At 35.6% G+C, this 72089-nt stretch overlaps 3 protein-coding genes across 9 annotated transcripts in view; 2 read left to right on the forward strand and 1 right to left on the reverse strand.

Moving 5' to 3' along the window:
• Positions 1-21840: 21840 nt before the first annotated feature.
• KLRD1 (killer cell lectin like receptor D1) lies at positions 21841-26854 on the forward strand. Of its 2 annotated transcripts, XM_004451217.4 has the most exons (6): positions 21841-22046; positions 23345-23437; positions 23600-23662; positions 24536-24687; positions 25525-25628; positions 26411-26854. In XM_004451217.4, exons 1-6 carry the CDS (start codon positions 22040-22042, stop codon positions 26529-26531), a joined length of 540 nt encoding a protein of 179 aa, XP_004451274.2. In that variant the 5' UTR covers positions 21841-22039; the 3' UTR covers positions 26532-26854. The 2 variants fall into 2 exon arrangements, with proteins under 2 accessions (XP_004451274.2, XP_004451275.2); XM_004451218.4 differs by lacking the exon at positions 23600-23662.
• Positions 26855-50081: 23227 nt separating this feature from the next.
• On the forward strand, positions 50082-54630 carry LOC101422351 (natural killer cells antigen CD94-like). Of its 3 annotated transcripts, XR_009182086.2 has the most exons (6): positions 50084-50374; positions 51725-51817; positions 51954-52016; positions 52355-52506; positions 53555-53712; positions 54300-54630. XR_009182086.2 is itself a non-coding variant. In XM_058282789.2 (5 exons), the coding sequence occupies exons 1-5, from the start codon at positions 50368-50370 to the stop codon at positions 53526-53528; spliced, it is 423 nt and encodes a 140-aa protein (XP_058138772.1). In that variant the 5' UTR covers positions 50082-50367; the 3' UTR covers positions 53529-53709. The 3 variants fall into 3 exon arrangements, 2 of the variants coding, with proteins under 2 accessions (XP_058138772.1, XP_071066264.1); XM_058282789.2 differs by lacking the exon at positions 54300-54630 and having other exon boundaries at positions 50082-50374; positions 53421-53709; XM_071210163.1 differs by lacking the exon at positions 54300-54630 and having other exon boundaries at positions 50083-50374; positions 53566-53709.
• A 14632-nt stretch (positions 54631-69262) lies between these two features.
• The window catches only part of LOC101423951 (NKG2-D type II integral membrane protein-like), a 13896-nt gene continuing 11069 nt past the window's right edge, over positions 69263-72089 (reverse strand). For all 4 annotated transcript variants that reach the window (XM_004451227.4, XM_004451226.4, XM_023586779.3 and 1 more), the window contains one exon: positions 69263-69558. In XM_004451227.4, coding sequence (XP_004451284.1) covers positions 69441-69558 — 118 coding nt within the window. In that variant the 3' untranslated portion in view covers positions 69263-69440. The remainder of the gene's footprint in view (positions 69559-72089) is intronic.

Raw genomic sequence — 72089 nt, forward strand, 5'->3', positions numbered from 1 at the left:
ACATTTCCTCCTGTCGTCTTATTTGGATTCCACATAATAAAACTCTTTACTCAAAATCTTGTTGCCATGGCTTTGACTTCTGTGTGTATCAGGCAAAAAGTCCTTGCTCAGTAACATTTTCAACAAACCTTCACTGAATAACTATTATGCAGCTGTGAACATATCAAACATAACTCTATCCTCCATGGAAATTCCATCTAATAGGGGAGAGAGAATGATGTAATTGCCCAATTATTTTAATTACAAATATTTATGCTTAGGGTAAGTATGCCAAGAAGTACAGAATGGTAAGAGTTATGGAAGCAGGTTTGGATTTTTGTTTTATTTGAACGATTGACCTGTAAGGTGAGCTCTGAAGAATGTATAGCTCCAGGAAAAGCCTCAGGGTGTGAAATTTGAGACAAGAAAAGAAAGGAAACATGACAATGAGCTTCACCCAGATCATCCCAGAGGACCTGAAATATTCTGTGCCATACAGGTTGTTGTTGTTCTTGTTGTTTAATTATTTCTTTAATTTTTGAAGTAGCTTTAGATTACATAAATATTACATAAAAAATATAAGGGATTCCCATATGCCCCCCTCCCTCCCCCTCCCATGCTTTCCCACATCAACAACATCCCTCATTAGTGTGGTACATTTGTTACCCTTACTGAACACAGATTGAAGCATTTGCTATATGATTGTTTACACTCTGTCCAGCACAATTTTTTGTAGGTTATGACAAAATATACAATGGCCTGTATCTGTCTCTGCAATGTCATGCAGGACAACTCCAATGTCCTGAAAATGCCCCCATATTACACCTATTCTTTCCTGTCCCATCCCTCAGAACCTCTGATGGCCACTGCATTTATATCAATGATAAGAGTTCTTCCATTGCTCAAGTAATAATAAGTCTATAGTAAAATAATAATAAATATACTTTAGTCCGTTGTTCATTCCCCAATTTTGAGGATTTTGGGATGATGATGCCCACTCTCCTTTGAGAGGGTGCTTAGATCCCTTGGGGCAGATGGATGGAACTATCTTGCCTGCAGTTGCAGACTCTGTTTTTTGGGATGGACATTGTCATACAGGTTTTAGAATCATGTTTTCTTTTTGTTTGTTCAGTGGTGCACACACAAACACTAGCATACTGTTTATTTAAATCAGCCTAGGCAGCTCAAAGCAAGGTATAAAATAAAAAACCTTGCATTTGTCAGCAACAGTTCATCTAGATTTTTGTTGTTGTTGTTGTTTTTAGGAACAATTCAAGTCTACAGTTATTAAAATAGAACCTTCTACATTTTGACAAATCATGGTCAATTCTCTACCTCTAGAAGTCTCTGAAAGGTGTTGTGATGGTTAGATTATAGTGTCAACTTGACCAGGTAACTGTGCTCAATTGTTTGGTCAAGCAAGCACTGGGCTAACGTAATACAAGGGCATTTATGGACTTGAGTCATCATTGACTTTACTGCAATGGTAAATCATAGATGGCTAATTATAATTACATCAGTCAGGGAGATTGCCATCAGCAATGAGTGAAGCTTAACCCAATCAGTTGAATCCCTTAAAAGGGGAAGTGAGTTCAGCATTGAGAGAGAATTTCCCAGCTCACCTTTGGACAGCCAATGTCTCCCAGAACTCATCAAGAACCTTCACTGGACTTTCATTGGAGCCCCTGGTTGCAGCCTGCCTGCGGAACTTGGACTCATGCATCCCCATGGCTGTGTGAGAGACTCTTATAAAATCACGTACATTGACAGATATCTCTTGTTGATTCTGTTATCCTAGAGGACCCTGACTAATACAGGTGTCAAGGTTTATTTTATATCATTATAATGCATATTATATTTTAAATGAATTTTAAACAATTTATATTATTGTGGATAAAATTTCTGTTTCTTCACCTGGAAGTATAAAGCATCAACATAAATAATTCATTTTATAAAACTTAAATGAGTTGAACTTTTTCCTGTGCCTTTGTTCCTGCAAAGTCTCTAATCCCAAATTTAAATAATACTTAATTAGCATCAGATAATATACATCAATATTTCAGGGTTGTTATCCTATACAAAATTGACACATCTTCCTTCCCCCTAACAAATTAGAATTTTCCAGGTTTTTTGTCTAGGTCTCTCTGTCTGAACACAACAGATTTTTTCTAAGTCCTAGCTGTTTTTAAAGGGAAGTAAAGATGGACTTCCTACTGTCAATAGTCCTGAGTTCTGCAGAACAAGTGAAAATCCTTGACCATTTACTTGAAATCATGGTTCACACAATGACTGCCTCCAGATTATCCCATAAGAAACAAATCTGTCTCCTGGTAACTTGAATTTATTGCTTTTTACATTTTTTCTTGGAATTCTCTAGATCATGCTTTTCCAGCAGCAAAGGAGTCACTTATCTGTCCTTTTTTGTTGTTCCACCCAGAAATAACTTTTCCTAAACACCACGTGTCAAATATTGAACAAATACCATGTGTCAAATATGATGTTACACACATGTCTTAAGAAATTTGGCTTGATATCCTTAAATTATATCTAATTTTACATTTTAAGTACTGACAATACAATGGAGGCTAATATGATTTGATTTCATCATCTAACGTGTGACTGCAAACAAAGTCCTTCATTTATTGCTCATGTTATAAACCTAATGTGGCTATCAAACTGGAATCATTTCACTTTTGAATAAAAGGAGAATTAGGAGAAATGAACTTCAGTTCTTTGGCAAGTGACACAGATTGGAAAATACTACCTTTAAAACATTTTATCTCTATGTTAAATGTTATGAATTATATTTTGAAGATTTAAATTGTTTTTGCTTAATTGTCCATTTTAAAAATCATAGTACAACAAACATACATTTTAAAAATTCCTCTTACAGAAAAGCTTGTGATGAAAATCAACAATTATCCATCCTGCTTATCATCATCCTGTCCTCAACCCATAGGGTAACCCATTCTCACTCTGGTTTTCCTCTGTCTATCAGCTCAAAGGCATAAAGAGGTGTTTTATTATTCTTCTGCCCTGGATGAAACTCGAACTCCTTTGGTTTAGTCAAACCAAGGTTCAGAGATATTCTTGTCCACCATACAATTAGGGTTCCAGCCTCCTTTTTTACTAGGCTGTTACAACATTTCTTGAATGTGAAGGGGCAGAAGTGTCTAGATGGTGTTATTTATGATAAAAGCTATCTGCTACAAAGGGGAATTATCTCCAGATATTGCTGAAAAGAATAGCTAAAATATCACCTGTGAGAAGAAAATGTTTGATGCTCACTCATACGAGAGTGGGTTCTTTTCAGGTGTTTATTCAACTCCCCCATGGATGCAGGGTATCGGTGAAGGACAGTGCTTTGGTTTGAGTGTAGGACAAATGTTACCAAGTGTAGCCTTCATCTCAAAGCATGGGTTCCTTTATCTTGGTACCATGCATTACAAGTTTCTCAAATCCATCTCTTATCTTCCCATTCTCCTACATCATTATGCTTATCCACCTTTCCCTCATACAAGATTTTTCTTTAGTTTTTGAAACTTCTTTTTCACACATTTCCTTTTCAACCATGATCCCTCGACGAGCCCTTGCATATTAGAGAAGCAAAAGGAGCTGGCATATTTTTATATCAAATCCTGAGATTCATTGGTGTGAAGGCAGAATAAATTCCAGAGAAAAAATGCCTGCAAACACAGAGATGCAGAAATCTGCCAGAGTGCATCAAAAATTCCTAGGTAAATGAACAAAACAATGACAACCTCTCTACAAATGGAGATATATAATCATATACATACATATATTTATCGTTATCCTTGTGGGAAAAAAAATTAACAATTCTTCAAAGAGGTAACAAAAAGAATTGGATTGGCTCACAAATATGAGAGATTTTATCCAATATCTAGAGTAACCAATAATTTCAATAATACAATACTCGTGAAGACACAGACACAGCAGCAGGAAGTCTAGCCCTGCAACTTTCCAGGGTCTTCCCTTCCACTTTGCCCAGATTAACAGAGTAATAGATGAGGTCTCTAAATGACATTTCACTCTATATCACTTACCCAAAAGCAGATGGTTTGGTCATGACACATCTGCATTTTATACTTAGATGGCCATATATCACCAAGGTGCCAGAGTTCAACAAAAGTTCCGAGACATATGGGCAAGGCAATGACAACTTTTGCTACAAATCGAGTTTGGGGATTCTGTGAAGCAAAACATCTCAACTACCCATGTACAAAAAGGAACTAATCAGAGTTGGCAGTTCATAAAGCATTAAAGGGAAGAGTAAATACATAGACATATGTATTTATATGTATCTCTCTGTGTGTTTATGTATTTGTATATCTAGCTATTATTATCTACATCAGCATAGATTAATAGATGAAAGCTAGAAAGACAGATAGGTAGAAAGATCAGTTCATCAGTGAACTAGAAGAAAAAGAAGACAATGATTGATTTAACTCTCACCAAGCATGGTTCTGAAAACTTAAAATAACTTCCCAAAAAAGTTGGTCCTATTCATTGTAGAAGTGTAGTAATAATCCCTACTCCATACTCTGTCACAGGTCTCACAAACTTGTACCACTGCTTGCATTAGTCAGCCAAAGAGATGCTTATGCAAAGTACCAGAAATCTGTTGGCTTTTATACAGGGTGTTTATTTAGCGTAAAACCCTACAGTTAAAAAGCCCTAAGGAGTCTAACTCGAGGTTGCTTTCTCACCAAAGTCAGTTGCCATGTGTTGAAGCAAGATTGTAACTGATTTCTGCCTGGTTCTCCTTTGTAGGCTATCAGGCAAATGGCTCATCTTTCCCTGTGGTTTTAGTTGTTTCAGATTTCTTTCTGTCACATTACAAAGTTCTGTCCTCTGCATCTATGGAACTCTCTCTTTCCTCCCATTTGTCTTTTCAAGTGAGTGTCCATTTTTATCAGCCCACCAAGGGGGCAGGGACTCCACCTGAGCTATGCCTCACTGAGGTGGCTGAATCAAAGCCCTAATCTTAACAGGTAGTTTAATTAAGGGCCCCTCAATTGAATTCAATATAATCAAAGAGTATCACACCCAGAATAGAATAGTTTACAAACATAATCTTTCTCTTTTGGGGATTCATAAATAATCTCAAATTGCCACACCCCCCTAAAATAGATGAAAGCAAAATTCTACATTCCCACTTAGTTAACTCATTTTAACATGGGGCAAAATGTAAGTAGTTTCTGCTGATTTGGCTTTGTTCAATACTAAAGCTGAGAAAAGATAGAATTCAAATGAGTCAAGTGATCATTTATAAATATCACATCTCTTGGATTCCTTTTAAAACTGGGAGAAGGAATTTTCATGTTCATATTCTCTGGTAACAATCCCGATTTTAGCAATGTTGGTTGAGTGAACATGACTCTATGCACAAAATGAAGACAAATTGAAAAGACAGAAAACTTTTGAATTCTTAGAAACTGTGAAATCATACCACAGTCCTAATTTTTTTTTTTTTTTTGGTTGTCTGACACTCCCCCCCCCACACACACACAAAACAGAGAGAAGGCAAATACTTATCTAAAGGAGCTGCTTTGAATATATATATAGAACAGGAAAGTGCTCTGAGTCATCTTGGAGGATACTGGATAGATAAAGAAGCCAAAGGAAAACCACGAGTTGCTCACCTTGTGGCTGGAAATGGCACATATACCTCACTCTCAGAGCAAGTAGCCTTAGTGCCCTTGGCTAATTGGGAGATGGCATTCCCTGAGAGGAAGAGGGGTCTGACAGAGTGTGGACAGTGGTTTCTTTGTGGTGAGGTTGGCCAACTGAGTCCCCTTTAAATCTCAGAAGGGACCGCGACTCCACGGCAAGACGGGATAGGTATCTGCTCAGGCAAGCTGTCACGCCCAGTTGCATGGAGGGGGTTGGATGGAAGAGAGGGACTAGATTGGAGAGGGGATGGGACAGGTGCCTAACCAGCAGGACTCAGGCTAACTGGAGTCTAAAACATATGGGGAAGAGTAAGCAGATAGCTCTATGAAGGGTGATTAGCCTAGGGAGACAGTTTAGCTCAGGGGAGGAATTCCTGCCTTGCATATATGAGGCCCCTGGTGATTCCCTAGTCTCTTTAGAGAAGTAAAGAGGTTATCTACCAGGTTATCAGGCATCCAGCTGATACCTTATGACAGGGAACATACAGACATTCTTTTTCTTTCAGGTTTTCTTGGATTTGTTATTTATTTTTTTAAGGTTCCTTTCCCTCCCTTATTTTAATCACTGAAAGCCCTTGTGTTACCTGCAGAGGGCAGGCTGCAGGGTGATTGATTGATGAACGTGGCAAGGCAGCCAGAGAAGATCCTTAGGGACCTAAGAGGGAAAACTGTTTTAACGTGTTTTTTTTTTTCAGTTGCTACTGCTTTATTTCTTGTTTGTTGTGTTTTCCCTTTCTTCATTTCTCCTTTTTTTCTTTACTGATTTTTTTCTACCTATGTTATTTCTTTCCTTTCCTTCATTTATCTACCTTCAGTCTTCTGTTGTTTTTCTTTCATTCCATCTCTTTTTGTTTGGCCTTCGGTTTGTTTTTTTGTTTTCTTTTCTTTTTCTTTTTCTCTCTTTTTTCCTCTGTTTTATTTTTCCTTTTTGCTTTTCTTTTCTTTTTTCTTTTCCTCCCTTCTCATCATTCTGCATTTTTAATTCATACTGCATATTTTCTCTATTTTGATTCTCATTTAACTTTTTCTATTCCACTTTTTATTCTTATTCCTCTGTACTCATGGTTTTTTTTGCAAGTGTCAATTACTTATTTTCTTAGGTCTTGTATGATTTATCTTCCACCTTTTAAAATTATTATTCCTATTATTCTTTTTCTCTTCTTATCTCTATCCTTTTCTTGGGTTCTAATTTTTTTTCAAGGGAATATAGACAACAACCAGGAAATAGAACAAGAGGAATGAATTGTCAAAGTGAAACTCTACCACACACACAAAACCAATGATAAAAGCCTAGAGTAGAAAGAGAAGGGAACAACTCGAATAAACACATCAAGACAAACAGATGACTAGATACCAACAAAAAAGTACAAGCCATATTAATAAACAGGAAGAAATGGCCCAGTCTAATGAAAAAAAAAAACTACAAAACAGAAGGAGATGCAGAATATGGAACAACTAATTACAGATGTCAAAAAATATCATGAATCAACTTAATGAAGTGAAGGAAGGGATAAGGGATATTAAAAAGACACTGGGAGAACATATTAAAGAAAGTGTAAACGTACATAACATGATAATAGATATGATGGTGATTAATGGCACAATGCAAGAAAATAAAAAATACACTGGAAGCACTTAACAGCAGATCTCAACAGGCAGAGGAAAGAATTAGTGATGTGGAGGACAGTACATCTGAAATAAGACAGATAGTAGAACAGATATATAAAAAGAGAAAAAATCCAGCAGGGACTTAGGTACTTAAATGGCAGCACAAAATACACAAACATATGTATTATAGGCATCCTAGAAGGAGAAGAGAAGGGAAAGAGGACAGAAAGAGTGTTGGAGGAAATAATGGCTGAAAATTTCCTGACATTATAGAGGAACACAGTCTTACATGTCCAGGAAGTACAGTGCAGCCCCAACAGTATAAACCCTAATATGCCTACTCCAAAACATGTACCTGTCAAATTATCCAATGCTCAAGGCAAAGAGAGCATACTGAAAGCAGCAAGAGAAAAGAGATCACATACAAGGGAAGCTCAATAAGACAAAGTGCTGACTTTTCATCTGAAACCATGGAGGCAAGAAGGCAGTGGTATGACATAGTTAAGATGCTAAAAGAAAAAAAATTACCAGCCAAGAATTCTCTACCCAGCAAAGCTGGCATTCAAAAATGAGTGAGAGTTCAAAATATTTCACAGATAAACAGAACTGAAGACAGTTTGCCAATAAGAAACCTGCCCTTCAAGAAATACTAAAGCAAGTTCTGCAGATTGAAAGGAAAAAACAGGAGAGAGAGAGTTGGAGGAGAGTGTAAGAATAACTAAAATGATAATAGGAGAAGTAAAAACAACTTATGGCATACATAAACCTAAAGATAACATGGCTAATATAAGTAATTCCTTGACAGTAATAATATTGAATGTTAATGGCTAAACTCTCCAATCAAGAGACACAGAATGTTGGGGGGGGGGGGGGAAGGGGAGAGAAATAAATAAAAATAAATAAATAAGTCTTAAAAAAAAAGAGAGAGAGACATAGATGGATAAGGAAATATGATCCATGTGTATGCAGTCTGCATACACCTCACACCAAGGGATGTGAGGAGGCTGAAAATGAATAGTTGGAAAACAATTTTACATGCAAACAATAACCCAAAATGGGCAGGAGTAGTTACACAAATATGAGACAAAATAGACTTTAAATGCAAAAGTATTATAAGAGACAAAGATGGCAACTATATATTAATAAAGGGGGTGATTTATCAAAAAGAAAGAACAAACAAAACCATTTATGCACCTAACTAGTGCAGCTAAAAATACATGAGGCAAACATTGGAAAAACTAAGTAGAGAAATAGATGCCTCTACAATTATAGTGGGAAACTTTAATATACCATTATCACCATTATACAGAACATCTTGACAGAGAATCAAAAAAGAAACAAAGTCCTTGAATAATATATTAGAGCATCTGGACCTAATAGACATTTACAGAACATTGCACCCAAATACAGTGGGATATACATTCTTCTCAAGTGCTCATGGATCATTCTCCAAGATAGACTACATGCTAGACCACAGAACAACTCTCAAATAATTTAGAAAGATTAAAATTATATAAAGTAATTTCTCTGACCACAATGGAATGAAGCTAGAAGTCAGTAAGGGGCAGAGAAGCAGATTAAGTACAAAGATATGAAAGTTAAACAGCACACTCTTAGACAATCAGTGGGTCAAGGAGGAAATTACAAAAGAAATCATTAACTACCTTGAAATGAATGAAAATGACAACACAGTATATCAAAACCTTTGAATTGCAGCAAAAGCTGTGCTGAGAGGGAAATTCATTGCTATACATGCTGATATTAAAATAGAAGAAAGAGCTAAAATCAAAGACCCACCTGCACTCTAGATAAAATAGAAAAAGAGCAACAAACTATTAATAACCTGAAGGAAGTAGAAAAAGGGAAATAAAGATTAGAGCAGAGTTAAATGACATTGAAAATAAAAAAGTACTAGAAAAAATAAAAACCAAGAGCTGGGTCTTTGAGAAGATTAATAAAATTGAGAAACCCTTAGCTAGACAAACAAAGAAGATGCAAATACATAATATAAGAAATAAGGAAGGGTGTATCAACATTGAGTCCACAGAAATAAAGGGTATCATAAGAAGACAGTTTGAAAAATTGTATGCTAATTATATGGATAATTTAGAGGAAATGGACACATTCATAGAAACACGCAAGCAGCCTACATTGATGAAAGAAGAAATTGATGAACTTAACAGACTAATCACATGCAACAAGATTGAATTAGTCATCAAAAACTTCCCAACTAAGAGTCCAAGACCAGATGGCTTCACAGATGAATTCCACTATCCAGAAAGACCTAACACCAATCCTACATAAACTCTTCCAAAAAGTAGAAGTGGAGGGAATATTTCCTAACTCATTCTATGATGCCAACATCACCATAATACCAAAGCCAAACAAAGCCACCACAAGAAAGGAAAACTATAGACCAATCTCTCTAATGAAACTAGATGTTAAAATCCTCAACAAAATACTCACTGATCATATTCAACAACACATCAAATGATTTATACACCATGACAAAGTGGTTTCATTCCTGCTATGCAAGGATGGCTCAACATAAGAAAACCAATCAAAACATCAATAAACAGAATGAAAGAAAAAAATCACATAATAATCTCTATAGATACAGAAAATGCATTCAACTAAATACAGCACCCTTTTCTAATAAAAACACTTCTAAAGAAAGCAATAGAAAGAAACTTCCTCAACATGATAAAGAGTATATTTGAAAAACCCATAGTTAACATCATACTCAGTGATTAAATCCTAAAAGCGTTCCCTCTAAGATCTGAAACAAGACAGGATGTCCACCGTCACCACTCTTATTTATCATTGTGTTCAAAGTACTTGCTTGAGCACTTATTCAAGAAAAAGATATAAAAGGCATCCAAATTGAAAAGAAAGAAGTAAAAATTTCAGTATTTGCAGGTGGCATCATCCTATAGCTCCAAAGCCCTGAGAAATCTACAAAAAAGTATCTAGAACTTAAAAATGAGTTCAGTAAAGTGGCAGGTTATAAGTTAAATGTGCAAAAATCAGTAGCATTTCTGTACACCAATAACAAGCAATCTGAGTAGGAAATCAAGAAAAAAATCCCACATACAATAGCAACTAAAAGAATCAAATACTTAGGAATAAATTTAACTAAAGATGTAAATCACATATATGCAGAAATCTATACAACACGATTAAAAGAAATCAAAAGGACCTAAATAAATGGAAGAATATTCCCTTTTCATGGATTGGAAGACTAAATATCATTAAGATGTTTATCCTACCCAAACTGATTTACAGATTTAACACAATCCCAATAAAAATTACCACAGCATTTTTTTTATTGAATTGGAAGAGCTAACTATGAAATTTATTTCAAAGGGCAACAGACCCTGAATAGCCAAAGACATATTGAAAAAGAAAAATGAAATTGGAAGAATCACACTACCTGACTTTAAAACATACTACAAAGCTACAGTGGTCAAAACTGCATGGTATTGGCCCAAGGATAGACATACTGACCAAATTGAGAGTTCTGATACAGATACTCACATACACAGTCAACTGATATTTGACAAGACCACCAAGCCCAGTCAATGGGGAAAGAATGGACTCTTAAATTAATGGTGCTTGGAGTACTGGATATCCATATCCAAAAGAATGAGAGAGGAGCACCATCTCAAACCTTTTATAAAAATTAACTCAAGATGGATCAAAGATCTAAATATGAGGGGCAAAATAATAAAGATCTTGGAAGATAATGTAGGGAAACATCTACAAGATCTTGTATTAGAAAATGGTTTCATGAACTGTATACCCTAAGCATGAGAAATGAAAGAAAAAAATAGATAAATGGGACCTCCTCAAAATTAAAAATGTTTATACCTCAAAGGAATTTGTGAAGAAAGTGAAAAGGCAGCCTACTCAATGGGAAAAAAATATTTGGTAACCATATATTTGATAGGGGCCTAATATCCAGCAAATATAAAGTAATCCTATACTTCAAAAATAAAAAGACAAGCAAACCATTTTTAAATGGTGATTTGTCTAGACACTTCTCCAAAGAAGAAATACAAATGGCTAAAAAGCACATGAAAAGATGCTCAACACCGCTAGCTATTAGGGTAAAGCAAATCAGAACTACAGTGAGATATCATCTTATACCATCAGACTGGTGGCTATTAAGAAAACAGAGGACTACAAGTGTTGGAGAGGATGTGGAGGAATGGGAACCCTCATCCACTGCTGGTGGGAATGCAGAATGGTGCAGCCATTTTGGAGAACGTTTTGGCCATTCCTCGGGAAGCTAACTATAGAATTTCCATTTGATCCAGCAATCCCACTCCTGGATATATACCCAGAAGAATTGAAAGCAGGGACGTAAACGATATATGCATGCCAATGTTCATAGTAGCATTATTCACTTTTGCCAAAAGTTGGAAACAAACCAAATGTCCATCAACAGATGAATGTATAAACAAATTGTGGTACAATAAAACAAACCAAATGTCAATTAACAGATAAATGTATAAACAAATTGTGATACAATGAAATATTACTCAGCTGTAAGAAGGAATGCAATATTAACACATGAAATTACATGGATGAAGCTAGCCAAGCACTGAAGGACAAATATTAGATGACCTCACTAATATGAATTTAGCAAATTGAGCAGACTCACAGAGTTAGAATCTGGAAGTCAGGGTTACAGGAGACAGAAAAGGAGTAGAGGGTGTGAGCCAAAGTATATGGGTAAAAGTCTATGATAAGGTGGAAGGGTGTATTTGTATAGTTGATGGGCATGGGAGTGGTGCACTGATGATATTGGGTTGGGCAGAGCTAGCTGGTGAAAGGAGTAGGGTGGATGGGGGTTGTACTGTCCATGGAATTGGAGGGAGGGTCAGGGGAAGGAGCAGATGAACTTTGGGGAACTGAAGGTATAAATCTACAATGTTGGGAATGTTTTAGGTTTGTTTTGGCTAATACAGCAGGGAAGGGTTACTTACGGTGCATCTGGGGCTGGCTTCTAAGGACTATGTTCATCCTGTTCTGGTGCATTGTAATAGTGGGTGGAGACCCGCGCAATAGAGTGTAAGGTGTTGAACTCCCTTCCTGGGGAGTCCAGCTATATTATCAGATAGAGGGGTGGGAGTCTCTTGAAAGCATAGGCAGTGCATAATAGGGAGGACAGGCAGGAATGTCAAGCTCTCAATGTTGCTGCAAGTAAATATAAATCTTTTTCTTCAAGGAGTGAAGTTTGGTGGTTGCCATGGGTCCTGAGGGGAGGAAGAGGGAGGAATAAGATAGATGGAACATGAGGTATTTTGGGGGCACTGGAATTGTTCTACATGATCTTACAATGATAGATACAGGCCATGTTAAATTTCATCAAAATTTAGAAAAGTGTATGTTCCAAAATGTAAAGCATAATGTAAATCATTGGCCATAGTTAGTTGCAATGCTTCAATATTTGTCTCACTTGTAACAAATGTACAATCCACATATAAAATGTTATTGATAGGGGAAAGGGGAAAAGAGGGAGGATGTTGTGTATATGGAAATCCCTATACTCTGTATGTGAATTTTCTCTATCTTAAACCTCTATAAAGAAAATGAAAGAAATGAGACATTGGGGGAATAAATGGAAGAAAATGTCATTATATATACAAGACAACAGATCTTATAGTAATGAAAGACATAATGCCAAAATGATTTTAATTTTTCATTATTTCTTTTATTTAGATTCTTTTTAACTTTTTGTATTTCATTTGTTATTTTTAAAACTTTCATTGTTATTTCATTTCCTTATTAATTTTATTTGGTTATTTTCTTGGCTTCATTTATGAAGAAGTTTTGGATCACAGAAGGGTTACAACTGTGGCAGGGGAGGATCATTGGTGTGGGGTGTCAGTGATGGGGGAAGCATGGGAAGAGTTTCACCTAGGGTATACCTATAAGGCATGTGAATGAGTTCAAGTATTCATGGGGCACTGCCATTGTAGTTGGAGAGCCACACAATAGCTGAAAGAATATCCAGTTCCCATCTGGGGAATTCTGCCACATTCATTAATGGGAAAGCAAAAATTCCCCAAGTACAGGGACAGTGACTAGTGAAGGAGAATGGACCATTGATGGGTCCTTGATATTGATAACTGTGCTTATGAACTTTTTCTTTTGAAATTGATACTTAGCCTAGTATTATTGTTTGCCTAAGAGTTATCTCCTGAGAGCCTCCTTGTTGCTCAAATATGGTCTCTCTCTAAGCCAAACTCAGCATGTAAATGCATCACCTTCCCCCCGATGTGGGACATGACTCCTGGGTCTGAGCTTTCCAGGCACGAAGGGAATTCTACCTAGCACCAACTAACAATGTGACTGGAAAAAGACCTTGACAAAAAAGGGGAAAGGGTAAAGACAAGTGAATTTATATGACTAAGAGACTTCAAAGTGAGTTGGGAGGGCATCCCAGAGGTCACATTTATGCACACCTCAGCAGGATCCCACTGACTGCTATAGTAAACATTGCCTCAAATAGTGGGGCTACTAAGGGCTCTGGAGACAACCAGATACTATAGGCATGTCTGACAGCTCAAGAGTTTGGGGCCGGCCATGGACTCTACTTTGGATTTTATGTTCCCCAGTGTGGCAGAGTTGGACTCAGTTGTGGTTTCCCTAAGCATGGCTCTTCTTTCCCTTCTCTTTGAACCTATAGTTAGCACTAGAGTTGATAGGTTTATGTCCAGGAGACTTAAATCTTTGGGCTTTCCATGTGCCAGTCAGGCCTGAATCTTAACAGAGTTGCAACACCTACTCTTCAGTTCATTGGACTCACCCAGGACAACTAACAAAGAAATGAGGATGGGCAAGGACCATCCCAAGGAACAGAGAGAGTCAACAGCTGCAAGCAAGATAGTCCCACCCATCTGCCCATGGGATCTAAGGCCCCTCTCAATTAGAGGTGGATTGAGCATCACCATCCCAGAATCCTCAGGATTGGGGAATGAATAATGGACAAAAGTAGACTTACTGATATTCTACTATAGACTTATTGTTATTCTAGCATTGAAAGAACTTTCATCATCAAAGTGGAGGCAGTGGCCTCTGGAGGTTCTGAGGAAAGGGAGAGGGAAAAATGGGTGTAATGTGGGTCATTTTTCAGGACTTTGGAATTGTCCTGAAAGACATTGCAATGACATACAGGCCATTGTAAACTTGTCATAACATTAAAAATTGTGCAGGAAAGAGTTTAAAGCATAACGTAATCTATAATTCACACTTAGTGTTAATGCTCCAAAAGGTTTTCACCAACTGTAACAAATGTACAACACTAAGGAAGATGTTAATGTGGGAAAGTGTTTCAGGGGTAGGGAGTGGGGCATATGGGAATTCCCTATATTTTTTATGTAATCTAAGTTTCTTTAAAAATTTTTTTAAATAAAGTAAAACAAAAAATTTTTTAAAAGCATATATCATACTATCTAGGATTATGTAATACATTTTACTAAAAAATTCTGCTTAAACCCCTATATCAAAAGAAGACAATGGTTGAACACAAAGAATTTGAAGACATACATAGAAAAGTAGCAGATAATATGGGAATGAAAGGCACAATAAATGAAATAAAAAATACACTGGAAGCATATACAGCAGATTTTAAGAGGCATGAGAAAGGATCAGTGAGCTTGAAGTTGTAGAAAAGAACAGATAAAGAAAAGAATGGAAAGAATTGGACAGTGTCTCAGGGAACTAAATGTCAATAAGAAACTTACAAACATATGAGCCGTATGTGTCCCAGAAAGAGAAGAGAAGTGAAAAGGGGCAGAAGGAATGTTTGAGGAAATAATGGTAGAAAATTCCCCAACCTTATCAAAGGACATAGCTATCCATGTCCAAGAAGCATAACATACTCCCATCTGAATAACTCCAAATTGACCTACTCCAAGACACATACTAATCAAAATGTGGAATACCAAAGCTAAAATGAAAATCCTGAGAGCAGGAAGAGAAAAGTGATTTATTACCTACATGGGATTAATGCTGATTTCTCATCAGAAACTACGAAGGCAAGAAGGCAGTGGTATGATACATTTACAATACTGCAGGAGAAAAATTGCCAGCCAGGAAGCCTATATCCAGTAATTTTGTCTGTCAAAAATGAGGGCAAGTTTAAAATATTCACAGATAAACAGAAACTGAGAGTTTGTAACCAAAAGATTGGCTTTGCAGGAAATACTAAAAGGAGTGTGACAGCCCGAAAAGAAAGGACAGAAGAGAGAGGCTTGGAAGAAAATCTAGAAATGAAGATTATAACAGTAAAGATAATTAAAAGTGTAAAAATAGTGGTGAAAACAAGATATGACAAATAAAATCCAAAAATCAAAATGGCTGAAGAGCTGCCTATACAGTAATAGCATTGAATATTAGTGGATTAAACTCCCAATCAAAAGATACAGGGTGGCAGAATGGATAAAAAAATATAAGCCATCTGTATGATATCTACAAGAGACTTACCTTAGACCCAAGGATGCCAAGAGATTGAAAGTGAAAGGCTGGAAAAAGATATTCCATGCATTCAATAACAAAACAAAACAAAAAGTTGGAGTAGCCATATGTATTCAATGAAACAGATTTTAAAAACAAATCTGTTATTAGAGAGACAAGGAAGGTCATTATATACTAATAAAAGAGCAATTCATCAGGAGGAAATAACAATCATAACACCTAATCAGGATTCCCCAAAATACATGAGGTGAACTCTGGCAAAACTGAAAGGAGAAATAATATCTCCTCAATAATAGTTGGAGACTTCAATATACACCAGTCTCATCCTTGGATAGATCATCTGGGCAGAAGATCAATAAAGAAACAGATAGCTTGAATAATATGATAAGTAAACTAAACCTAATAGGCATATACAGAACACTGCACCCTAAAACAGTAGGATATCCATTCTTCTCAAATGCCTTTGGATCTTTCTTCAGAACAGACCATGTGTTGGGTCACAAAGCAGATCTCAATAAATTTTAATAGGTCAAAATTATACAAAGCATTTTCTCTTATCATAATGGAATAAATCTATATCAACACCAGGTATGAAAAAGGAAAAGTCACGAATACATGGAGATTAAACTACACACTATTAAATAAAAAGTTGATCAAAGAAGAAATTGCAAGAGAAGTAAATATCACAAGATGAATGAAAGTGAGAGCACAACATATCAGAATGGGATGCAACAAAGGCACTGCTGAGAGGGAAATTTATACATCTCAATGCTTACATAACAAAAGAAGAAAGAACTAAAATCAGTGACCTTACTACACTACTAGGAACATATTCAGAAGAATTGTAAACAGGTATGTGAACAGACATTTGCACACTGATGTTCATAGTAGCATTATTTTCAGCTGCCAAAAGATGGAAACACCACAAGTGTCCATCAACCAATGAATGGATGAACAAAATGTGGTGCATAAATACAATGGAATACTATGATCCTATAAGGAAAAATTAAATTGGGACACATATGACAGAAGGCTTCAACCAGCCAAAGAGACTGAACAAGTAAACAAAACACAACAAAATGTAAAGCACAGGACCAGATGGTTTCTCAGGGGAATTCTACTAAGCATTCAAAAAAGATGTAATACAAATCTTACTCAAACTCTTCCCAAAAAATTGAACAGGAAAAGATGATACCAAACTCATTGCTCATTGCTCATTGCTCATGAAGCCAAAATCATGCTAATACCAAAGCTAGATAAGGATAATATGAAAAAAGAAAATTACAGACCCATATTCCTAAAGAATATGGTTGCAAAAATTCTCAAAAAAATACTTGCTAATCAAATCCAAAAACATATTTAAAAAATTATTCATTATGATCAAGTGGATTTTATCCCAGGCATGTAAAGGGTGGTTCAACACAAGAAAATCAGTCAGCATAATACAGCACATTAATAAATCAAAGAAGAAAAATCACATGATCCTATCAATTGATACAGAAAAGGCATTTGACAAAATCCAGCATCCTTTCTTGATAAAAACACTCCAAAAGATAGGAATCGAAGGAATCTTTCTCAACATGATAAAGTGCATATATGAAAAACCCACGGCTAATGTTATTCTCAATGGTGAAAGACTAAAGCTTTCCCACTAAGATTAAGAACAAGACAAGGATGCCCACTGTCACCACTGTTGTTCAATATAGTGCTAGGCCTTCTAAATAGAGCAGTCAGGCCAGAAAAAGAAATTAAAGGTGTCCAAATTGGGAAGGAAGAGATAAAACTTTCTATTTGCAGATGATACGTTTCTATATCTAGAAAATCCAAAAAATCTACAAAAAAGCTACTAGAGCTAATAAAAGAATTTGACATAGTGACAGGATACAAGTTTAATATGCAAAAATCAGCAGTGTTTCTACACACTAGTAATGGGCAATCTGAGGAAAAATTCAGGGGAAAAAATCAATTTACATCAACAAAAAGAATCATATATTTGAATAAACTTAAAGATGTAAAGCACTTGTTCCAGAAAACTAAAATCATTGCTAAAAGAAATCAAAGAAGACCTAAATAAATGGAAGATCATCATGTTTTCATGGACAGTAAGACTAAATATCATTAAGATGTCAATTTTTCCCAAATTGATATACAGATTCAATACAATCCTGATAAAAAAATTCCAACAGCTTTTTTTAAAAGAAGTGGAAAACTCAATTATCTAATTTATTTGGAACTGTAAGGTGCCCTGAATAGCCAGAAACACCTTAAAAAAGGAAGAACAAAGTTGGAAGACTATCACTTCTGGACTTAAATCATATTACGTAGCAACAGTGGTAAAAGCAGTGTGGTCTGCCATAAAGATAGATATATAGAACATTGGAACTTATTTGGTGGTTCAGAAACAAACCCTCACATCTATGGTCAAGTGATTTTTGTTACAGCTATCTTATCCACCAGCTGAGGCAGAACAGTCTATTCAAGAAATGGTGCTAGGAGAACTACATATCCATAGCCAAAAGAAAGAAAGAGGACCCCTATCTCACAGACCTAAATCTAAAAGTGAGTACCATAAAACTCCCACAAGAAAATGTAGGGAAACTTCTTCAAGACTTGGTGGTGGTGGTTTCTTAAACTTTACACCAAAAGCATGAGCAATAGAAGGAAAATGCATAAATGGGTCCTCCTCAAACACAGACACTATCTGCTTCAAAGACTTTTGTCAAGGAAGTGAAAAGGCAGCCCACTCAATGGAAGAAATTATTTGGAAACCACATATCTGATAAGGGTTTGATTTCCATGCTACATAAAGAGATCATAAATTCAACAATAAAAAAAAAAAAGCAAGCAATCCAATTTAAAAAATGTGTGTATTAGTCAGCTAAAGGGGTGCTGAAGCAAAATATCAGAAATTGGTTGGTTTTTATAAAGGGCATTTATTTGGGGTAGGAGCTTACAGTTACTAGGCCATAAAGTATAAGTTACTTCTCTCACCAAAGTCTATTTTCATGTGTTTGAGCAACATGCCTGCTAGTGTCTTCAAGGGTTCAGGCTTTCTGGGTCTTGCTTCTCTCTGGGTTCAAGGTTCATTTCTTCCCAGGGCTTGCTTCTTCCTGGGCTCAGTCTTCCTCTCTTCTGGGGCTGGCTTCTCTTTCCTCTGTGATCTTATTTCCTGGGGCTCCAGCATAAGGCTTTAGCATCAAACACCAACATCAAAACTCCAACATTAAAAACCCTCAACTCCCTCTTTTGCCATGCCTTTTATCTGTGAGTCCCCACCCACCAAGGGATGGGGACTCAGCACTCTAATGATGTGGCCCAAACAAAGCCCTAATCGTAACTTAACCATGCCCAGGTACAGACCAGATTACAAATATAATCCAATATCTATTTTTGGAACTCATATCCATATCAAACTGCTACAATGGATACAAGACTTAAATAGATATTTCTCCAAAAAGGAAATAAAAATGGCCAAAAAGCACATGGAAAAAATATTCCATGTCACTAGGTATTAGGGAAATGCAAATCAAAAAACAGCTGTGAGATATCATCTGACACATCATAGAGTGGCCAATATTAAAGAAACAGAAAACAATTAGTACTGGAGAAGATATAGAGAAATAGGAACACTCCACTGTTGGTGGGAATATGAAGTGGTACAGTCTCTGTGACAGACAGTTTGGCGTTTCCTTAGGAATCTAAATATAGAAATGCTCTATGATCCAGCAAGCCCTCTACCAGAATACACCCAGAAGAACTGAAACAGTAACATGAACAGTCATTTGCACAACAATATTCTGAGCAGGATTATTCACAATTTCCAAAAAAAAGAAACAACCCGAGTGTCCATCAACCAATTAATGGATGAAAAAAATGTGGTCTATAAATACGATGGAATACTATGCTGTTGTAAGAAGAAATGAAATTGGGACACATGTGATAACATGGATATAACTTGAGGATCTTATGCTAAGTGAAATAATAAAGACACAAAAGGACAAATATTGTATTTCTCTCACTAATATGAACTAAATACAAAGAGGAAACACATGGAGTTAAAACCTAGTCTATAGTTACTAGGAGATGGGATTAGGACTGAGAAAGGTTACTGATACTCAGTGAATGTGGAATTTTCAGTTAGTTTGACTAAAAGTGCAGAAATAGATAAAGTTGATGGTAACAAATTATAGTGAGTATAACTAACATGGCTGGCTTATAAATGGGATTGTGGCTGAAACGGATAATCTGGGGATGTAAATGTCAATTGAAAGAAAGCTAGAGAATAATCTAGGGACTGAATAACATAGTGAACCTAGAGGAGGATGAAGATTCTGGTTAATAGTACAGATACAAGAATATTTTGCTGTGAACTAGAACGAATGCAGGTCACTATTACAAGGTTGTAAGAATAATGTGATGCGAGGGAAAAATACAATTAATTAATTTATATACTATAGTTAATAGCGATATTATAAAATTCTTGTGTCAAAGTCAAAGAACGTACTCTATCAATGTTAAGTTTCAATAACAGGGGGTATGGTATTTATTTTCTTTTGGACTAAGGAAAGCATTAAAAAATTTACTGGGGCGATAACTGCACAACCCTGTGAGGAAAGTGAGTTTATACTGAGTGTTACACTTTGGATGAACTGTACAAGGTATGGGACTGAATAACAACGAATCATGTGGTGGAAAGTGGACTGTGGTTAAGAGTACAAATATGAGAGTGTTCTCTCATGGACTCTAACAAATGTACAATACTAATACATGGTGTTAATAATAGGAGGTGTATGGAAAAATTATACCAAGAGTACGCTATGGACCATAGTTAGTGGTAATAGTCTGATGATCTTTCACAATCTGTAACAAATGTTCCACAATAATGTAAGGTGTTGGTGGAGGGGTGATGTATGGGAATTCTGCACATTATGTTTGATTGTTTTATAAGCTCACAACTTCTCTAACAAAAAAAAGTCAATCTTCCAAAAATGTCATTAGATTAATATTAGAATACTTAAAAACTAAAACACAAAAACTTACTTTGGAGTCTGCTTTTGTATGAGGAAGTATGGTTGATTGTATTTCTAGATGCTAAATCACAGATCAAGGCCCCTGCTGTAAAGACACCTAGTCTACTGCTCCATCCCACATTTGACATCCCCATTAAAATCCTCTTCTGGAAATAAAGTCTAAGTTGGAATATCAGTATATTATCTGAATTAGATAACACAGTAAATAATTAAAATCATTAACATGTTAGTAAAAATAAAGGTTATGAAAGCAGCTGTAATCATGTTCAAAAAACTCTAAGGAAATGGAAAACTGAGGAGTAAGATGTTGAAAGAAGCTTTTAAGGTTGCTCTGAGTATGTCACTGAAGTATAGGCTTATATGAGCATGGCCAACTTCAGAGCACATACGTAGGAGTGTGTATAAAATGATGTGAAAACATTCTAGCTCTTCCTTTTTGAATTTCCCTGCCCTGGATAGGTTAATGAGGCAGGAATGGAAAAACACAAAGATATTGGAGAGAACGACTACTCTATGTGAAAGGAAAGAAATGAAAATCTCCATGAAATACAGACAGAGCGATGGCCTTTTTATGAAATATATTGCATGTGTGCTCTGGACAGGACTGCCTGGGTTCAAAACTGGTGACCTTTAGCAAGTTACCAAGCACTACTCAGGTTTATTATTAAGTTTCCATAGCTTCTTCCATGTGTAGGTTTTCTAGTATCTTCTTATGGAGCTATTTGAGAAATAAATGCGTTAATATATATAAAAAGTGCTTTACACCATGTTTGGGACAAGGTGAATACTCAATAAAATTTCCTATTACAAGGTAGGAAAATTATGCCTAAAATTTTATTGCACTACGTAATTTTAATTCTTGTTTGTCCATCTTTTTTCCATAGTTACCAATGTAGTTTTAAACAATGATTTGAGGTTCAAACATTAAAGACACTGCCTCTCACCTTCTTTTATCTTAATCAAAGTGTTCCTATTACAAAGTACACTGATAATTTCCGGTATTCTGGTACCCAGAACATTTTAGAAGCTAGTTAAGTGCACTACTTCCTCCTCATCATATACCTAGGTGGCTCACCAGTAGATGATTCAACATTATTAAAAACCCATTTTTCTCTTCATTTACAATTTCTTCTTATTCAACTTTCAGGTTCTTTAGGTTCCAGCTAAACTCCGATGTCAAGTTCCACTCTTCAAGAGCAATCATAGAACTTTTTCTGCATCAACTTTGGAACATCATTTCTGATGGCAGGTATGTGCAATGCCAATTGGAAAATTTTAAAAAGAAAAATAACAACAAAAGAGTATTTAAAGATGTGGCTTACTTCAGGGCAATGCGTTAGGAGGAAAATAGATATTTTTAGGCTTGCCATGTGTCAGCACTTTCTACTTTTATTTTAATGCCTTGTTTCTTCATCTGGCAATTTAGTAATCATTTAAGAAGCTTCTTTAACAGTTTTAAAGAGTGGCTTCTGATATGCACACCTCTAATTTTTGAACGAGATCCTAATTTAACTTGTTTTATTATGACGAACATAATTCTAGAATAGAACTAACTGGAAAATGCTCTATATAAGTAACACAATATTTTAAAATTTGTTTATTTTTAATTCACAAATTGTATTCTGACATCCAAAGGTCATTCAGGTCTCCTCCTGGAAAGACCCCTAATGTAACACAAAATCTCCTAAAGTTAAATTGTTTTATGCAAAAAGTCTATAACCAGGTAATTTTGGGTATAGACAATGTAATTATCTTGGTCTAGAAATGAATTCAGCTTTGTATGTTACTGCCATGCATTGGAGGTAGAAGTTTTCATCCCACCAGGTCCACAATCCTCCTATCTCTTCTCATCCCTAAAATACTTCTAAAAAACAATGAGCAAATAAACATTTTTCAGGGCTGAAGTTGCATTGAGATTAGGAGAACACATTCCCAAATAGCATTACAGACAGTGACAATGATAGAATATGTTAAATGAAAAATTCTGAACTCAATCTTGAATTTGATTTCTCACCTGGTTAATTACTAGCTTTGATGCCTTGAGAAAATAATACTATCTTAATAGGAATTGTACTATCTACTTTGTTATTTTATGAGAGAATAAAAGTAAATATCAATTATGTAAACCCATAAAGCTGAGCCTATTTTTCTCTTTTTATGCAGGGTCACTATTGTTCTTTGCACATTTGAAAAATAAATATCAAATCCTCTTTAGTGCGTTTTAGAAATAGGGCTAGTATAGAATAAAATGTATATGTATTCTATATAAATATAAATACATATAAAATGTATATGTATATGAAATGTATATGAAGAATAAAGCATACCCAATACAAACTACGGCATTGAATGGAAAATCTTCTTTTTTCAGTGCCTCATTGATAGGATGACTATGCTACCAAATCAAAGACCTAGCTATTGAAAGATCCCTTCTTAAATCCATTGAGTATATGATGAAACTTTCAGATTTTCACTGACTTCTACTTTTAAGAACTCAGCTCCTGTGTTTGTTCTCTGAATCTTTGCCCTTTGCCCTTTTTTCTACAGCTTTTCAGACTACTCCATGGAATTTGATTTCTGGGGCTTTAGGAACAACGTGCCTTTTGTTGATGGCCACTTTGGGAATTTTGTTGAACCATTGTAAGGAATTTTTGGTAATTTTTAAGTTTTTATAAAGATTAATACTATGGTTAAGTTATTTCATAATGAAGCTTATATTTTATTAACATGTAATATTTTACTATTTCATGGATACAGTTAAGCCTGGACCTAACTACGCAAATTTCTAATCATCCCATATAGCATATAGTAAACAAAATTTTCTGTCCACATTGTCTTCAGAACCCACCAGAGAACCCCAGGAAGGTAGGTGTTTACTCCTAGCTCACACTTTCCTCTCAATCTTCCTTCCCTGCTGTGGAATTCATGCCTTAGTATATAGTGCCCTAGTTCTGCAATGCTAAATCCTATTCATCCAGGGAGTCGCAGCTCAAAGTCCAATTTTGAATATATTTTCCCCAAGCGAAATTTTTCGCCAAGTTGTCTCACACACTGGTATGATCATATAGCAGTTCACTAATGTCTTATCCCTTCAGCTTCAGAACCATTCATTTTGCAAGTATTTAAATTTCCACCTTGCTTCTTGAGTTCTGTTACTGAAGATAAGAAATTTTGTAGATGCTATCGCTATCACTGCTTAACCATATGATCAGACTTCAAAATAATTGTTTTATTTGTCTTTACTTTTGAAAAAAAAAAATAACCCAAAACATAAAACGTAATTCCATCAATGCAGTGTTCTTTGCTGTCTCAGAAAAAATGCTGAAATGTTCTCTTCCTTTAAATCTCTATCTGGTTAATTCCTTTTTCTAAGGTAGCGCTTAGCCTTAGGTCACCAACTTAATTACCATTTTTCTCTTGCCACCCCATGCTTTGCTACATGCTGTTTTAGCATACTAAATTTTTTGTAAACTTATCAAATTATCATTCAATATAATTAATATATGTTTGAAATTTCTATAATTATATCTCTAGAATAAAATTTTCATGAAGAAAAAGGTTGTGTCTGATCCATTCTCATTTATAGCCCCTGAAAATAGCAACTTTCAGTGATTATAATAAATTATGAAAGATTATTTGTAAGAAAAAAATGGATGAACAACAAATTTTTGAATAGGTAAAGAGTACTGGAAATTCTGAAATCTCCAGTTTCATCAGTCAGGTTGTATTTTTCCCCAGGTTCTGACTGCTGTTCTTGCCAAGAAAAGTGGATTGGGTATCGATGCAACTGTTATTTCTTTTCTACTGAAGAAAAACCTTGGAAAGAAAGTAGGGCTGCCTGTGCTTCTCAGAATTCCACTCTCCTTCAGCTGGAAAGCAGAGATGAATTGGTCTGTACTTAATTCTGCTTCCCACATTTTGATTGATCTAGGAAAACATCAAATTTAAATAAACTGAACTTTGGTTCAAGTCCTTAATCAAATAGGAAATAGATGATTATATTTGGGCAAATGATTATTAATTCCCTGTATCTTGAAACAATTACTAAGAAACCTGCATAAAATTCATCAAAGATTTGAATTATTGGGATAAATTAAAGATGCCAGACAATGTGCAAGAAACATTTCAGGGAAAATTCAAACAAGAATTAATAGATCATTAATTTTACTCATTTTATTCAAAGAACCAACAAAATGGCTTTTTAAAAATTTATTTACAAAATAAATAATTTTGTAAACATGCAGCTGTTATCAACTCTCTCTGGGATACATTGTAGAACAAATATGGAGGCTATGATCATAAAAACTGCCTACCACTTAAGAAAAGGGGAAGGCGTCCCAGATGTGTTTAGAAATAGTGTTGAATGCCTGTTGAGACAGTTAAAACCATGAGAGATCATTCTTCAAGATATAGCTGATTTGGGAGGTTTTGAAGCTAGGATTTCTGGTCCTCTGTGAAGGAAATGTTAGAGGAGAACCCTAAATCCCTTTATAAAGTTTTTTCACTCTTAGAGGAATGAAATTATGTGGTGTTTCTTTCTCTCTCTATAAAGGAATGGGCTGATAAATGACAAATATGAGCCATGTGACTATGAGCTCTAGGTTAGAAGTTTAAAATGATTTTAGTTTGTGTGATTGATAGTATGGGTCTGATGTTGGGACATTGATTTTCCTGTTCCCAAAGTAGAGTCAAATTAGGTTTATTTGTTGTTCTCTGTTTCCAATCAGGGTTTTGTAAGCTCCCTTCAATATTTTTACTGGATTGGGCTCTCTTTTAGTGCTGACCGTGGCACCTGGTTGTGGGAGGATGGCTCCACTCTCTCCTTTGATTTGTAAGTTTCTGTTACTAGGATGCCTTCTTTTTTCAGCATGAGATTATCCTTAGAGCTGATCCATGAATAACGTAGAGGAACAGGGTTGCTAAGGAGGAGAACATGTGCAAGACAATAACCAATCTAGCCTCACCCAGGACTTTCAAGTGTATGCTAAAGTGACATGAAGTTAGTATTCTTGTGATTATAAAATAACTTTTGACATACCATTTGTCTCATTTTGCTTTGGACAAACACATGAAAGTGTCTGTACAGGCACACATCACATGTGCACACTCTCTCTGATTTGGTAGTCCCGGAAATCCAGATTTATCAGTTTATGTATTCCTTAATTTATTCTGGTGTAGACCAAAATTCTTGGCCTACTCCCAATATTTCAAATATTCCCGGCTTATCTTCTGCATATTTTTAACCTTTGAATCATATGTTCATGGGTTTTTCAATCTCATATAATGACAAATTGTGTTCTCTTATTTGGTTTCTTAGACTAAGTCAGCCAATACATCCTTAAACATATCATAAAGCAACGAAACACAAAAAAAAACAACAAAAATTCCTGGCTTCATTCTACTCATTATTTAAGGAATAGCTGAGTTTATTGTAGCAATATACTTTGAAATCTTGACTACTGTGATTATTGAAAGAAAATAAAAAGAATTCTTGGCTCAGAATGTTAATATTTCATTCAAATGTTTTTTAAAAGTTCTTTATTTAATGGAAGAAACATTCCCCACCACTCACATTATCTTTCTCCATATTTAACATTTTCTTCTTCTTTACAGATTTTCCCTCTCTCTAACTCCAAATCCAGAAAACTGCATATCATATAAATCAAGCGAAGAAGTTTTGGATGAAAACTGTTTCCAAAACAACCGTTACATCTGTAAGCAATGCAATGGCTAATTTAAGTGTCATATAAGTGTTTCTAGAGGTAGGAGCAATGCAGGTACAGATAAACTGAGAACAGTACCTCTTACCTCCTAGTACTTTCTATGTATTTCCTGGGATCTGTAATATTTATATGTATTTGAAATAGTGTTTTAAAATTGATGAAATATCTGCTTACATCTTAACCTACGAACAATCCAATAAAGAATTATATGAAAATATTCTATTTATTTTGTTTTAATATTAAGTGCATTGCATCTTTTAAAGATTTCTTCATTTCTTTATTTCTCTTCCCTCTCCCCCCGCCCCCAGTTGTCTGCTCTCTGTGTCCATTCACTGCATGTTCTTCTGTGACCTCGTCTATCCTTATCAGCGGCACCAGGAACCTGTGTTTCTTTGTGTTGCGTCATTTTGTTGTGTCAGCTCTCCGTGTGTGCCATGCCATTCTTGGGCAGGCTGCACTTTCTTTCGCGCTGGGCGGCTCTCCTTACGGGGGCACACTGCTTGTGCATGGGCTCCCCTACATGGGGGACACCCCAGCGTGGCAGGGCACTCCTTGCGCGCATCAGCACTGCGCGTGGGCCAGCTCCACACAGGTCAAGGAGGCCCGGGGTTTGAATCGCGGACCTCCCACGTGGTAGGCAGAGGCCCTATCCATTGGGCCAAGTCCGCTTCCATGTATTGCATCTTTATGCATCTTGTCTTGAAAAATCTCTGTGCACAAACTTAAATAAAACGGACTGAACACTAAGGAATATATACCAACATAATTTCAGTGCTTCATATGGAAACTAAATTCAGAAGTCCTTTCTTCACTTCTCTAAAAGTAAAAATAGTTTTAATACTTTTTATTAGCTCTTCTTTCTGGAGGATTATATATATATGTTCCTTTTTCCTCATATGCATAATACAGCTTTACAGGGAACATATAATGTGTATCTTCTTAATGCTCCTGAGTTCTGAAGAACAATTTGAAGATCAATTTTCACTTTTACAGGCTTATGTCTAATTGGTAATTGATGAATATACAATGTGACAAAGTTACTTTGAAATGTATGTTTTCCATGTGAATGCTTCCAGATTTTACAAGGGAAAAGGGAATCTAAACCTTGGTCACAGTAATGTACAATTTTTTTTCTTGCCCCAAATCTTCCTTGCTTTATGCTTATTCATCAGTAAAAGAGTCACTTACTTATATATTGAAGGCCTTATTCTCTGATCAATTAAAAAAATTCCTTAACTAAAATGTGTCAAATAGCGCAAAATTCCCATCAAGGGTAAGGGGAGAGCAGGTCTATGGATTTAAGATTTTCTTAGGAGATAGAAGAGGCCTGGGTATAACAACGAGGTCTGATGCCCGTGGTGTGACTGAGATCTTCTAGTCCTCACAGCCACCAAAAGCCAATTTCCTTTTACAGCTGTTGCAGGTACATCTTCAAAAATTGGGACTGATAACCTATTTGTTTTCCAGTTTTATATTTCAGTTTAATGAATATAATCAAGTACCAAAGTTAATTTCAATATAGAGTCAGAAGAAGACTCTCTTATATCTTATTTCGCAAAATTTAGATATAATAGGACTACAAAAGAGAACCCTTTGTATTCCTGTATGAAAATTGCTTTAGGAAAAATGTGCTTAAGTTATACAATGAAAGATTTAAGTTAGAATGTATTATCTGTCTTAATGCAGACTAAGATAGTTTATGAACTGCATTTTCTGGATATTTATAATGTTTTGGCTTTATGGTCCATGTGTTTTCAAAATAATACGTTTTAATTAAACTAAAAAAAAAGGAATACCTGCAGGCTTTTCTCATGTGTTTATGTTATCTATTGCTGTGTACCAAAACACCCCAAACTTAATGGCATAAAAACACTCAGCTCCTTATTGGTCGTGTTTCTGGGGTTGGCTGGGGAGGGCTCACCTGGGGTAGCTCTTTTATCCACCCCTGGGCTCATCCAGCAGCCACAATTTGCACTGCAGCATCCCTGACAGCAGCCCCAAGCCCGGCCCCTCGGCTGGGATGGCAGGAAGGTCGGGGTCTGTCTCCTCTTGGTCTCCCTCTTCTTGGTCATTCATTCTGCTGGCCCTTTCTCTGCATGTGCCTGCCCAGCAGGAGAGACCACCTGCTGTCCACGGCAGCTCTGCTCCTCAGCACAGCAAAAGCTTCAAGGCCTCTTAAGGACTAGACTCTGGAACTAGAGGAACTTCACAGCAGGTCACAGAGCCGGTCCAGACTCGATGTGTGAGGGGACTCCACAAAGGTGTGACTACAAGGAGATCACATGCTTTGGGACCACTTTATAAAAATCATCAATTACCCATTTAATCATAAGGCAATGAAAGTGAAACTGAAATTCAACATTGTGCTACTGACCGTTGCTGTTTAGTGTCACAGGCAAAGGCAGGCTTACGTTCTTAGATTGATGGATCCTGATTCCCTATATGAGTCCAATCAGTCAATAAAAAATGACATATTTGATTTGATTGGCTTGATGCAGAAAGAAAATCAAGCAAAATCTGGACTTGGGAAGATGGCTCAGTTATCTCTACTAAATTATGAGTAATGAAAATCATAGATTTTGAATGTTAGAATGGATTTTTGATCACCTCTAACTAAATGGTTTTCTATTTTTAATGGTAGCAATCTTTGGGACTTCCACAGGCAAAAATGTAAGGAATGGTAATTGGTAGGGACTACTGGCATTAAACATAATACCTCTGGATTATGTTTGTTAATAACATAACATATTTGTTCACATCTCTGTCTAAGTTTTATTTGAATAAACGTTTTTTTTCTGCTTTAAAAGCTTAAAAGGATGATAGAGAATAGGATTTGGAAGGTGAATTGGTGATTTAAGAACTCAGTTTTGCCATTAGTTGATGCTAACTTAAGCAAACCTGAGCTAAGTGCACTGTTGCTGCTACCAGCGGAAGACTGACCTGGTAGAGAGCCATGAAGATACTGCTTGTACCACCCCACATTTTCCCCAACACAGCTCACCCAGGTGGAGGACAGTGTATCCACTGTATGACACTCATTTGGAACCATGTTTGTGCTTCCAGAAGGCAGCTGGTGCCCAATCATAAGAGACAAACCACTCTTACTTTTCGTCCGGGTGGTCTGTTCCCACTGTAATCTAGCCCTGAAATTGGGGGTTCCGGCCCGGTTTTTACCCTGTGCATAGGTTTCCCCCTGCTTTGAGCCTCTCTTATGTTTCCAGGAATTCTCTTTGGGGTTAAAATGGTGACTCTGGAGATTCAAGATGACAGAGTAGGGCACGGCAGGCTGCACTCCTCTCCAGAAACTGCAGGAAGGTAGACAGGTTTACTGGGCAGAAGGGAAGCCACAGGACTGGGGGACAATCAGCGAGGGCAGATAGAGAGGGGACACCCTGTTGACAGGGAAAAGGAAGCCGTGGGAGCTAGGGCAGGCAAGCCAGCACCTAGCTGGCTCAGAGGGAGAGGGCAGCTAGGGAAGAGATTTGGCTGGAGATGAGAGGTCAGCTGTCTCCGAGAGGGAGAAAGTCAACTGGGCAACCAGGGTGCATCCCAGTGCCCAGCAGGCTCTTGAAGTGGGGCAACGGCAGGGCAAACAGGTTTGGGGGTTGGCACCCAGCAAGTTCAGAAGGAAAGAGAAGTAGGGGGTCAGACCAGATGTCAGCCAAATGTCCAGCAAAAGGGGAAATGCCCCTGGTGCTGAGTAGCTGCAGGGAGAGTGGAGGGAGGAGTTGATCAGGTGGGCTGGTACACCTGCTTAAGCTGGGAGAGTGAGGAATTGGGTCAGTGAGGGGGTTTGCTGACAGGCGCCCAGCTGCCTGGATGAGAGGCGAGCTGAAGAAGCACCCGGTGAGCCCTCAGATGCCCAAGCAACCTGAGGGAAAGGGGGCGAGGGAGGCAGCCCCCAGCAGTCTTGTACCCAAACAACCCAGAAGAGAAGGAAGCCAGAGAGCAATCCGGGGGTAGTCAGGCACCCAGCCAGCAACCTGGGGAGGGGGAGCTGCAGGACAAGCAAAGCAGCTTTGTGACAGACAACTTAGTCTAAGATTTTTTTTAAAGATTTATTTATGTATTTATTCTTTATTTGATATTTTTTTTCTCTACATCCAAGTACTTTATCTGAAGGGGGGCCTCAGGGAGATTGATTGGTGAGCAATGTCAGCCTGAGATGGTTGCTGGTGGCCTGAAAGGGAGACCTGGCTTTTTTTTTTCCTTGTTATTTTTTCTTTCCTTTTTTCTTTCTTTTCTTTCTTTTCTACTTATCTTTTAATTTCTTAATTTCTTTTCTTTCTTTCATTTCCCCTCTTCCTTTGTTTTTCTTTCATTCCACTTTCTCTTGTTTGTTCATTTTCTTTCTTTTCTCATCTTTCTAGTTTTTATTATTTTATTTTATTGTATTTCCTGTTTCTTTTTTGTCTTCCACCTTTCTTATTCTTATTCCTTTTTAATTTTTTATGATTTTTCATTCTTATTACTTTTTTTTCCTGGCTCTTTTATGGTTCCTTTTGCACCTTTTAAAAATATTATTTCTCTCTTCTTCATTCCTTCCTTTTTATGGTCTTAATATTGGGGGAGAGGGGACATGGGCAACTACAAGAATATAGAATAAATGGAACCAAGTGTCAAAGAGAACCCTTAACACAAAACAAAATGAAATAAAACCCTAGAGTAGAAAGAGAAGCTTACCAACCGAATAAGTTCATCAACATAAACAGATGCCTAGACCCAGCAAAAAAAATGCAATCCATACTAAGAAATATGAAGACATGGCCCAGTCTAATGACCAAACTAAAAAGCAGGAGGAGATGCATAATATGCAGAAACTAATCAAAGATGCCCAAACAAATATAATGAATCAACTTAATGAAGTGAAGGTAGAGATAAAGCATATTAAGAAGACTGGAGGAACATACAAAAGAAATCATAAAAATATATAAAAAGAAAACAGATTTGATGGTAATGAAAGGCACAATGCAAGAAATTAAAAATATTCTGAAAGCACATAACAGCAGATTAAACAGGCAGAGGAAAGAATTAGAGATGTTGAAGAAAAAACATCTGAAATTGCATGATAGAACAGATTTTTTAAAATGGGGAAGAATCAGCGGGGACTCAGGGAGTTGAATGACAATACAAAATGCACAAACATACACATTATAGGCATATCAGAAAGAGAAAAGAAGGGAAAGGGGGGTGGAAAGAGTGTTGGAGGAAATAATGGTGGAAAATTTCCCAATTCTTATGAGGGACAGGGATGTATATGCCCAGGAAGCACACTCTAAACAGTATAAATCCTAACAAGCCTACTCCAAGACCCACACTTATCAGATTGTCAAATGTTCAAGATAATAAGAGACTTCAGAAAGCAGCAAGGGAAAAGGGATCCATCACATATAAGGGAAGTTTGATAAGACTAATTGCTGATTTCTCATCCGAAGCTTTGGAGGCAAGAAGGCAGTAGTATGACATACTTAAGGTGCTAAACAAACAAACAAACAAACAAAAACCTGCCAGTCAAGAATTCTGTATCCAGCAAACCTGACATTCAAAACTAGGGAGAGCTCAAAATATTCACAGATAACCAGAAATTGAGTTTGCCAACAAGAAACTTGCCTTCCAAGAAATACTGAAGGGAGTTATGCAGGTTGAAAGGAAAAAACAGGAGAGAGAGGGTTAGAGGAGAGTGTAGAAATGAAGATTATTAGTAAGAATAACAAAAAGATACAAAGAGAAAAACAAAGTATGACATATGTAAACTTAAAGAAAAAATGGCTAATTGAAGTACTGCCTTGACAATAATAACATTGAATGTTAATGGTTAAACTCTCCAATCAAAAGACACAGATTGGCGGAATGGATAAGGAAATGTGACCCATCTATATGCTGTCTACAAGAAACTCACATTAGACCCAGGGACACTAGGAGGTTGCAAGTGAAAGGTTGGGAAATGATTTTACATGGAAACAGTAACCAGAAAAGAGTGGGAGAAGCTCTACTAATGTCAGGCAAAATAGATTTTAAATGCAAACATTTGAAAGTAACAAAGGACACACTATATATTAATAAAAGGGTAATCTATCAAGAATAAAGAACAATCATAAATATTTAAGCACCTAACCAGGGGTGCATGAAATACAAGGGAAAAACAATGGCAAAACTAAGGGGAGAAATAGATGCCTCTACCATCATAGTGGGGTATTTTAATACATCGTTATCGCCATTAGACAGATCATCTCAACAGAGGGTTAATAAAGAAACAGAGACCTTGAATAACATATTGGAAAAAGTAGACCTATGCCTATACAGTATACAGTAAACATATGCAGAACATTACATGCAAATACAGCAGGATATAGATTCTTCTCAAGTGCACATGCATCATTCTCCAGGATAGTACACACACTAGGTCATAGAACATGTCTCAATGAATTTAGAAAGACTGAAATTATTCAAAGCAATTTCTCTGATTACAATTGAATGAAGCTGGAAATTAATAAGTAGCATAGAATCAGAATAGGCACAAATATAGGGAAGTTAAACAGTACATTCTTAAACAATCAGTGGACCAATGAAGAAGATGCAAAAAAAAAAAAGAGTAACTATCTTGAAATGAATAAAAATGAGAACACAACATATTCAAACTTATGCGATGAGAGCACAGATGTGGCTTAGGCATTGAGTGCCTGCCTCTGACATGGGAGGTCCCAGATTTGGTTCCTGGTGTCTCCTAAAGAAGACAAAGAAACAATGAGCAGACTATGAGCAGACATCAAGCAAAAACAATGAGCAGGCAATGAGCAAAAACAAGTAGTGAGTGGATGTGGCTCAAGCAGGTGAGTGCCTGCTTCCCACATGGGAGGTCCCTGGTTCATCTCCAGTGCCTCCTAAAGAAAAAAACAGACAATGAGTAATGAGCAGATTAGCAAAAAAAAAAAAAAGGGGGGGGGGTGGGGCAGACAATGAGCTCAAACAAATAAAACAATGAGCAAACAAAGGAGCCATCACAGGGCAGGAACTCATGGGATACAGTTAAAGCAGGTTTGAGATAGAAATTTATAGCCATAAATTCTTATATTAAAAAAGAAGAAAGTACTAAAATCAAGGACATAACTGTACATATGGAAGAACTACAAAACACAAAAACAAACAAAAAACTAAACCCAAGGCAATAAAAAATAAGGAAATAACAAAGATTGGAGCAAAACAAAATGAAATTGAGAATTTAAAATAAAACACTAGAAAAAATTAACAAAACCAAACACTGGTTCTTTAAGAAGATTAATAAAATTGACAAACCCTTAGCTAGACTAACAAAGAGAAAAAAGGGAGAAGATGCAAATAAAATAAAAACAAGAGAGGGGTACCACCACTGATCCCACAGAAATAAAGAGTGTCATGAGAGGATACTTTGAAAAATTGTATACTAACAAGACGGATATCTTAGATGACATAGACCAATTTCTAGACACACACAATCAACCTACATTGATGAAAGAAGAAACAGAAGAACTTGGCAGAACAATCCCATGTAGTGAGATTGAATTAGTCATCAAAATTCTCCCAAACAAGAAAAGCCAGGACCAGATGGTTTCATGGGTGAATTCTTTCACTCACTCTGGAAAGAACACCAACCCTGCTTAAATTCTTCTAAAAAATAGAAGTGGAAGGAGCATTATCTAACTGATTTTATGATGTCAACATCAAGCTAATACCAAGGCTATATAAAGATGCCACAAGAAAATAAAACTACAAACCAATCTCTCTAATGAATTTAGATGCTAAAATCATCAACAAAATACTTCCTAATTGTATTCAACAATTCATCAAACGAATTATACACCATGATTAACTGGGTTTTATCCCAGGTATGCAAGGATCAATCAGTGTTAATACACCACATTAACATACTGAAAGAAAAAATGTCACACAATCATCTGTATTGATGCAGAAAAAGTATTTGACAGTCTCTTTTCTTGATAAAAACACTTTGAAAGTTAGGAATAAAAGGAAACTTCCTCAACATGATAAAGGGTATATATGAAAAATCCACATCTAACATCATACTTTATGGTGAAAGGCTTTCCCTCTAAGATCTGGAACAAGACAAGGATGCCCACTGTCGCATTTCTTATTTAACATTGCATTAGAAGTACTTGCTTGAGCACTTAGGCAAGAAAAGAATTAAAAGGAATCCAAATAGGAAAAAAGAAGTAAAACTTTTCACTATTTGCAAATGACATGATCTTATATGTAGAAAGCCCCCAAAAATCTACAACAAAGATGGGTGAACCCTGAATCTCAGCAGAGTTGTAGCCAATACCTAATCTCCAGTTCATCAGACATGCCCAGGATAATGAACAAAATGATGATTATGGACAACTCCCATCCCCCCAAAAAAGAGAGTGTCTACAAATACAAGCAAAAACAGTTCCTTCCATCTGCCCCATGAGATCTAAGCCCCCTCTCAATCTGAGGCAGTGCCGGCATCACCATCCCCAAATCCTCAACGTTGAGGAATGAACAAACATAAAGGATGAATGCATCCATGGGCAAAATAAAATTATTAATATCGCAGTAATGGAAGAACATGTAGCATTGCTATAAAGATAGTGGTTACCAGAAGTTCCAAGGGGAGTGGGAGGGAATAATAGGTGGAACACAGGGCATTTTTAGGGCATTGGAATTAAGTGTAAACCACAATGTAAACTATAGACCTTGGTTAGTAGCAATGCTTCAATATTTATTCATCAATTGTAACAAATGTGCCACACAATTTTATTAATAGGTGTTATTAATAGGAAAAGGAATGGGGGGAGGTATACTTCTGATGTAGCTTTTCTATAATCTAAAACCTCTTTAAAAATAAAATTTATTTTAAAAAATGCTTTACTGCTCTTGCAAGGAAAACTCCTGAGTGTGGCCCATCTTGAGTTTGGCTACTAATTTGTGTTCCTCATGGGGATATCGGTCTATGCTACTAGCTTAATACAAAGGAATAACTGAGAAGATTTTAGAAACAGATCAATCCCCTGTCAATCTTTCCTATATATCTCCTATAATTGGTATCCTGTTTCTAGTGACGCCCCAGAGAGATGCTAGGCATTTTCCCCTCAAGAAGCTTAAGTGCAGATGTTGGATATTTCTGATTAAAAGGAAATACATCTATTTTCAAAACAAACTGAAAGAAAATCTATGTGACATTCTCTAATGAATGTAGGATAATTTAGGATTCCTGACACAATGCTGGTCATTCTATATTTGTACATGTATATTTAGTATAAGGAAGTACTTCTAGGACCAGATTATACATGTCTTAGTAACAGTTTGAGTTACATATTTTTTAAATGGTCACATGAATAATTGTGACCTTATATGTGGATACACCCTGTTCAGAGATTTCTTGAACTATCTCTCACTCTGATGTCTTCCCTCACAACCCTATTTAAATTTTCATTACACCTCACACCTATCCCAGCTCTTCCATTTCCCCTTCTTTGTTTCATATTTCTCCCTGCTTCTTATTCCACCTGAGAAACTATTTTACACATGCGTGTGCTTATTTTCAGACTCCTGCAGTGGAGTTAAAATAGCACAAAGGCAGGCTTCTCTGGTCTGTGTTAAAAAACACAGTATCCCCCGCATCCAGAAGACCTTCCAGTCCTGAGCAGGCAAACAGTAATCATTTCTAAAATGAAATTGTATTTTTAACACAGGTATTGATGCATGGGACCATAAAATTACAGATAATCCTAGCAATTTATTTGTAAAATATCTTTAAAATAGTGATTTTGTTTCAAAATACTGATTTTAATCAGTCAGATACTAACCACACTTTTCTGCCTCATTTGTATCTATAAAAATCTCATAATTATAAGAGGAAATATTTTTCTGGTCTCTATAGAGTATTGAAGGGGAAGAGTGCAAGTCATTCAGATTAACTAATGGTCGTTTCAGAGAATTCAACTTACAATTTTAGAGTCTTGACCAAAAATAGAAGATATTTTCTTATTCTTCTTGGATGCCCCCAAATGTTGATGAACAGTCTTTCAGTTTTCCACAGTGGAATAATGACATCCAACACTCACTTTTTTCTGATCAATCATTGGCAAGTATAAGACAATCAATTACATTTAAAAGAGCTGGGAGGAAAAAAGTAAATAGAATACAGGCCATTTCTGATTCTTTTTCAGTTTTCTGTGCTTTGAGGCATTCTATAATCATGAAAAACTCATATTAAACAAATAAATTTAAAAGCTTAGTGTGTATTATATAAAAATCATTGACTATCCAAAGTTAAAAAAATAAAATTATCATGGCATAAAAATTTTCTCAAATAAGACATTTTATTTTTTATTTCATCTCATGAAACAGAATTATAGTACCGAACTCTATGGCCTCACAGCATGTTGTATCAACTTCTATTATTAATAACATTGTACTATAATTTTTTAAACTTTTTCACTAGACCAAGATCTTAAAGAAAGGTATCCCATTTATTCACACAATTCTACTTCTTACTGTATACCTAGAACACTATAAACATGATATTCAAATGTAGTGAAAAGTAAATATCATTCACCTGCTAAAGTCAAATTATAACACTTACTTTGTACTAAAATCTTTTAGGTCAAAAATTTCTCATCTCTCCTTCCCTCACCTGCATTTCCCATCCACGTACACATATGTACTTTGTAATAGAAGGAGCAAGATATAATCCATCTTCAACAAAATGCAAAGAAATTCCGTGAAGCACCCTCCACCTTCATGCCAATGTAAATTGTTTAATATCCTGAAGTACCACAAAATTCAGAAGCAGATATTGGTGTATATATAAAATGATAAATTTTTAAATTGAATTAGACTTCTTAGAAGACAGAAGATATGGAAAGAGACAAAACGGGAAATGAAACTTATATCTAAAAGCATGACAAAACTTTACAACATACTTTTAGGTTATACAAAACAATGGTGGCAACAAAGTTTTAATTATCTACCTAAACCTGGATTTTACCTCCATGAAAAAAAAAAAACAGACTGAAGTTAGCCAAGTGTATGTGCATGCATATATTTGTATATGTATGTATATGCAAAAATAGGCTATTTTTTTACAAATAAATATGCATCCAATACAATTGCAGATATATGTATATATACCTAAATTCAAACAGACTCAAACTCCCTGGCTAATTATGTTAAATGATGTATGATATTCTTAGACTTATGCAAAATGAGTCTATATTTTGATTTATACTGAGACAAACCTTACTGAGACTCTTAACCATTGCTAGTGAAGGGATTTTGAGAACTTCTCCTTAATAATACTCTGTGTCCACAAGAATGAAACTCAGGAAGTAATTTGGCCAATCTCAGAGGTTCTATGAAGATTAAATAAAGTAATGCATGGAAAGTATTTAACACAAAACCTGGCATATAGTAAACACAAAAATTACAGTAAATTTTTATAAGAAATTATTCCATACAATCAAGCATAGACCACTCCTCTATGAACAAATTATGAAACAAATTATAAAATGTCTTCAATAATCCGTTATATAACTTTTTTCCAATTTACGTTAGCTTCCTGGAACTTGGAAAGATGTAAACACATTTTACTCACTGGATGGGTATTTTGTCAGAAAGTTAAAAGATGAATCATTTAAACAAAATGTCACTAATCTGGTAATTCATCTCCTTTTTGGGTACTTATGATTCTCACTCTTCTAAGAAAATCCCTTTTTCTTCCCTATTCTCTTTTCCGTTCACATCAGAGAACTTTGCAACAAACACATTTTCACCTAAAGGCCAAGAAAGAGTTTCAGTGATACTTTACTAAGACTTAGTAAAACTGCTTGTGATTTGGATTACAAGGAATGACCAATTTGTCCATTTTGTTTGTTATTTCAGAAAGAGAAACCTAAAGCTCGGTCCAACAGCTCACCACAGAGAAACTGTTTCCAGCCACACAGGAGTTGACGAATTGTAGCTGCGGCCGAGCTCTTTGCAGCTTTCATGAGGTTTTAACACCTCCCTTAAGTCCCTTATGACACATTGACTTATTAATTAGAAGATATGTGCATTAAGGACTGAAATGAAGAAATTTTAAAACAAGTTCTATTTTTTTCTCCACTCTGGGTTTTAAGTCTCTTCCTACCCTAAACAATCAGAAATTCCAATGTTTTATCCAAAATATATATTACAATTACGTGACCATTATTTGAATATTTTAAAATCTATACACATTTACTTTATAAATTAAATATTAGGCAGTGTCAAGTGCCCAGAAAAATCTAATGATACCCAAATCTTTCACTGTTCTGTTTTTTTTTTCATTTGGGTTGAATAAATTATTCTTACCAGTCAGATGCTGGATTAGTTGCTGCTTTGGTTTTCTTGTCTATTTAATTACTTGTATCTTTTGGTGGGAAATAGTTCTCTTGGTACTTTTAACTTGAAGTAGTGTAAAAAGAGGAAACTTTCTTTTATTAATGTCCTTGGTCAAAATCTCTGAGTGAATTTGTAACAATCAGTTAAAATAGCAACTGTTGAATGATACCATACTTGTAAAAACAAGATGGTGTTAAAAAAAAACCATAAAATATAACTAAAGATTTTGACTATCATCAGAGATAAAATCAAAACAATATGTTGAATAGCAACTGAAAATCAGCATCTTTCCCATTGACCAATGCATCCTCCCTTGGATTAAAGCTGGCAGGTGGTCACCTCTGTCACTTAATAATAAATAGGTAATTTGTTTCAAAGTCTATCCAATGACTAAGAATTAATTCAGAGTGCTTAATGTGCTTAATTTTCATTTTTCATTGCCTCCCAAAGAAAATGTGGAAAATCTGGTTTAAGAGAATATTGATTTATCTCTATTCTCCAACCGAAATCTTGGAATTCTTAAAATCATACACACTTGACTGTCTATCAAAAGTTTTCTTCATTAGAGACCAGGTCACACTTGCAACTGTTCCTGATCTACTCCTCTGGAACAGAACAGTGTCCAGAACCTAAGAGGGGGAAAAAAATCTTTTTATGAACTTGGCTATATTAATGAAATTTTACTGCTATTTACTCATTATTGACATTTGGCCATTCAAACAGTGTGTTACTCATTCTTTCAATTTTCAACAAACTTTCATTGAACAACTAGTTTTCAACTGTGAGCAACTGAGACATGATCCTAACCTGGGTGGAAATTCCATTCCAATGAAGAAGAGAATATTTTAATTACCCAATTTTTTAAAACTGCAATTATCCTTACTTGGGGTAAACATGCAAAGAAGTGCAGACTGCTTGAAAAGTTATGGAAAGAAGTTCAGACATTTTTTTTTTTAAATTGACCTATATCCCAAGATCTGAAAAAGCAAGTAAGATTAAACAGAGTCTCAGGGTGTGAAAATTGAGAGAAGAAAGGAAGCAAATCAATGATTTACTCCATCCAGTTGACCCCAGTGGGCTCAAAAGATGAAAGTGTTCCTGTGCCCACACAAATTCTAAAATCATGCTTTCTGGGGAGCAAGTGTTGCTCAGTGGTTGAGCACCTGCTTTGCTTTTACACGGTCTCTTGTTCATTCCCCAGTACCTCCTTGAAAACAAAAACAAAAGCAAAGCATGCTTTCTTCTCATTTGTAGATACATAGAAGCACAAGCACACACAAAATCCATTTCACTTTGATCAGCCTAGGCAGTCCCAAGGAAGTTGTGAAATCAAAATCATGTCATTTGTAAGACAAAGCTTAACTCCTTTTTTAATGAAAAATTCAGTCTGCATGACTAAATATAGAACTTGTTATATTTTAACAAATTGTGGGTTTGTTTCCCTCTATTTCTAAATGGTTTTGAAATACATTAAGGTGTATTTTATCTCATTGTAAGACATAATTTAAATACATTAAAAATTTTTAATTACTACTGATAGAATTTCTCTTTCTTCACTTGAAAATATGAAGCATCAAGATAACTAATTTTATAAATATCCTATTTAATGTATTTTATAAAAACTAAATGAATAGTTCTTTTTCCCTGTATCTTGGTTCCTTAAGATTCTTTGAACACAAATTTAAATAAAGGTTAATAAACATAAAGTAATATTTATCAGTAATATTTCAGGGTTGTCATAATGTAACAAATTGGCATGTTCTTCTTTCTCCTTTACTTATTAGAAATTGTTTCTGAGTTGTTGGTCTAGCTCCCTTTGACTGGAGATTCTCCCCTTACACAACCATTCTCGAAGGGACGTGAAGTTGCCCTGAGTTGTGCCAAAAAGCAAAAGTACTTGGCCAATTGCTTGGAAACCATAATCCTTAGAGTTATTGCTTCCAGATTTTCCCAAAAGAAAAATAATCTGCACCATGATCACTTGAATTCTCCACTTTCTCATGGGTTTTTCTTGCTTGTGCTTTTCAATCATTAAAGGAGTCACTTAGTTGTCCCTTTTTCCTAATCAATGCAGAAAACAATTTTCCTCAACATCAAGTAAAATATTGTACAACTCAAAAATGTTATGATGTTACACAAATATCTTAAGAAACATGGCTGACATCCTTACTTCATATCTCATTTTATTGTTCAAGTTCTAATAGTACCATTAAGCAAGTATGGCTTGATTTTATTATACGGTGTACTATTGTAGAGAATATAAACTCTTTCATTTATTTCTTAAGATACAAGTTCTGTAGATGACCAAGCTAGAACCATCTTCACTCTTGAGTAAGGGGAGAATTCAGAGAAATTAACTTCAGTAATGTGGTGAGAGATGAAGATTAGAAAATCTATCCTTTAAACACATGAATTTTAACTAAAGTTATGAATCAAGCTTCTTGGAGATATAAAATTGTTTTGCTTAATATCCCATTTTTTAACCAAAGTGAGACAATTATATGCTTTAATATACCATAGAACAGAAGAATTTATGGTGAAAGTTAATAGTTCTCTGTTCTGACTGTTATCATCCTTATCCTGCCCTAAGAGAGAAAGTATTCTTAAAAAAAAGAAAAACAAAATAAACAAACAAAAAAACCAACCAGCTTTTTATTGTAGTAACATATAGAGAACTCAGAATGTACTATTTAACCACTTTCAAGTATACAATTCAGGGGTATTAGTTGCATTTACAATATTGCATCACCAACATCCATTACCCCAATATTTCATTACCTCAAGCAGAAACTCTGCACATGTTAAGCATTAACCTCTCCTCCTCACCTACCCCCCATCCTGGTAACTGTTATCTGCTATCAGTCTCTACGAGTTTTATTTTAGGTGTTTCATATAACTGAAATCATACAGTATCTATATTTTTGTATTTGCTTATATTACTTAACATGATGTCTTTAAGGCTCATCCATATTGCAACGTGTATTTAAACTTTATTCCTTTTTATAGCTGAATAATATTTCATTGTATGTATCTGTCACGTATCGTTCATCCATTTGTCTGTTGACAGATATGGTTGCTTTCATCTTTGGGCTCCTGTGAATAATGCTACTATGAACATTGATGCACAAATATCTGTTCAGTTTCCTGCTTTCAATTCTTTGGGATATATACAAAGACCTGGGATCTTAACAGATCATAATTCTATGTTCCCCCTTTCTGAGGAAAGGCCAAAGTGATTTCCACAGTGGCTCCACCATTTAACAATGGCACCAATATTGTATATTGATTCCAATTTTTCTGCATACTCATCAACCCTTATTATTTTCTGTTTGATTGTTTTTTAATAATAGCCATATAAGTAGATGTGAAGTGGTATCTCACTGTGGTTTTTGATTTGCATTTTCCTGGTGACCAATGATGTCAAGCATTTTTTCATGTGTGTTTTGCCATTTGTTTATCTTCTTTGGAGAAATGTCTCTTTAAGTTGTTAGCCTAATATTTTAATGAGGCTATTTTTTTTTATTGTCTTTTTGTTGTTGGGTTGTAGCAGTTATTTATATATTCTAGATATTAAAGCCTTATTGGATGTATGGTTAGCCATTATTTTCCCTTACCCTGTAGGTTTTCGGTTCACTTTCTTGATAATGTCCTTGGACACACAAGACGTTTAATTTTGATGAAGTCCATTTTATTTATTTTTTTCTTTTGTTGCTTGTTCTTCGAGAGTCATATATAAGAAAGCACTGACAAATCCAAAATTATGAAGTTCCCCTTATATATTTCTTCTATGATTTTTATGGTATTAACCCATAAATTTAGGTCCTTGATTCTTTCCAAGTTAATTTTCACATGTGATATGAGGTAGGAGTTCGCCTTTAATTATTTTGTAAGTAGGAATACAGTTTTCCCAGCATCATTTGTTGAAAAGACCATTCTTTTCCCAATTGAGGACTTGTCACCCTTGTAAAAATCAGTTGTCTGTAGATGTATGGCTTTATTTCTTAATTCAATTCCTTTCCATTGATTTATATATCTCTTTATGCCACTATCATATTATTTTTTAACATTTTAAATTAAAATTAATAATCACAAAGAATGTTACATTAAAAAACATAAGAGGTTCCCATATAACACACTTCCCCCCCCACCCCCATCATTTTTGTAAATTGTATTTTTTTGAAGATATATACATTATTTTGATTTCTGTGGCTTTGTGTTAAGTTTTAAAATCAAGAAGTATGAGAGCTCCAACTTTTATCTTCTTGCAACATTGATTTGTCTATTTAGGGCCTTTTGTGATCCCATGAGAATTTGAAGATCAGCTTTTCCATTTCTGCAAAAAGACTGCTTCGATTTTGACAGGATTGCATTGAATCTGAAAATTTGCTTTGGGTAGAATTGACATCTTAGGAATAGAAAATGTTCCTATCCTTAAAAACATAATGTCTTACTCTTTATTTAGGTCTACTCTAATTTCTTTCAGGAGAATATTCTAGTTTTCAGTGTACAAGCCATTTCACTTCCTTGGTTAAATTTATTCTAATTATTTTATTTTTTAAAAAAGTTATTGTGAATGGGATTGTACTTTTAATATCCATTTTGGACTGTTCTGTGCCAGTGTATGCAATAACTAATTTTTTATTTATGTTAATCTTGTAGCCTGCAACTTTGATGAATTTGTTATTAGCTCTGGTAGTTTTGATTCTTTGGGTGTTTCTATATAAAGGAATGTTGTTGAAAATTTGGACCTGAACGGTATTGGGAATGAAAGAAAAAGGGGAAAGGAAACAAAGAGAAAGAACAAGAGAGCTGGGATCAGGGGGTCTGTGAGTAGAGACTCCTCAGACAACTTTATTGTTTACTAGGGGCTCTCTATATACCCCATTCTATGTGACAACATGCCCGAACCGGCAGGGGCGAGTCCAGGGGCCTGTGGGAAGAAGCAGGGGTAGGGGCAGGAGTCGAGAGAAGAATGGAGGCAAGACAGGGTTCCGATCAAGCCTCGTTTATTGGGGGTAGAACATGGGAATTTATACTGAGGGAAGGGAGCGTGTCCATAGGTGGTAGGCTGGTTTTGCGGGTGGCAGACGTCCAAGGAGGGGATTGGCTGAAAGTTTGTGCCGGGTCTGCAGAGTTTCCCGCCTTGCGCATGCGTGCTTGCTGTGGTCACCAGAGTTGTGGCGCGAAGGGGAGAACAAAGAAACAAGGAGGAAGAAGAAGGAAATGGAGGGGCAGGGCTGAGGTAGTTGTGAAATCCGCCCATGTTGTTGTTTTTGGCTGTAAATAGATTTCACAGCAGGTGGCTCCCCACAGCAACAAGCAGGAACCTGCAATCTACGTGACAACAAGCACAAAATGCAGTTAACTATTAGCATTACTAAGGAACTCAAAAAATCTTATCTCAAGGTACAAAGTCTAAGTATTCTATTTACTATAAAAGGTATGTGCTTATCTTTTATTTCAGCCTTTAACAGCTTCATCCTGTTTGGGGGGAACTCTTTTTTTTTACTTTCATTTTTTTTTTGTCTTTAATTTTAATGTTACATTTGAAAAATATAAGGTCCCATATACCCCCCGCCCCCTCAACCCACTCCTCCCCCCATATACCCCCCACCCCCCTTACCCCATGCCTTCCCCTATATACCCCCCACCCCCCATACCCCATGCCTCCCCCTATATACCCCCACCCCTCTCACTCCACTCCTCCCCCCATAACAACAAACTCCTCCATCATCATGAGACATTCATTGCATTTGGTGAATACATCTCTGAGCACCGCTGCACCTCATGGTCTATGGTCCACACCATAGCCCACACTCTCCCACAGTCCACCCAGTGGGCCATGGGAGGACATACAATGTCTGGTAACTGTCCCTGCAGCACCACCCAGGACAACTCCAACCTCCCAAAATGTCCCCATATCACATATCTTCCTCCCATTCCCTACCCCCAGCAGCCACCATGGCCACTCTCTCCACACCAATGCCACATTTTCTTTGATTACTAATCACAATAGTTCATGAATAGAATATCAGTAAGTCCACTCTAATCCATACTCTATTCCTCTATTCCTCCATCCTGTGGAACTTAGAATGGTTGTGTCCACTCCACATCTATATCAAGAGGGGGCTTAGATTCCACATGGATGCTGGATGCAATCCTCCTGCTTTCAGTTGTAGGCACTCTTGGCTCCCTGGTGTGGTGGTTGACCTTCTTCACTGCCATGTTAGCTGAGTAGGGTAAGTCCAATAAACCAGAGTGTAGTGGTTGCAAGTCTGTTGAGGCTCAGGGCCTGGCTATCACATGGTCAGTCCAGAGATTCAGGTCCCCTGGGTATACAGTAAACCCCAGCACCAACTACAGTTCCAGTAAAAGTAACAGGAGAGGCTTGTGGACAAAGGTCACATCTGAGTCCAGCTCCATTACACAGAAACACAAACTCCAAACTAGGGCCAACTGACATGGCACTGAGCTCCATCTGCCATGACCATAAAATCTGTGGATCTCTGTAGCCCTCAGAAGAACCAATACCTGGGGTTGTATCTACTTTATCTGTCTCTGGGACTCTGCTGAGGTGTGCATAAGGACAACCCCTCTGATAAACTCCTGGCTCTTTTCGGAGACTCAAAGCCATATAAACTTATTTGTCCTTTTCATTTCCCCCTTTGATTCAGGTCAAAAAGCATTTTTAACTCCTGGTATTATATGTAGACTGAGATATTCTGCTGATCTGAGTTGACCCTTTTATTCAAGGTCATTTTCTAGTTACATCATCAGCTGGAACTCTTAATTACTGCATTCCTTAGGGTGTAAACATAGACATGGAAACAGCACTTTTCTCCTTGTGAGACCACTGTGCCTCAGTTTCCAACATTTCCCCCCTTTTTTTAGTGTTTTGTTTTAGGTGACCATGCCTATTCTCAGGTTGCCCTCCTTTTGAGAGTCTTACCCATCATTGACTACCGGCCAAGCTCTTCGACTAGGAGAAGTTATTGAAATGCTTTTGCTAGCACCAGATTATTCGCATGTCCCATGGCTGTTATGCTTTGCAATTTTCTTTAAAAGCACTGTCCGGCACAGACAAGAATCATGAGCAACAGAACAAATATGATTAGCCCTATTCCTAAAGCTGACAGGAAATGCTGTGATTCCCACCAATTAACGGGTTAAATTTTGTAATATGTGAGATCATGTCTGAAAAAATATCCTTATCATTGGCTACATGAATTTGATTATGAGATATTGCTAATATTTTTCTTTGTAATTCAATTATTTCCAGAGAGATATTACTTTTATGGCCTAGCAAATGATTCTTAATTTTTTTTGTTTTCATTCTATATCAGATGAATTATAGGCAAGAGGAGTAATACAAAAGTTGTTTCCATTCCAACCACATTTCCATCCTCTTAACAAGTTTTAACTATACAACTGATCTCCAACATGCAAAACAGCCAATTCTAAATCATTAACCCAATTATTTAACTGTTCATCAATGTGTTCTTGGCAATGCCACAAATCACTAGCATTTTTATATCAATCATGTACATATTGTTGTGTTTGTACATTTATGTAAAGCTACAATAGCAGTAGCAGCAGCTATAATGATTTCAATCAGTCCAAAATGCTTATAATAAGCAGTCCAATAAAGCATCTAGTCTGTTTCAAGAATTATTATGCCATATGTAGCAATAACTGACTTTAGGAGACAACTGCCAAATCCATGTCATTCTCACAGTTATCCAGATGCCTTTTCTTCTTCTGGCCATTGCTATTGTTTCTCCATCTTGCACCACACTTCCTGATATGTATACAAGGCACCATTTTCATAAAACAGTGAGTCATTCTTAATAGTTATCTTACCAGTTATGAAAACAAATAGATCTCCAACACAGGCTTTAAAATGATATGTTTGATTAAGGGTCTAATACTGTCCTGTCTTATTTATATTTCCCAGCCATTCATACAGAGGGGCAATTCCAAGAAATACTTTTGTAGGTTATGATTATGAATGTCATTAGCCCAAGGGGCTGGTATCCATTTTCCTTTGCAATGTTAACAGTTCCTGCCACAATAGCATAAGGAGAGAGCACACAGGCCTAAAGTCCATAGGCAGGCACAAGCTGCAAGTTCACAGTTCCAGAATTTGTAAAGAAATATGTCATCTGCAACTAGTAAAATCCACTGGTGTTTGCTACTAGTTCTGTTATTGGCATGTAAACCAAGAGACAACACCAGCTCACGTCATTCTTTGTTTCTCCAAGATGCCTAACCTCCACAAAATCAAGATGATAAATTGCAGTCTGATGTTAGCAATCTCCTCTTCACTCAGAAAAGGCAACAATTTTCAAAACACTGAAAAAATTGTTTTTCTTAATTGTGGTTAAGGAATATATACTATGACTGTGTTCTGCAATGTTTTGTTACACATTTCCAGGCAGTGAAAAGATATCAGACCTCATTGTTCACATCTTAAGTGGATCTTAGTTTCTTTTCCCCAGGTATTTGTTGAGGTTTGAATGGCATTTTAGTTTTGGAGTCATCACTTGCCTTGAGTGAGAACTCTACCTAAGCAGTAAATAATGGGAAATAGTGTGGCAGCTTGCAGTGGACACCGAGGGAGTGGAGTACCTGGAAAGAGAAATGAGGGCACAGTTCCTACATCTTTGGAAAGGATATATACTTTTCGAAAACAAATTCATAGAAGTGAAAACTGAACATCAGCATAATTTCAATTTGGGTTTCCTTAAAAACAGAATCTGAGAAAGATTTGAAGTGCAAATTATTTAGTTGGTAAATGTGTGGAACAAAGTTAGGGAAAAGGGTATTTATATAGGGAGGGGAAGACTTTTATTGTAGAATCTAGAGTGGGAGGCAGAGTGTAACAATGCTGAGTGACTCTGGAAAATGAGGCAAAACACAAGGTCCAGAATTCCCCACCTTAGAGCCAAGATTGCTTTACTACACCAAATCCTGCAATTCATTTGTTTGAGGCCACATCAGTAGCACTTCTGGACTGCCATATGTGAGAGCAGCAAGGCCTTTGGCAGCTCTAGGAGAAGAAACAGTCCCAAGACAAGAGACACAGACACTAGTCTCTCAGACTTTATCAAATATTCTGATACATATATGGGGAGGCAAAAAATACATGTGTGTACAAGTATGAAAGGATGGGTGGATGGGTGGATGGGTGGATGGGTGGATGGATGGATGGATGGATGGGTGGATAGATAGATTCAACTACTTTAAGAGTGACTTGATCCTGGAGTTCTTGAATTGGACATGGCTTTGCTAGTTTTTACTTTGGAGTCAGTGAACTAAAATGAGTAAGAAAACAGTGAATTATTTAACTCTCACCAACCACAGTTGTGGTTCTGTCTTCCCAATAAAAGTGGTTCTGTCAGTGCTCACAGTATAGTAATAATCCCTCTCCGTATTCTGTCACAGTTCTCACAAATTTGTTATATCCCCCAAAATAAATGAAAGCAAAATCCCAAATTCCTATGTCTATATGAGACAACAATGGGCAACAACAGGTCACTTTCTGTGGATTCAGTTTTGTCCAATAGTAAACCAAAAACAGGATAGACTTCAAATTAGTCAAATAATCATTTGGATTTCCACCAAAGTTGGATGAAGGAATTTTCTCATTCACTTTCACTAGTAAAGATCTAGACTTTAGCAAGTCTGATTGTTGAGTGAAATTTGCAAGCATGATATAAATAATTTAACAAGATGGAAAACTTGACTTCTTGGAAATTAATGAATCAAACCAGTCTTTTAGGGGTGGTGGTGAAAATTCCATTTTACAGAAAGGTTCATCCAGGGTAATATTAGAATCTTTAAAAAGCTACAACACAAACCTTATTTCGGAGTCTATTTTTGTATGAAGATGAAGGGTTGATGCTAAATCATAGATGAAGGTCCCTGCTGCAAAGACTCGTAGCCTACCTCTCTGCCCCTCATTTGAAATCTCCACTAATGTCATCTTCTGAAGACAAAACATGTAAATTGAAATAACAGCATATTATCTGAATGAAGTAACACAGTAAACAATTATGATTATTAACATCTTAATAAAAATAAGGTTTATGAGAAAAGCTGAAGTGATGTTCAAAAGAAACTAAGGATATGGAATGTTGGAGAATAATGAGTTAGAAGCTTTTAAGGTGAATGTAACTGAGGCAGTGAAATGTTGACTTACATGGTAGATTGAAGTATGCAACCTAATTTAAACATGTTCTTGGTCTAGATCTGCATTCATGCTGTAAATAGCTGTTAAGGTTTGGCCCAACTGAATGAGGTTGCCTTAATCCAGATTAGAGCAGTCCTTTTTCAACAGGTGAAATTCAGACATAGAGAGAGAAAACCACATGGAGGAGCTGGAATCTGGAAGTCAAGGGAACATGGAAGAGAGAGGCGATGACATCACCATGTGATAGAAAAGCTGAGGCACCCAAGGATGGCCAGCCAGCCAGAACACTACCGACCCTGGGAGATAGCAAAACCTCTAGCCTCTGAAACGGTGAGCCAATAAATTCTTGATGGTCCAGCCAAAACCCATTTGCAGTATTTATCCTACAACATGGAAAACTAAGACAGTTTATTTCAGCTTGATGCAGCATTAGAGCCAAGATTTGAGAGTTTTGATGCCTAATCTAACAATAACCTGAAAACACTCTGGTTCACTTTTTGACGTATGCCTGTCCTGGATGGTCATTAAATGAGGAAGGGATAGAAAACAGAGAAAATACAGACCGACCAATGGCTCTCTGCAAAAGAAAGAAATTAAAATCTCCGTAAGATATAGGCACAGAGAGATGAGCTTTGTATGGTACGTATTGCATATGTGCTCTGGAGCAAGACTGACTGGCTTTCAAACTTAAGTGGCTTAGTTGTACTATTCCTCAATTTTATCATTATTAAAATGAGGGTATCATAGTATATTCCTTATGAAGCCATTTTGAGAAAGAACAGAACAGAGTTAATATATGTGAAGCACTTAAAATTTTCTTTGGCATATAGAATTGCACATAAATTTATAGAATTTTATTATACTAAGTAAATTTACCTTTTCTTTGTCCATCCTTTTTTCATTTTTTCCAATATAGATTTTTAAGATTACTTGATGTTCAAACATTAAAGAAACTCCCCCTAACCTTTTTTTTTTTTTTTTTTTTTTTGGTAATCAAAGGCATTCAGAAGTACGGTGAGAATTTCCTGTATTGCAGAACCCCGGACATTTTAGAGCTATTGATTGTACTGCTTCTTGCTCATACTGTACATATGTGGCTCACCAATACTTGATTCAAGAATATTATTTAAATATAAATTTTTTTCTCATTTATTTTCAATTTCTTCATGCATAACTTTCGGATTCCTTAGCTTCCAGCTCATCGTCCAGCCCTGCTCCTCTCCAACAAGCACACATCTTGCCTTCTCTACATTGACCTTGGAACAACATTTCTCATGGCAGGTATGTGGGATCCTGATTTTAAAAATTTAAAAATAAAAAATAAGCAAACAAGGCATCTCATGGGTTTGGATAATTTAAGGATAATGCTTTTTTTTTTTAAAGGGGAAAGCAGTGGTTATTTTTAGGTTTCCCACATGCCAGTATTTTCAGCATTTATTTTAATTTCTTGATTCTTCTTTCAGTAACTTAGAAATTATTTTGTGAAGTTTTTCCAGCCAATTTAAAGAATGGCTTCTGATATGGACACCTCTAAATTCTGAGTGAGAACCAACTTCACCTAGTTAAAAAACGATCAATATAACTACATGGAAATAAGTAGAGACTGCAAATGTAAATGACAATGATTAAAAGTGATGATTTTTAAATAAACCTCCTATTTGGGGTGTGACATCCAAAGATTACTGAGATTTACAAGTTGACATTCTATTGTCACTGACAACATCACTTTTTGGTAGTATGTTCATGTTAATGCAGTTTCTCTTCAGGTTGAATTGTGGGAGAAAAGACTAAAACCAGTTAATTTTGTACATGAGCAATTGGAATGCTCTTATTCTGTGAAATCAACCCTGCCGACCAAGGTATTAATCATGTTTTGCTGTGGATCCTTTCATCCCACCTATCCAGCACGTTCTCATCTCCTCTTTCCTGTAACAGCTCTACAAACTAAGAGCAGCTTGACTTTCCTCTGAGCAGAGCCTACACTGATACTGGCAGAAGGGCTCTCTTCCAAAGATTGCTGTTGTCAGTGCCAATGCTAGAGTGTGTTTAATGAAAAACTATGGGCTTAGATGAACTCTAATTTGATTTCTGACTTGGGCACTTAATAGCTTTGATAGCTAGAGAAAATAACACGATCAGACCCTCACTTTTCTCATCTCTGTAATGTGAATCATACTAGCAATCTTTCAATTCTGTTAGGAGATTACGCAGGTACCTAAAACAGAACTTGGAGCTTGTTGCTCTCCTTCTGCACTAGATTTCTGAGCTTCTTTGCCAAATAAAAAATAAATAATTAATCCTCTTCACTGTGTTTTAGAGACAGAGCTGGTAGAAGGAAAAATGTATGGACCATCTCAGTGAAGACTAAATTATAACAAACACAATTTATGGTATCGATTATAGTCCCTAACGGAATGTTTTTCTTTGCTAATGTTTCATTGGCAGGATGACTTCATCAAATCAAAGACTTCATGACTAAAAGATTCTTGCATCTATCCATATGTCCATTATGTGGGTCATGAAGCTTTAGGGTTCTCTCTCACTGATTTCTACTTTTAAGAACTTCAGCCTCTGTGTTTGTTCTTTAAGTCTTTGCCCTAGCTATAGCTATAACATTTTCTTTCTTTACAGCTATTCGGACTGTTCCATGGAGGTTGATTTCTGGGATCTTAGGAGCAGTGTGCCTTTTATTGGTGTCTACTGTGGGAATTTTGTTGAAACAATGTAAGTTTCTCTAAGCAAGTCTTTTAAAAGATCAAAATTTTTATTCAAGAATTTAGTAATACATTTTATATTTTATTAATTCACAGATACAATTAAATGTGTACCTAAATAATATATTTCTAATCATTTCTTATAGCATCGACTAAACAAATTGCTCACTCTACATTCTCTTCTGGATCCACTATAGAACCCCAGGAAGGTAGGTTTTATTTTTTGGAAACCCTTAATGTTGGGAGAGCATGAAAATAACAGGTTCTTGTTTTTCATACAGAAGGGCTTTTGGACTACTACAACAATAATACAAGTTCATATTTCTAATTGTAGCACAGTCTAACTCCATTGTTCTCTAGTTAAGAATGATTAAATTCCATTGGGTGTGCTTCGGTTATATATAACATATAATGCTCCATTGCAAATAGTACGTTCTCAAAGTAGAAACAATTGAATAAATAACAAATGCCTTTAGAATGAGTGACAATACTATGAACTGTTCAATGAAATCAGTTTCTTTTTTTTTTTTTTTTCCTCCACTATTAGGCTCTGGCTGCTGTTCTTGCCACGAAAAGTGGATTGGGTACCGATGCAACTGTTACTTCATTTCTACTGAAGAAAAATCTTGGGAAGAAAGTAGGATTGCCTGTGCTTCTCAGAATTCCACTCTATTTCAGCTGGAAAGCAGAGATGAACTGGTATGCACTAACTTTTGTTTCCTGCATTTTCTTTTCTTTTTTTTAAACAAATCAACTTCATTAATACATATTAACACAGCATACAATTTATTCAAAGTGTACAATCAATGGCATGTCCCACATTTTTTTGACTGAGAATACATCATATCTAAGTAAACTGAATACTTTGATTTAAGTCCTTAATCAGATAGTAAAATTAGAGGAGTATATTTGAACAGATAACATTTTCATTTCCTTTACCTTGAAACAATTATTATAAAGCTCACATAAAGTTCTTCAAAATTTACATCAGAGGAATAAGAATTAAGATGCCAAAAAAAAAATGCAAGAAATTTGTTGTGGAGACTTGAAAGAAGAAAATTTTAACCAAAAACCGAACTAAACAATTTAGTAATTTTTAATTCTTTAACTGAATTTACAATTCCTTTCATAATTATGTAGCTTTTATCATCTGTGATATAGTGGAACTGATATGGAAGATATAAGCATAAAAATGGCCCAATTTCAAGGAAAAACTGAAAATATCTCTTGCTCTTTGTAGCGCCTGTGAGAATTGGTTGAGTAGATTACCAGTGAGGTTTATTCCTCAGTATAGTGTTGGGCTGGGAGATTTTGTGGCTGGTATTTCAGATCCCCTGTAAAGATGGTGTTCCATGAATATTTTAACTCCGTTTATAATTGTTTTCATGTACAGTAGTAAGATTCTTTGTGGTTTTTTTCCTCCATAAATGAATGGACCTGATGAATGAGAAATTTGAGCCTTAGAACTGTACTCTCTCAATGCGAAGTTAAACGTCATTTAATTTGTGTGATCGATAGGCTGACTGTAATGCTGGGACACTGATTTTCTTTAAAATGCACTATTTCCAGGGTAGATTCAAGTTAGGTTAATGTGTCTGCCTGTTTCCAATCAGGGTTTTCTGATCAACCATCAGTCTTTTTACTGGATTGGTCTCTCCTACAATAAAACCCAAGGTGCCTGGGTGCGGGAGGATGGCTCTGCTCTCTCCCCTGATCTGTAAGTTTTTGCTTCTCGTGTGCATGTGAGTTTGTTCTTAGGTCTCACTGGTGCAGTGACCATCCAGGAGCCTGGTGGCAAAGGAAACCTGTGTAGGGCATGGAATTACAGAAAAGGGAAGAGGTGCAATAGAAGAACAATTTTAACCCCACACAGAGCATCCAAGTGTATGCTCAAGTGACGTGAAAGTAAGTGTTTTTGTACCAGTAAAGACCTTTTGACGTATACTTTTTGTCATGTTGCCTTGGGATACACACATAGTTGTGTGTGTGTGTTTGCACACATGAGCTGTATTTTCATTCTTCTCTTTATTTTGATGGAACTTCAAAACATTATCATACTCCCAGGGTTTCAGATATTCTGGGCTTATCTTCTGCATATTTATAAACTTTGAATCTCGTTTATTCATAAACATGAACTTTACAATCTAATGCAATGATAAATTGCATACTCAGATATGTTTTCCTAGACTAGATCAGCCAGTAAATCTTTAAACAAAATCAAAATAAAGCATCTCGTACATCAAAACCATGGAAAAAAACCCATCAAGAATGAAAACCCTTGTTCTCAAAACTATTGATTATTGAGGGAATAGCTGTATTATGTTCTATGAAGCCTTGAAAACTGTGGTTATTGAATGAAGAAAAATTCATGACCCAATATGATACTTCATTCAAATCCCTTTAAAAGTTCTACATAATTAACTTTAAAAACTGTCCATCCCTGTATATTTTCATTTTCTTCCATTTTGCAAATACTTTCTTTTTCATTACAGATTTTTAGGCTGTCAGCCTCTCTCTTCCAGAGATTGCACAGTATATGGACCAAACAAATGTGTTATGAATGGAAACTGTGTGGAAAAATATCATTATATCTGTAAGCAACAGATTCAAATGTTTCATGGGGGTGTGAGTGATGAAGGTCCAGGTTTACTAGGAATAGCACTTTCACTTTTGTTGTTATTAATTACCTACTTCTGGGATCTATAAAATGCTACAATTTGTGCCTTATCATATACTTTGTATGTATTCGAAATATGTGTTTTAAAGTTGATGAAATTTCTGTGTCTACATTGAACCAATAAAGCCTCAAAATAAATAATTTTATGAAGATTTAGATTTCATGTTGTGTTTTTAAATGTATTACCATTTCATTCATCTTTTCTTGCAATTCATCTCTACACAAATTTAAAGAAAATTTATTTAAGACCAAATAATATATACTAACATGATTTCAGTGCATCCTATGGCAAACTATATTGGGAAATTCTGTCCTCACATTTCTAAAAGCAAAAGTAATTTCAATGCTTTTTTATTAGGTTTACATTTTTTATGAACTGCCAACCTGTTTTCCAATCAGAAGTTCCATCTTACATTCCCTTTAGAGGTTTTTGAGAGTTCTACTTTCTCCACATCTTCACCAGACCTTGGTCTGGTCAATCTTAAAACCATTCTAAATTGTGTGGTTTACTGTGACTAAAATTTGCATTTTTTAGTATATAACTACACTGATAATCCATTTTTTTCATTTGCCATAATTATATCTTTCTTGGTGATGTATATATTCAAATATTTTGGCCAATTTTCCTGTTTATTTTCTTTTGTTTTATTTTATTTTTGTTGAGTTTTGATAGCTGTTAAGTATTCTGGATAAATGTCCTTTATGTAATGTATACCTTGCAAACATTTTCTCCTAATCTGAGTCATGTCTCCCCTACTAGTGACTGTTTTTCAAAGAGTTTTAAGTTTTAGGCAAAGTACATTTTATCAATTTGTTCTTTTATGAGTTGTGTTTTTTTTGTCATTTCTAAGAAATGCCTAACTTAAGGTGATAAAAGGCATTTCCATTGTTTTCTCTAGAAGCTTGATAGTTCTAGGTTTTACATTTAGGTCCATGACACTTTGAATTAATGTATGTTGTTACTGTGAAAGGTGAATCACGGACTTGTAGTTTCTCTGTCTGCCCGTAAAGATATCTACTCTTCCACCACAATTTGTAAAAAGATTATCCTTGTTCCACTTAATTATCTCTGTACAGTTGTCAAAAATCAATTTTGCAAATATGTGTGAATCTGTTTCTGTACCCTCTATTCTCTTATGTTTATCCATTTGAATATCTTTACTTTAATACTACACACGTTTTTGATTACTCTATCTATAATAAGTCTTGAATCTAGCAGCAAGTAACAGTCCTCCAATTTTGTTCTTTTTTTAAAACGTATCACTATATGTCTGAGCTAATTTCACAACAGTGCTTGTATATCAGACAGTATAATTAACTATATAACTTACAGCTTGCCATGCATGAACATTTTCCTATTCATTTTAATTTCCCATTCTTCATTCTATAATGTAGAAATCACTTTTAGCAATTTTTCAAGCAGGTTTGAAGAGTGGGTTGTATTTATTGTAGCTCTGAATTCTGAGTGAAAACCTAGATTCACCTGGTTAATTTATGATGAACAAAAATCCAATGTAGGCAAATATATATGAAACAAAATGTAAAGGTCACAGTGCATAAAAACCTTAATTTACAATTTAGTATGTGTTCTGGGACATGAAAAGATGAACCAGGCACACATCTTACATATTTTGAAATGCTGTACTCTTCTTTTTTTTCCTTCCTTAGCAGGTACCAGGGATTAAATCTGGGACCTCACACACACGAAGCAGTTGCTCAGCCAATGAGCTACACCCGCTCTGCGGTGCTGCACTCTTATCACTGCCAACACACACACTTCATTACTGTGCGATTCTGCTAATGTTAACTCAATTTCTAGTGAACTTCGGTTGTTTTAGGGGGAAAGCCAATAGTAGTTAAGTATTTTGAATATGAACAAATAAAGATGAAAAATAGAATGTTCTGGTAAAGATAAATCATTTATATAACATAAGTCCATTTTGTGTGAAATAAGTGAAGTAAATGCAGCTCTCTACCCCCACCCCAACACTAATTCAGTACCTACATATTAACTGTGGAATGTCTCGTATAACCAGGTCAAGAATGATTGGATCATTTCCCTCCTTACCTCTGCAAAGCTATTCAGGCAATAAGAAATCACTCAGAGCACAACCTTAACTAACACTGAGAAAAGAGCATGTTTCTAAATGCAATGAAAACAATAAAGTTAAAGTACTTCAAATTTAAAGATTCAGGTGGCTTTGGCAATATGCCTAAGCTTTTGTAATGATTTTGAAATATGATGTAGAATAAATATGAAGGATCTGGTTTTAAGAATCACTTGATGCTTAGGTGAGAGGAGAATCTATGCTAAGTGCAGAGTCAATAGGTCACACCCAGGATATTTATCATTCAAGACATCACAGCTCTTGGATACCGGAAAGGAAGTTCTGCCCTAATTTATGTACCTACAGTTCCCTGATGATTGAGATTTAGTGGGGCTGATAATGAGAATTATAAGCTATGTGACTGTAATCTCTTCATTAGAAGTTAAAAATATTGTACAATTGACCAGCTGAGTCGAAGCTGGGATCCTGACTTTCCTAAAAGTGTGTGGTTTCCAAAGTGGATTCGAGTTATTTAATATGCTTGTCTCTGTATCCAGCCAGGATTTTATGATCTTTCTACCATCTATATACTGAATTGGGCTCCCCTGTAATCAAGGTTGGTTGTGGTAGAATTGTCTATTCTCTTCCTGATCTGTAAATTTCTGGTAATTGGATGTCTTTTCTGTTCTGTGTAAATTTATCCTTATATCTGATACATCTAGTCACATCCAGTAGCTCTGCACTGAAAGGAACATGTCTAGGGTCTGAGATTACAGAAAAGAGTGTGTGTGCGAAATTGTAAGTCTTTTAGCTTGATCCAAACTTCCAGATTTATGCTCACGTGTCATGGCAGTTAGTTGGCCTCTGTCCATAAAAGAACTTTTGACAAAGTATTTTATGTTGGAACTGTTTCCGTTATCCTTTTGCTCTGCCGCACACATGTTCACACCATCTCTGATTCATCTGTTTTTGCATCAGGAGAAAGGGATCAAGTCATTCTATTCATTTCAGGAGCCTAACATTGTCCTCATCCTCAAAGTTTTTCAAAGATTTTGAGTTAATCTTCCATATATTATTAATTTTGAATCTCAATTCCAATTATAAACATGGGATATGCATGTTTATATGAGCCCAAATTTTATTCCCTAATTAGTTCTCCTAGTAAAGATAATTAGTTCTCTCATTCTGTCCCCTTAAAAAAAATAAAATAAAATAAAGCATACAAATACTCAAGATACATGAATAACTCAATAGAAACAATAAATCTCTGGTTTGAATGCAGTGCTTGAATTTTATTGCTGGGGGAATAAATTAAACTTCTCTAACCAACTATGAAATCTTGAAAACTTCAGTTATGCAATAAATGAATGAATAACTCAAAATGCTATTATGTCATTGAAATACTATGTCTATCATATAGTTAAAAACAACCTCATCCCTAATATCCTCAGTTGTTTTTATATGTTAACCTTTGCCTTTTCATTAAAGATTATCGTTCTCTGAGACTCGAAATCTAACTGCATGTATGCATACCAAGAACTAACATTTTAAAAGAAAAATACAGCAATAAATGCTTGCATACTTAAGTATACTTAGATATACCCACTCTAACCATCTACATGGTATACAGATTTAACACCTATGATATTCAGATTGCTTAAGGGCCAAGGCTGTCACCAGATCTGCACGGGTTTGAATCCTGACTTACATATAACAGCTGTTTATCCTTACTCCGTTTACTCACATTCTGTCTTGGTTTCCTCATATGTAATGTAGAACTAATAAAAGGGCTAAATTCATAGTATTCTTTTGTGGATTATGCAAATTAAAATATTTGAAGCAATGGAAAGATTGCCTTGCACATAGTAAACACTAAATAAAATGTGTGTGTGTGTGTGCATATATATATACGTACAGACACACACACATATATATTTGTACCCATGCTCTAGCCATTCTAATTTTCACTGAAATCTGTTATTTGTTTAATAACTTTGGGAAAATGTAACATTTTCACTAGGTTTCTACTCTGATTAAAAAAAAAACCTAATGTGCCTTTCCCTTGCAGAGCATACTTATTAAATTTCTTGAATCAAATATCTCAGATTCCATCAATGTATCTTCACTTTGTTTCCTTCATAAATTCCTATACATAGTACAAATCTAGTATTTATAGATCTCTCCACTTAAATTATCTAGATTTTGACATCTTTCAGTAATTACATCGTCTTCCATGAAACATTATCTTGATTACTCCAATTTATATGGAACTACTCAAAAGTTTAACCCTTATAAATGAATATCATATTGTTTAATGTAGAGTCTAATTATTTATATCCTAGCAAAAGCAAGTAAGTTTCTAGGTAAAGAATAGACTTAATTTGTATTTCTCTGAATTGTAATTTTTTGTGCACTAAGACTCTTGGGGTGCCTGTAAGAGCAAAATTATTAGTATCAAGATATTCTGATATTATTTACTTTTTTCAGTCTCACTCTCATGAGTGTATGGTACAGTTTTCCTGACACTTTCTGAAGTGCAATATTGCAACAGACTAAATGCTTAAGCAGATTTGAGAATTCAGCCATTTTCTTTTAAGCCAGACATGAAAGAGAATTACAAAAATGTAAAACAATGCCAGTGTTATCACTATTTTTTGTTTTAAAAAGTGTAATTATCTTTGTTATTTAATAACATACAATAAATTTATTATTGTTCCATATAAATGAATGAATCTGATTTAGTTTCTCAGTTTTACTTTGTAATATGTCACATGCAAATAAATAAATCCCAAACAAAATTTCTTTGGAAGTATCAAAATTTTTAAGAGTTTAGAGACCAAAATTTTGAGAACTACTCTTCTAAAAATATATCACTGATTTTCCAAACAAAATATTAGTGTATAAAAGGCAATCAGGGCATGCTAGAATATTATTAAAAATAATTGTAAAAGATTACAATGTTGCCTGAGAACAGATAAAAGACAATGAAACGGAAATAATTTTTATCTGCCACATCCATTAACATATTTTTTACCCAGAGAGAATCTCTTTAATGTTTTCTTTTCATTTGTAAAAGACAATTTTAAAAATTTTGATATATTTTCATTTTTTTACTCATACACATATTTTTCTTTCAAAAAAATTGGGATAATATCTAATGGAAAATAAATTGAGCAGTCTTTTTCAATTATTTCCATGTCATTAAAAAAACAATTTTTATTGGCCCACGAAAACCCTAATGTGGTTTTTTAAAACTTTGAATAATGTATTATTCTAGCAAAACTACAAGATTTGGAAAATTCGTGTATTTTAATCTTTTCAGAGTGGAGAAAATTTCACACTAGCAAATAATTCAAATTTAGCACCCTTGGAAAGAAATATCACCGTTAAGACAAGTGGTCATACAGCTTTGGACTACCTATAGTGAACTACACATTGGACTTTTTGGGCTGCCATTTGTGTAACATTGCAGTCATTTTGGTTTTTCTCTACATTTTGATAGTGCCACAAAACACACACACATAAAGAGAACAGGAAACATATTCACTGAATTCACAGTTGGTGGTTAGAAGAGGAAATAGAAATGCTGAAACAAAAGGAGAAAACACAAGCTGGACAAGGAAGTGAAATGGAGAGTCCAATGGCACTGACTGTGCAGTACACGGTCTTGCTCTCCCATCTCACAGTGCAGCTCCCGGCAGTAGAGATGTTTCAGAAGCCAGAACTTACCGGGTGTAACCCAGCTCTATTCTGCGTGATGACACAGGCCACAGTATCTTTAAATGGTTTCCTTAGCTTAGTGAGCTGGCTTAAAGTTTCTTCTACAACATCTGTGGCCCACTGATTCACTTTGCTATGTTTGTATAATCTTTGGAAAAATATCACTTCAAGTCCATTCCTTTCAATCTTTAATGGATTCATCATCTTTTTTGTTATTGAGTTGTACAAGTTCTTTACATATTCTGAATACTAAACCCTTCTCAGATACAAGATCTGTGAATGTTATTTCCCATTCTGTGGGATGTTTTTTAAAATTCTATTGATAGTGTTGTTGGATGCACAAGTTTAAATTTGATGAAATCCTATTTTCCTAATTTTTTACTTTTATTGCTCATGCTTTTGGTGTCATATCTAATAAACTATTGCTATGAAGATTTACCCCTTCTTAATTTCCTTTAAGAATTCTATAGTTTCAGATTTTACGTTTAGGTCTTTGATTCAAGTTAAGCTTTCTGTATGATATAAGCTTGGGGTCCAAATTCACTCTGTTGCACATTGATATCCTCTTGCCCCAGGACCATTTGTTTTGTTTTGTTTTTAAAAATTTATTTTATATTTATCCCCCCCCCCCCCATTGTCTGCTCTCTGTATCCATTTGCTCTGTGTTCTTCTTTGTCCACTAGTTTTCTTGTCAGTGGCACCAGGAATCTTGTATCTCATTTTTGTTGTGTCATCTTGTTGCACCAGTTCTCCATGTGTGTGGCACCACTCCTGGGCAAGCTGTGCTTTTCTCATGCAGGTCGCATTCCATGTGCGTGGGACTCCCCTATGTGGGGAAGACTCCTGCATGGCACAGCACACCTTGCGCGCATCCACACTGCAAGTGGGCCAGGCCACCACACAAGTCAGGAGGCCCTGAGTTTGAACCCTGGACCTCTCATGTGGTAGGCAGATGCGCTATCAGTTGAGCCAAATCTGCTTTCCAGTACCATTTGTTGAAGAAACTATTCTTTCCCCAATGAATGACATTGGACTCTTATTAAATATGGATTTATTTCTGCACTTTCCATTCCACTTCATTGTTCTATATTTCTATCCTTATGCCTGTATCATGGCATTTTAAAAAATTAATTTATTGAAATATGTCACTCATACATAAACATACATAAACAAAAAGAGTATAATAATAGTTGTGAACTGACAAAACAAACATATATAATATCATACAGGACTCTCATAACTCATCCTCCTACCAATAACTTGCATTGTTGTTAAACCTTGTTAACTAATGATTAAAGAGCATTGTCAAAATATTATTACTAACCAAAGTATTTTCCCCCCAACCAACCCTATTATTATTATCTTTATATCACTTATATATGAACATACATAAACAATTAAGTGTGTAGTAAAAGTTGTGAACTTACAAAGCAAACATGCATAACGTCATACAGGGGTCCCATACATCAACCCTCCACCAACACCTTGCATTGCCGTGAGAAGTTTGTTACAAATTATGAAAGAATATTGTCAAAATCTTACTACTAATCATAGTCCTTATCTTACATTTGGTGTGTTTTTCTCCCAAACCACCCTATTATTATTTTTTGAATATATTTTTATAACAGAAGTTATAAACTTATAAAATAATCTCACACATGTGCATAACTCCTGAACAACAACCCTCCATCAAAACACCACACTGTGGTAGAACATTTGCTACAGATAAGACAATATCATCTGATTGTTACCATGATGTTTAATGTATGTAAAAGTTTTAATTAGCTTTTCTGCAAAATTGTGGAAATGTATAGAGTGTATGGTAACACATAGTGAGTAACAGCTAATTTATAATTGAGTATGTGACTGAAAATGGTAGTCTAGGTATGTAAATGCCAGTTGACAGAATGCAAGAAAATAATTTAAGAACCGAATAGCACAGGAAACCAAGAGGTGAATGAGAATTGTGGTTGATGGTATAGATGCAAGAGTGTCCTTTGTGAGCTAGAGCAAATGTACGTCATTACCGCAGGATGCTGGGAATGTGGAGAAGTATGGGAAAAATACAGATGGAGTGACCTATGGACTGTGGTTAGCAGTAATAATATATTCTTGCATCTATGTAAAAAGATGTAGTGTGTTGATAATGAGGCAGTATGGAAAATATGCGCCAAATGTACAGTATGGACATCGTATCATGCTATTTTATTACTGTAACTTTGAAATAAGTTTTGAAATCAAACGTGTTAGTTTTAAAATTTTGCTCTTCGTCTTCTACAGTGTTTCAGATATTTGGCACCCTTTGAAATTCCATATGAATTTTAGAATCAACTTATCCATTTCTATGAAAATACTTGTTGATATTTTGGTAGAGATTACTTTACATATGTAGATCACTTTGCGTTTTAATGATATAAATCTTCCAATCCATAAATATGGAACTTCTTTCCATTTATTTAGGTCTCTCTTAGTTTCTTTCAACAATGGGTTGTAGTTTTCAGTGCACCAATTTTGTATGTCCTTGGTTAAATTTATTCCTAGCTATTTTATTCTTTTATATACTATTATAAATGGAATTGTTTTCCTAATTTTCTTTACAATTGCTCATTGCAGGTATATAGAAATACACCCTCAACTCAGGGTTTGCTGTTGCTACTTGTTGTGGCTTGTAGTTTTCTTACATTTCAGTAACTTTTCTAAGCTATTTTCTAAAGACTGTTACCTTAGTCACATGTGGTCACTGTAGAATCTGTTCAGATAGCTTATGTTCAGCTATTTATTTAATAGAGGTATCCTTAGTGTCTGGAGCCAAAAAACAACACTCACATGCAAAAACAAAGAGAAAACAAAATAAAAGCCCAGTTTCTCTGCAGGTGGGCTCTGGGTTGGAGCATCCATCAGTGCTCACCTGCCTGGTCACACCCCTGCCTCAGCTGCACTTCCTGCTTCTGCGGAGGCTAAACGTCAGCCATAGGGGAAGCCTGGGGTCTTTCAATGTCTGAGTGTGTGCCTAGCCTTGGACAAGCACATTTCTTCATTTCATACTCCCTTAGTATTTATAGGCTTTTTATTAAATTCCAGAGTTCATAGGAGGATTGGTCTGAGAGTTTTTTGCTCGCTTTATCATTGCTTTAGTGCAGGGACATTGTTTTGGAGTTCCCTCCTCCCTTCTTCCTCCCTTCACTTTGGAAGGACATAAGTATTCTGCATTATTGATGTATTAAGAAATCTGCCTAAGAAATATTTGTTTCTTTACATTTTAATTAAATGCAGAGTGGCTTTTCTTTAATGGAATTGATATATAAAGTAAATTGTCCTTTAAAGTAGATAATCTTTTCTCTTCTAGTCTTCAATAAAATATCCTGGTACTGCCTGTAATCCATGCAAATATATATTTTAAAATGGTCAATTACTTGAAGGTGATTGCAAAGAACGTGATCATTGCATATGGAAGAAGACAAAATACAGAGGTTGAATTATTTTAAGCATAAAGAAAAAAAAAGGGGGAAAAAGAAATAGTTTCCAAGACCATTTTTAATTTAGTCAAGATAAACATTTGTTCATTAATACCTAAAAATGTTTCATTAAAATATTGAAACCCATATAATATTAATTGTAATAATATACTAGCAATGACATTTGTGTGGCCCACTTATAAAAAATAAGACATATTAATATTGATGTACATGATTTGAAGAAAATTAATAATGCAAATATGAAATTAAGAACAGATCGAAAAGAAGAAAGATAAGTTTGATATTTCTCTGGTGGCTGAAGTTTTAAGTTTATCAAATCTTTTGAAATTCTTCAATAAATTGAACCATTTTGTATGCAATAATACTTAACCCTATATTTTGGTATTTTTCTGAGGACTTTGCTTCATCATAGTGACCAATAATGAATGGATAAGAGAAAGACAATGAATTTGGCTGATGATGTGACCTTCAAAGAATGAATTTTGTCACTACTCTGCCATACAATGACTTAGAATCAGTTATGAAGATTCCAGAGAATTTCCTTCTAATTTCCCCAAAGAGAATGGGAATTTTTATCCTATGGTTGTCCCTCCTTTGTATATTAGAAGCAGATAACTTGTCCTCTCTTGGTTTCAGAAGTCTATAGATTGAGAGGAGTTGTGCCCCAGGACAGACGATGTCTATAACAAATTTTGATGAGCCTGCGTACTTAGTATTATTACTGAAATGACTCAAGACTTAAGGCGTTTGGGATATTGTGATGGAATTAATGTATTCTTTTAAGTGGAAAGTACATGTCTTTTTGGAATCCAGATGATGAAGTATGATGGTTTGGAACTGTATGTATCCAGAAAAACATGTTCTTAAATTTAATTCATTTCTTTGGGTGTAAACCCTTTGTAAGTAGGACCTTCTGATGAGGTTGCTTAAGTCAAAGTGTGACCCACCTCAACCAAGATGAGTTTTAACCTATCACTGGATTCCTTTATAAACAGAATGAAGAGAGAGAGAGAGAGAGTGAGAGAGAGAGAGACATAGAAACAAGATGCTGATACCAATGAAACCCAGAAGAGAAGGGAGAGAACAGCAAACGCCTCATTGTGCCTTTCCACGAAGCAGAGGAGTTAAGGATCGCTAGCAACCGATCTTCAGGATGAAAACATTGCCTTGATGATGCCTTGATTTGGACATTTCCTCAGTCTACAACCATATGCAAATAAATTCCCATTGTTTAAACTGAACAATTTCACGATACTTTGCTTGGAGCAGTCAATGAAACTAAAACAAGGACCAAATGAAGAAATAATGTGAGTAAAGAGCATTCTCTTGCAGTTGCGATTGCAAGTGGAGGGAATTTATAAATGTGGTCCCTGCCATGTCTGGGCACATGTTTTGCACCAACTTGATGTGTGGAGTGAATAACAGGGGATTGAGTCAGATGAATACAGGTTGGTCACAGGTTCATTGTCTTCTCATAGATTCCACTCTGAAAAATGGACTCAGATATATTATTGGAGACCCTGAAGAATACAAATTCAAAATATGGGTGCATGGAGTTCAAGAAGTAGAATATATGTAGTACCAATTTTGAACCAAAAGCCTCGAAGGTCTAAATTATAAAGCCATCAGTACTATCACTAGTGACAGGCTTTTACCTGCTGTTGAGTTCCTGACAAGTCCATGGAGTTCTTCATCTCTCACATCACGTTTTCATTTAGCATTTCCATTTTACTCTTATAATTAATTTTTTACCGAAATGCCCTATATGTTCAAGCTGATTTTCACCTTTCCCCCAGATGACTTAGGCTATAAATCGTAGTTATTTTGACTCACCCTTCTAGGAATTACAACATTTGGTACATCTCTATGTCTGGTTTTCACTGGTCTATCTTTGGAAAATGTGTCTCACTCAGTGCCCAGTCTATGGCTCAGGCAGGCAGATTTCCTGACCCTCCCCCGAGGCATGTAAACTCTGTCTTCTTTTGGTAGAATGTTGTGTGTAAGGGAGTTTCCTGTCTCTCCCCAGCCTGAACTCCCCTGCTTTGTCTAACATCAGGTTTCTTCCCCTCTTCCAGAAACAGATGGCTTTTGCCTGTTGTCAAAGCACAGTGGGAGCAGACTGGATTTCTACTTTCCCCTAGGAGACAGCAGGTGACTTTTTCCTGGAACAGGGGGAGTAGCTTATCTTTGGTGGTTTCCAGAATCAGGACATTTAGGGCACAAGGCTGGTTTTCTTTCTGTCCTCCTAGGGCAGTCAATTAGCACCTTTTACGCAGGCAGGGCTTAGGGCTTGGAAGTTTCTCCTGCCCACCAGACCCTGAAATCTTGGGAGGCCCTGTAGACCTGTGCCACTGAAAGGGGGTCTCTCAATCTCCTACTCGCCCTGCATCTTTCCCATGAGTGCCCATTGATAAAGGTTTGCAAGTGGGTGTGAAGTCCCTCTTGGTCCTTGGCTCCAAGGGATTTTAAAATCTCAGCGTAGCCTGCCTTTGGCCTTGAATAATTTTCCTGTGGTTTGCAAAAAGAGAACTTGCATATGTGTGCCTTCTCTTCACAGAAGGACTTATCACCTCTTTGGAAGTTATTTCTACAGAGAAGCAGTTGTCTCTTCTGTATACAGAATATTACACCTGGTTAAGATATTGACTGATTAATCAATTTATGATCTTAATCAGATTCCACTAAGTGAGCAGTATAAAAGCAGATTTCTATTTTAACATAAGATTTATACTTTGTAACTAAAATCCCAATGGACAAAAGAAGCACCAGGTAAATGATCCAGAAAATTACTGCAGTGAATTTCCACAAAAGATAGAGTAGGGAGACCTACAGAAAGAGATAAATAAATATTGTTATATCCACTTCTAAAAGTTTATTCAGAATTCTGTTCTCTGAATATGTAGAAAGCTGCAAGAGAACATGGTTTGCACCCTAAAAATGGAGAAAAGTGAGATAATCTATCAGTCATCAGCTAAATTCAAAAGGCATCCAGGTGTACTGACTTCCAAAGAGGAAATCAGCCCTTCTGGGAAGAGAAAGCATGCATGCGCAGGTTCTCCTTTGGCAAAGGAAGAAAAGTAAGCAGCCATAAAGCAGGTAAGAAAAAAAAAAATTCCCTGAAATTTTAATACAATCTTCAAGGCCAGTTTATACGGGAAAGGCTGTGAGGGTGAAATGTTGGAAAAAGATTAAGATTTCAGTTTTGAATATGTTGTGTTTGATGAATATATTCAATATCCAAGTGGTGATGACACATAGGCAATGGATTTAGGACTCAAGTTCAGAAGAGAGAGCCAAGCAGGACAAAAAACCTTGTCATTATATAGATGATATCAAAACAAGAAGAGTACTTCAGCTCTCCAACGGCAAGCAATGTTTAGAAGTGCTTCACAGTCTCAAAAGATGGTTTGATAATTCTATTTTGCAATTGATTTGTATCTGAATTTAATTATTGTCTGCCTTTTAGCCTTTCTGTAAATTTGGTAGCTTGCTATTATTGTTTTATGTAATTGCAATCTTAGATTTACTCACACAATTAATGTTTGATTTGTTCCACATACCTTTTATACCACAGAACTTCATTTTGATATCTTTGTCTTTTAATCACAAACTTTTTCTTTAGAATTTCCTTTAGCAGGGTTTCTAACACAAATTATTATATTTTCATTTAGAATTCTTGATATACTTTATAATCTTTTATCCCTTGTTTATATGTTCATTGTTCTCTTCTATTAGGTTAAACACATATTGGTTTGAAATTTGTGCCTTACATATCTGCGTCTTTTTTAGTCTCTTGTGTCTGCTGGCTTTAAATCATGGTGTTCTGTTTTTTGTTTTGTGGGTTTTTTTTACTTTGAGTTCATAGTCTTAGGAAGTTTATTTGTTAAAATAATTTGGAAACAGAGTAAATGTTGCTTTCCTTCATTGGGCATTAGTATTTTTAATAGGTTATTATAGACTATTAACCTAGAACCACTTAAAATATTTTGCCTGCAATTCTTTTGGATTTAACTTTTGTTAGACTTTGGCCTGCAAACTTTACTGAGGACTCGTTTGTGGTTACAAATACTCAATGGATATTTTTATCTTTTCCAGTCTATCTCTTCAAAGGTTAAGGCTGACAAGTGTTGTTGCTACTAATTCCTGTACTATGGTCTTATATGAGTTTATTTCTTATATGAGTTTCCAGCCTTTGGATATCCCAGTTTTAGAAACATAAGTTACATTCAACCCTTCAGGTTATTTGGTCCCTAGGCTTTCCTTTGTTTTCCCAGTGCCCCTAATTGCCAACCATCAAAACAGAACTCAGGTTCCTTAAGTTTCATATAAACCCTCAGAATGAAAGCTAGTTTCAGTCGTTGCTTTTCTGTTGGGATTTTCATTTTCATTTAACTCTGAGTTTCTACTGATTTCATACCCACTTTTCAGGTTAGCAATGTTTTGATAAATTGTAATATGTTTTAAAACTTTTTTTGTTATTTTCAGTGGAAAGAATTTTAGGCTATCTTCCCCACCGTAATTCCAGAAACAGAAGCAAATATGGCAAAAGTTTTCTGAGTGCTTGTTAATATTTTTCCGTGTGCTTTTTTGGCATTTTTTCTATAATGTAAATATTTCACAATAAAATCCTAAAGCAAATTTCTACATGCTAAGTTTTGTTAATTCTGGATGGTGAACATTACTATTTTTCAAAATAATTTTAAAACTTGTTTGGCCTAACACATTTCTTTATCCTTGATTGACTACATTAAAAAATAAATACTTTTCTCCATGAAATTTTTCACTAAGTCTCCCTTAAGCAGCTGTTCATTCTGTACCTTCACTCCCTATTTATTACATAAAACCCACTAATTACCTATTGCATTTATAATAAAATCCAGAATTACTGCTAAGGCATACAAAGCTCATTATGATTTAGCTCTACCTCCCTCTCCATCACTTGTTTTGTGCCTCACCCAATCCATCATTCTGCTCCGCTCAAACCAGTTTTCTTTGGAGTCACAGTCTCTTCTATTCTGCACATTTGCAAGTTATCGTCCCATTTGCCAGTAATTCTATTTGCCTGACAATTTATCAAGAAAATTTCTACACTTCAACAGATTTCAACTCAAATGTAAATCTTCTATAAGCATTATACAACCACTTCAAACTCTGTTCTTTAGTTTCTATTCTTTGTGTAAAAAAAATACCATATTCTTTTTGCACAGAGTAATTCAATTTCTGGAATATATGGCTTTGACTTTATTAACTTGCTAGTGGCATGCTGAAATACACTATAAATTGCTAGTGTATTTGTAGATTTGTCAAATTTTATTTGGAAATTTTGAACATTGAAAATGCAATACAAGTTTATGAATTTTCAAATGTTTGGAGGTGTAAAACTTCTGAAAGCAAAATAGCTTCATATTTGTACATATTGAATATTATAGCATCAAATTAGTATCAACCCTTGTTATCTTCAAAATTTAGAAAATTAAAAAATGAATATGTGCATTACTTAAAATTAAAAGCAAAAGGAAAGAAAACAACTCCACTTTGATAGAAGAAAATTAATTTTATTAATTGTTTATTGTCTTTGCCTACAAAATTTCTTTTTAGGAGATGACACATATGTAGATTATTTATAAAAATTATCTTTTTTTTTAACAGGCATCGTTCAGAGAATGGCTTTTTGTCTTCTGTATCTTTTATTATTTCTAAACCATAAGCACCTTACAAATTCCTCTGCATGCAGATATATGTGTTTGGAGTTAAACAGTTTTCGGTATAGCCTTTAAAGCTTGAGCCATAGACTGCACAGGTGCCATTTTGCATTTCAATCATTGTTAGTCTAGATGAGAGAGAAGGACAAATTATATTCATGACTTTATTCAGGCAATAATGTCAAAATGAAATAATATATTTAACTTGCAATATAGGTACTTAAATGATATAATTCAGGAGATTTTAGGATCATGTCTGGATCTTCTTAGTTCACATGTATGCAAAATATAGCCAACTCAGAGAATAAAGGTATTAAATTGCATTATATTTTATATTAATTAATTTTTTAGCAAAAGGTGAGGTCAGAAAGACTAGACTCTCTTCATCTATATACCTGACTGAAATGAAAGTAGAACAAATAGATTAGAAATGAATTCAGGATGCAACTTAGAATACAACAGATGGCATGTTTTGTGAAAAATGAACAATCTTCTTCATATATGTGTAATTTTACTTGATAAGGAGAATAAAAAATGTGTAAATCCTCAAAAATATATATTTGAGGCACATATGTGTCTGCGAGTATGCATGTATAGATATTCCACATAGGGATAGCTGTTTCTATATCTGTATTTTACTCTGGGATCTTGAGTAAACTGGAGATTTATGATCAAGACAATGAATAATGATTTGTTTTCGCCAGAAACAGATGGAAAGAACCATATTCTGATAGTATCTATATTTAAAAAGGCTGTGTATAATCATCTGAACTCTATAGGGAGAAAAATATGAGATTTTTAGTACCTTCTTTTAGAGGGTCACAATCTAAGCACATTAGAACATCATCTTTTCTATCTCACTTTCTTCATGTGGTTCTTCACTTTCTGCATCCCTTCTCCCATACCACACAAATCACACTTTTGCCAGAGTATGATAACCTTGGATTATGCCTATTTGTTTATCTCTATATCTCTGACTGGGGTGTGAAACTCTTGAAGGAGTTGTGTTTTAATTATCTCTTAATCATGATCGACTTAGGCACCTCTGTCTTGTTCCTGGAACTTGAATAACTCAATATGTACTACATACATTAACAGAAATTTAGTATGCTAGTTGCTTTGCACTCAAAAGAAACTTTGGCACTTATATAGGGGAAAATATTGAGAGACTATGATTCAAAATTATATTAGTATTTCCAAAGAATAAATTTTTGTTTGTGTCAATGACTAAATCACAATCCAGGGAGAAATGAGGCCATCCCAGAACAATTCTAGGAGATACTGTGGCCCTAAATTCCAAATATATGATTAGTGGGAAAGTATGCATTTCCTGTTGTAATGAACACAAAGGAAAATTTTTTGATTGTTGCAAGTTAAGCATTAAAAGGGCAAAGTCAATAAAACTCAGTGAAAAAGTAAGAGTAATTTTAAATAATTTGTGGTGGTTTGGAGTGAAGTACCTAGAAAAACGTGTTATTAATCTTAATCCATTCCTGTGGGTGAGAATCCTTGTAAACAGGACCTTTTCATGAAGTTACCTCAGATAAGGTGCGCCCCGGAATGGGATTTAATTCTATTACTCAAGGCCTTATAGAGAAGGTCACAGTGAGAGAAAGATGCCACAGAGGGAGCAGCCAGAAGCAGAAGTCAATGGAATCCAGAAGAGAAGGGCGAGATCACCATGTACATTTCCACGTGACAGAGGAGCACAGGACCTAGGATCCCCAGCAGACAATCCCAAAATGCCAGTGTTTGGGAAGAAAGCATGGACTTGATGATGCCTTGATTTGGAATTCTCCTAGCCTCTAAGACTTGAGCCAATAAGTTCCCATTGTTTAAGCCAGTCCATTGCATGGTATTTGCTTTAGCAACCAGGAAACTAAAACACCATTCTGGCTCTACAGTCAGAAAGACCTATACCTGAATCCTTATTGCAAGTTACTAATTTTATGGCCATCTGGAAATATTACACTCCCTACAACTCAGTCCCTTCACAGTAAAATTAATCTGTAAGTAATATTGACCATCTAAAGTTTTTAAGTGTACAAAAGAGCTTAAAACAGCCTGACAGAGAGGAAGCACTTAATTAATCTAATATTAATAACAATGTTGTATTTTATCATTTAATAAAGAATTAGAGACTCAAACACTTAAAATATACTTGATATAAATAAAAACAGTCACAATATCATTTGTGATATTAAGAGACTGAAGGAAAAGGGAAAACAGCTCTGTGACAAACCACAGGCTTTATTCTTGACTCTTGTGCTAGATTGAGGAAATTACTGAATAGTGTGGTAATAAGTTAGCTCTTTTAAATGATAGAAATGACCTTTTTGGAGAGCTATTTTTGCATTCAAATCCAATGTTTAAGTTTACCTTTACAAACTCTGTGGTTACCACATTATTGCCATTTAGTCCTGGTGTGTGGAGTTGGGTTGCATAGTTAAGTGGTTGTAGGAGAACGCTGTAGAAACTGAATACATGGAATACCTACGGTTCCCGAGAGACAGAGGTGGCTAGATTTCTCAGAACAGAGTATTAGAGACAAGAGAGTTGAACAGAGAAAAACATCTGGAGACATACAGAAAGTCCCAGGTGAGAATTCAGCAAAGTGCTGATCAGTGCATGGGTGTGCAGAAACTAGCCAAGGCTGGAA

Source organism: Dasypus novemcinctus, chromosome 20 (assembly GCF_030445035.2).
Source record: "Dasypus novemcinctus isolate mDasNov1 chromosome 20, mDasNov1.1.hap2, whole genome shotgun sequence".
Classification (NCBI taxonomy): Eukaryota; Metazoa; Chordata; class Mammalia; order Cingulata; family Dasypodidae; genus Dasypus; species Dasypus novemcinctus.

Bases quoted from the DNA above. Each gene is read 5' to 3' on its own strand.
- KLRD1 (XM_004451217.4), top strand. The intron at 23,438-23,599 runs GTAAGGAATTTT...CATCCCATATAG, and splicing joins GGGAATTTTGTTGAACCATT to CATATAGTAAACAAAATTTT. The intron at 23,663-24,535 runs GTAGGTGTTTAC...ATTTTTCCCCAG, and splicing joins CACCAGAGAACCCCAGGAAG to GTTCTGACTGCTGTTCTTGC.
- LOC101422351 (XM_058282789.2), top strand. The intron at 51,818-51,953 runs GTAAGTTTCTCT...CATTTCTTATAG, and splicing joins GGGAATTTTGTTGAAACAAT to CATCGACTAAACAAATTGCT. The intron at 52,507-53,420 runs GTATGCACTAAC...GTTTCCAATCAG, and splicing joins TGGAAAGCAGAGATGAACTG to GGTTTTCTGATCAACCATCA.